This window comes from Elephas maximus, chromosome 21 (assembly GCF_024166365.1).
Source record: "Elephas maximus indicus isolate mEleMax1 chromosome 21, mEleMax1 primary haplotype, whole genome shotgun sequence".
Taxonomy (NCBI): Eukaryota; Metazoa; Chordata; class Mammalia; order Proboscidea; family Elephantidae; genus Elephas; species Elephas maximus.
Genome location: NC_064839.1, coordinates 55922207 through 55994295, shown reverse-complemented (window position 1 = coordinate 55994295; position 72089 = coordinate 55922207). Strand labels below are relative to the sequence as shown.

Below are 72089 nucleotides of genomic sequence, written 5' to 3'. Positions count from 1 at the left end.
GGGATGGAGGGTAGAGAGGGAAGGGACGGTATTGGTGGTTCAGTGGTAGAATTCTCACCTTCCATGCAGGAGACCTGGATTTGATTCCTGACCAATGCACCACCTGTCAGTCAGTGGAGGCTTACATGCTGCTATGATGCTGAACAGCTTTCAGCGGAGCTCCAGACTTAACCGCTATGCCTATATAATATCTTGAAAGAAAAAACTGCAAACCAAGAATGATATATCCTGCAAAACTCCTGCTCAAATATGATAACAAAATTTGCACGTTTACAGATAAACAGAAATTAAGGTGATATGTAAAAACCAAACCAAATGTACAAGAATTATTAAAAGGAGTGCTTTGGTTAGACAGCAAACAACATCAGACAAAAACCTGAATCTATGACGCAGGACAGCATCAGTCACATGCTAGTTTATGAGTTCTCAAGGATAAAGCAAAACTAAAAAAATTTACAATGGGAAAACAGAGACATCAACCTGTAAATAAAAACATCAGAACAATAACAGAGGGAATAAATGGTATAGGTATAGAGCTTTCAAATGGAGAGGAACTCCAGGCATTATCAAGTAATAAAAAAGTGGTTTAAACTTAGGAAGATGGAGTAAATTTCAAGGTAACCACAAAGAAAGTTAACAAAACTACTCATCAAAATGAAGGAGAAAAACATAAAGTCTCGGTAAACACAAAATTTACAGAAATGAAAACAATGCACATGCACACAAAAAGAATTTAGCACAGGAGAGTAAGAGAAACAAAGAAAATGTCAGCACCACAAAAGAAAGCACCACAAAATGACAATAAGCTCACACCTATCGATAATCACACTGAACATAATTGGCTTAAATGCACCCATAAGGAGACAGAGAATGACAGAATGGATAAAGAAAACACAGCCCATCGATCTACTGTATACAAGAGACACATCTTAGAAACAAAAAAAATGTTAAAAATTGAAGGATGGAAAAAATATATCAAGCAAACAGCAACCAAAAAAGACCAGGACTGGCAATACTAATCGCAGATAAAATAGACCTTAAGACAAAATCCACCATAAAAGACAAGGAAAGACATTATATAATCATTAAAGGGACCATCCATCATGAGGACATAATCATAATAAATAGCTACGCACCCAGTGACAGGGCTTCAAAATACATAAAACAAACTCTAACAGCACTGAAAAGAGAAATTGACAGTTCCACAGTGTCTTAGTCATCTAGTGCTACCATAACACAAATACTACAAGTGGATGGCTTTAACAAAGAAATTTATTCTCTCACAGTCTAGTAGGTTAAAGTCCAAATTTAGGGTGTCAGCTCCAGGTGAAGGCTTTCTCTCTCTGTTGGCCTTCTCATCAGCCTTCCTCAGGACTATGTGCTTCTTTGTGAAGGAACCCCAGGTCCAAAACACATGTTCTGCTCCTGGCACTGCTTTCTTGGTGGTATGAAGTCCCCTTGTTTCTCTGCTTGCTTCTATCTTTTACATCTCAAGAGTTTCCCTCAAGACACAATCCAACCCTGTAGGTTGAGTCCTTCCTCACTGACACAACTGCCGCCCATCCTCCCTCATTAACATCATAGAGGCAGGATTTATAACATGCAAGAAAATCACCCAATACTAGGAATCCTGGCCTGGCCAAAATAATACACACATTTTGGGGGGACATAATTCAACCCATGACACACGGTAATAGTAGGAGATTTCAACACAACATTCTTGGTAAAGGGCAGAATATCTAGAAAGAACTCAACAAAGAACAGAGGATCAAAAGGCTACAATAAGTGAATTTCACCCTATAGATACATACAGTCACTCCACTCAACAGCACCAAAGAATACATCATTTTCCAACACACATGGAATATTCTCAGAATAGACCACATCTTAGGCCACAAAGCAACCCTCAACAAAATCCAAAACATTGAGATAATACAAAGCATTTTCTCTGGTCCCAACACCATAAAAGTAGAAATTAATAACAGGAGGAGTTAGGAAAAAAAAAATCAAATACATGGAAACTGAATAACACCTTGCAAAGAAACCACTGGGTAATAGAAGAAATCAAAGATGGAATTAAAAATTTCTACAATTAAATGAGAATGAAAACACATGGCACTAAAATCTTTGGAACACAGCAAAGGCAGTGCTCAGAGGTCAATTTATAGCAACAGATGCACACATCAAAAAAGAAGAAAGGGAAAATTCCAAACTTTAGCTGTCCAACTCGAACAAATAGAAAGAGAAAAGCAAAAGAAACCCTCAGCCACCAGAAGAAAGGAAATAATAAAGATCAGAGCAGAAATAAATGAAATTGAAAATACAAACACAATACAAAGAATCAACAAAACCAAAAGTTGGTTCTTTGAAAGAATCAACAAAATTGACAAACCATTAGCCAATCTGACAACAGAAAAACAGGAGAGGAAGCAAATAGCCCAAATAAGAAATGAAATGGGGGGCAATACACCAGGCCCAACTGAAATAAAAAGGATCATAACAAAGTACTACGAAAAACTATATGCCAAGAAATTTGAAAACCTAGAGGAAATGGACGAATTTCTAGAAACACACTACCTATCTGAACTAACACAAACTGAGATAGAAAATCTGAACAGACCAATAACAAGAGAAGAGACTGAAAATGTAAAAGAAAAAAAAAATCTCAAAAAAAAAATCCTGGCTCTGGCCCAGATGGATTCACTGGAGAACCCTATCAAGCATTCAGAGAACAGCTTGCACCAGCACTACTCAAACTATTTCAGAACACAGAAAAAGAAGTACTTCCAAATTCATCCCATGAAGCCAGCATAATCCTGATACCAAACCAGGCAAAGATGCCACAAAAAAAATTACAGGCCAATATCTCCCGAGAATAAAAATTTCCAACAAAATTTTAGCTAACAGAATTCAGCGTCATAAAAAAAAAAAAAAAAAAAAAGATATACCATAACCAAGTGGGATTCATACTAGATATGCAAGGATGCTTCAACATTAGAAAATCAATCAACATAATCCACCACATAAATAAAGCAAAAGAATCATATGATCATCTCAGTCAACACAGAAAGGCATTCGATAAATTCCAACACCCATTCCTGATTAAAAAACTCTCAATAAAATAGAACGGAAATTTCTCAACATAATAAAGGGCATCTATACAAAACCAACCACCAACATTATTCTCAATGGAGAGAGGCTGAAAACATGCCCCCTGAGAACAGCAACAAGACAAGGGTTCCTGCCTTAGTTATCTAGTGTTGCTATAACAGAAATAGCACAAGTAGAGGGCTTCAACAAACAGAAGTTTATTGTCTCACATTCTAGTAGGCTAGGCGGTCAAATTCAGGGCATCGTCTCCACGGGAAGGCTTTCTCTCTGTGACAGCTCTGGAGGAAGGTCTTTGTCATCAATCTTCCCCTGGACTGGGAGTTTCTCAACTCAGGGACCCAAGGTCCAAAGGACACACTCTACTCCTGGCACTACTTTCTTGGTAATATGAGGTCCCCTGTCTCTCAGTTTACTTCTCTCTTTTATACAGCAAAAGAGATTGACTTAAGACTCAATCTTGTAGATTGAGTCCTGCCTCCTTAACATAACTGCCTCTAATACTGCCTCATTAACATCATAGAGGTAGGATTTACAACCCTTAGGAAAGTCACACCAGATGACAAAAGTGTAGAAAATCACACAATGCTTGGAATCACTGCCTGGCAAAGTTGCCACACATTTTGTGATGTAATGTGATTTTCTATCTTCTGCTTGTTCCATCATTGTACTTTGGAAGCAGATAACTTGTATTCTAGATTTCACAGATGAAGGGTAATTTTTCCGTTTTGGACTTGAATTCAGATTTGTGCTATGATATGATGGGGTGAAAATGTTTTACATGTGGCAAAGACATAAATATTTGGGGGCCAAAGAGTGGAATGTCATGGATTGAACTGTGTCCCCAAAAAATATGTGTCCATTTGGCTAGGCCATGATCCCACTATTGTGTGATTGTCCACCATTTTGTCATCTGATGTGATTTTCCTTTGGGTTGTAAATCCTACCTCTATGAAAAAATTACCTGCTGATAAATGAAATATATCCCTGGTAGATGACTTTCTGAGTTGTAATATATTGAGAGAGGAAATTGTCCTGTCAGAAAGTTTGATAATGAATTGGTGAAAGATATAGAAAACTGAGAAAAAGGTGGGGGTAAGAGGGGGTGGGTGGGAAGAAAAACAATTTTTAAATCTATGGGGGATAAGAAGTTATATATAAGACATTTGATTTAAGAACACCTGTGTGTGAACTACCTGCATGGTACAAATGGTTAACACTCTCGGCTGCTACCTGAAATGTTGGAGGTTCCTGTCCACCCACAGGTGCCTCGGAAGAAAGGTCTGGGGATCTAATTCAAAAAAATAAGCCATTGAAAATCCTATGGAGCACAGTTCTACTCTTTCTACTCCAACACACTTGGGGCCACAATGAGTCAGAATCAGCTTGACATCGGCTGGTTTTTTTGTTTTGTTTTTTTTTGCTTTTAGATACTTGCAGAGCCCACTCAAAACCCAGCACCAATGCCTAATTAAGTCCAAGAAAAATGTTTAAGCAACTATAGCATAAAAAATGTTAAGTAATAAGCATTGGGTCTGCTCACTTGACAGCACTTTTCTTTCTAAATAGTGCATAAAAGCATATTGTAGAAGAAACAACATCCTGATTTTTAGAAATACAAGCAAGACATGCTTGCCAAGACACTTTGCGGGTTCAACAGACCAGTTCCATTCAGCCATAGGTGTGCGGTCGGCACTGCTACTCCACTATTGCTCCCTCACCAGGGGGCTGGTGGCAGAAGTGTCTCCTCAAATGTGATATTGCTGCAAGGTGCACAAGTTTTCGTGAAGGCCGTGCAATGTGAGTTGTTCTCTACCTTTAGAGACAAAAATAGACAACTTTCCAGAAGAAAGAAGTACTCTGTTATCTGAGGTTTTTGCACTTTGTTTGAAAGAGCATTAGAATGAACTCATAGCTCTACTGGCAAAGCTTAACACACTCAGGGAAGGGAAGGGAAGCCAAACAAGAATGAAAACACATCATACCAAAACCTTTGGGACACAGCAAGGTCAGTGCTCAGTGTTCAGAGTTGAATTTAAGGCAGTAGATGTTTCGTGTGCTTTACAGACATTTGTCCCATATTTCACAGCCTCATGTTGCTTCCCTAGATCTGCACACTGCTGTTCTCCTAAGGCTGCTGCTGCTACTGCTGCTTGTCTCAGATTCACCAAAGATTACTGATTTACTCTAAGTTTAATATCCATTTACTGTTTTTACTACCGCTGTTATGTTTTAGTGAAAGGCTTTTGCGTGAATTAGCCATTTTGCAAATAACAGTACCAACATTTAATTTACTTTTTCTAATAACAGTTCCAACATTTAATGACATTTAACTAACTCAATCCCATTATCCAAATGATAGCCAAGAAGAAGCAATTCTTATAATGCATGCATAGCCATTAATCACAGTAGGTTCCCCCACTTGATCCCCAGGCAGAATTCACCAGGGACAGTTGTCTTCACTACAAGAAGCCTGTGAGCACCCAATTCAAATTCTTTTTTGTGACCTCCTGCTATCAATGCTTAAATCCCCAAAAGCTTCCTCCCAGCTGCAGACCTTCCCTGAGGAGAGCTATCAGGATCACCATGTCATCTGCCTCCAAATGCTGCTATTTCAATTTGACTGAGGCTTTTCCTGTGACAATGGCAATAGCATAAGGAGACACCCCTATTATAGACTGGATTGTGTCTCCCCCCACCAAATATGAGTTAGAAACTCCACCCAACAGCACCAAAGTATACATTATTTTCTGATGCACATGGAACATTCTCCAAAACAGACCACATCTTAGGGCACAAAGCAAGCCTCAGCAAAATCCAAAACAATGAGATAATACAAAACATATTCTATCATCACAATGCCATACAAGTAGAAATTCATCACAGGAAGAACAAGGAAAAAAATCAAATACATGGAAATTGAATAATACCTTGCTTAAAAACTACTGTGTAATACAAGAAATCAAAGATACAGTCAAAAATATCTAAAGCCAAAAAAGAATGAACACACATCATACCAAAACCTTTGAGACACAGCAAAGGCAGGGCTCAGTGCTCAGAGGTCAATTTATAGCAATAGATGCACACATCAGAAAAGAAGAAAGGGACAAAATCAAAACATTACTCAAACACATAGGAAGAACGGCAAGAGAAGACCACAGCCACCAAAAGAAAGGAAATAATAAAGACCAGAGCAGAAATAAATGAAACAGAAAAACAATAGAAAGAATCACAAAACCAAAAGTTGGTTCTTTGAAAGGATCAACAAAATTGACAAACCACTGGCCTAATTAACAAAAGGAAAACAGGAGAGCAAGTAAGTAACTCAATTAAGAAATAAAATGGGAGACATAACAACAGACCCAACTGAAATAAAAAGGATCATAACAGAGTACTAAGAAAGATTGTACTCCAACAAATTTAAAAACCTAAAGGAAATGCATAAATTTCTAGAAACATGCTACCTACCTAAACTAACACAAACTGAAGTAGAAAGTCTGAACAGACCTATAAAAAGAGAAGAGATTTAAATAATAATAATAATAAACTCCCAAAGCAGAAACAAAAAGTCCTGGCCCAATGGCTTCATTGTGCCCCTCTGGCAGAATTCCACCAAACATGCAAAGAGTTTGCACCAGTACTACTCAAACTAATTCAGAGCACGGAAAAGGAAGGCATATTTCCAAATTAATTCTATAAAGCCAGCATAACCCTGATACCAAAATCAGGCAAACATACCACAAAACAAGAAAATTACAGACCAATATCTCTCATGAGCGTAGATGCAAAAATTCTCAACACAATTCTAGTCAATAGAATTCAGTACCATATCAAAAAATAACGTACCGTGCCAAGTCAGATTCATACCAGGTATGCAAGATGATTCAACGCTAGAAAATCAATGAAAGTAATCCACCACATAAACAAAAGAAAAGAAAGTACATGATCAAGATCATCTCAATCAATGTAGAAAAGGCCTTCGATAAAGACCAACACCCATAGCTGGTAAAAACGTTCAGTACAATAGGAATAGAAAGGAAATTCCTCAACATAATAAAGGGCATCTATACAAAACCAACAGCCAACATCATTCTCAACTGAAAGAGGCTGAAAACATTCCCCTTTAGAACAGGAACAAGACAAGTATACTCTTTATCACAACTCCTAGCTAACATTGGGCTGCAAGTCCTAGCTCTAGCAATAAGGCAAAAAAGAGAAATAGAGGGCATCTAAATTGGTGATGAAGAAGTAAAACTATCCCTATTCACAGATGATATGATACTACACATAGAGAACCCATAAGACTCCAGAAGAAAATTACTGGAAGTAATAGAAAAATTCTGCAGACTAGCGGGATACAAGATAAACACATAAAAATCTGTGCGATTCCTATACATCAGTAAAGGGAACTATGAAAAGGAAATCAGGAAAAACAATATCATTTATCATTAGCTCCTTAAAAAATAAAATACTTACGAATAAATCTAACCAGGGACATAAAAGACCTATACAAAGAATACTATAAAACACTACTGCAAGAAACCAAACGAGACCTACATAAATGGAAAATCATACCATGCTCATGGGTAGGCAGATTTAACTTTATGAAAATGTCAATTATACCCAAAACAGTCTACAAATACAGTGCAATCCCAATTCTAATACCAACAGCATTCTTTAACCAAATGGAAAAACTAATCATTAAATTTATATGGAAAGGGAAGAGGCCCCAGATAAGTAAAACATTATTGAAGAAGAACAAAGTAGGAGTCCTCACACTACCTGACCTCAGAATCTGCTATATAGTTATGGTAGTCAGAATAGCCTGGTACTGGTACAATGACAGACACATTGACCCATGGAACAGGATCAAAGGCCCAGATGTATATCCACTAACTACAGCCACCTGATTTTCGACAAAAGCACAAAGTCCAATAAATACAAAAAAGACACTCCTTTTAACAAATGATGCTGAGAAACTTGATGTCTGTCTGTAAGGAAAAAAAACAGGACCCATACCTCAGCCCATACACAGACTAATTCAAAATGGATCAATGACCTAAATATAAAACCAAAAACTATAAAGATCATAGAAGAAAAAATAGGGTCAACGCTAGAGACCCTGGAGCCCTATTGGCAACTTGGTTAGGTGTTCAGCTGTTAAACAAAAAGTCAGCTGTTTGAATCCACCAGCAGAGCTCCTTGGAAACCCTATGGGGCAGTTCTACTCTGTCCTATAGTGAGGCCCTAATACCTGGTGTAAATAGTATACAAACCATAACTAAGTGTAAATAAACACGAGAAGATGAGCCAGATAACTGAGATCTTCTAAAAATTAAACAATTCACCAAAAGAGTAAAAAGAGAGCCTACAGTCTGGGAAAAGCATTTTGGCTATGACAAATCCTACAGAGGTCTACTCTCTAAATCTATAGAAAAATCCAACACTTCTACAACAACAAAAGGATAATAATCTACTTAAAAATGGGCAAAGGATATGAACAGACACTTCAGCAAAGAAGACATCCAGGAGACTAACGGACACATGAGGAAATGCTCGCGATCACTAGCCATTAGAGAAATGTAAATCAAAACTACCATGAGATACCATCTCACCCCAACATTACTGGCGTGGATCAAAAAGACAAAAATGACAAATGTTGGTAAAGTTGTAGGGAGCTTGGAACACTTACGCGTTGCTAGTGGGAAAGTAAATGGTACAATCATTTTGGAAAACACTACAGCGCTTCCTTAGAAAGCTAGAAATAGAAATGCCATACAATCTAGCAATCCCTGTCCTAGGCACATATGCTGGAGAAATAAGAGCCATCACACGAACAGACATATGCACACCCATGTTCATTGAAGTATTATTCACAACAGCAAAAAGCTGAAAACAACCTAAGTGCCCATCGACAGATCAATGGACCAACAAACTATGGTACATACACACAATGCAATACTACCCAATGATAAAGAACAATGTTGAATCTGGGAAACACCTGACAACATGGGTAAATCTGGAGGGCTTTATGCTGAGTGAAATAAGTCAGTCACAAAAGGACAAATATGTATGAGACCACTATTATGAAAAACACAGGAAAAAGTTTCCACACAGAAAGAAGTAATTCTTAACTGTTATAAGGGAGGGAAGGGAAGGGAGGGAAAAACCCTAAATAGATAGTAGGTAAGTGGTAGCTTTGGTGAGGGGTAAGACAGAACACAATACTGGGGAAGTCAGCACATCTTGATCAGGACACAGTCAGAGACGCTTCACAGACACATCCAAATGCCTTGAGAGACAGCTACTGGGCTGAGGGCTGGGGACCATGGTCTCAGGGGACATCTAGCTTAACTGGCATACCAAAGCATAAAAAATATATATATCTGTTGGAATCCTAGCCGCTACACAACTAATCTAATTTAATGTAGCCACCTTTCCTAATGCAATCTAATATAATATCACTGATCAATCATTTGAGGTCATACCAGTGAAGGATGGCTCCTAAAACTAATCACTTCTGAGATTAGACACAGAGACACACACAGAGGCAAAGGGAACACAGACACTATCTCACAACAGGGGCAAATGAATTAGAAGCCCAGGAACACCAAGGATTGCTGACAGTTACTAGAAGGTGAAACAGACAAAGGACTGGCCTCTAGGGCCAGCCACATCCTGAATTTGGACTTCCAGGTTCCTGAACCATGAGACAATAAATTTCTGTTCCTTAATGCCACCCACTTGTGGAATTTGTGTTACGGCGGCACTGTGGAACTAAGAAATCACCACCCCCAGGGTGCAGGACAAGGCAGGCTCATTTGGACAATCTTCAACTCTGTCAATCACTTACCACATTTTGTGGTCCAGGAACAGAAACATTCCATTTTCCTCCTTCTAACCTCCTGGTCCCAAAGTCCTGTAGACTTATCTCTATAATCCCCAACAGGTGCCGAAAGCTCCATTCATCCTGCCCTGGATCCTGGCACCTGGCACCTTTCCCGCACCAGGGCAAAGACCCCATCTGGTCAGTAAGGCCTCCAACCTCTCACAGAGCAACCTCCTCAGATTTCCTTGTTAGTTTCAGCTCACGTGAGCTCTATCTTGGGTGACAATGAGCCATCAGAGGTGTGGTGGGGGGCAGCAGTGGCAGGGAGCCTGTATCTCCCATGGAAGGAGCACCTGCAGATCACGATATCAACCCTGGCACAGCCTTCCCTTGCGCCCCACACACCTCGACTGGAGGGACCGCCTGCATGAGTCTATGTTCCCCTGGTCATAGCACTCTCCTTGGATAGGGAGGTGGGATGGCTTTCATGTTATAAAGACCCTGGCTCACAGCATTGTGCCATGCAAACTCCCATCAGGACCAAACTCCATCTGTCCCCCAACCCAGACTCAAAGTGATGGCCTATACTAGGGGGTCAGACCCTGCAGACCTTTGCATCCACGCCCCACATGCCCTCCAGGAGTCCTTCCAGGGCAATGCCTCCTTCCTAGGTGAAACTGAGATCCACGAACATCAATTTCCTACAGAGCCACCCACTGATACTTGTGTGGGCAGAAATACCAGCAGGACCACTGCAGACTCCAGAGCTGGTACCAACATACTGGGCCTAAAGGAGGAGGGAGGGAGAGGCAGTTCCCAAAGCCTGGAGGCCACCTTGAGAAAAGAGAGCCAGTCCACTGAGGGAGAGAGCCCAGGTAGACACCTCTGCCTTGGTGTCACCCCTCCCTCTGACCTCCTGCCAGCTCCCCCTTGACCTGACACTCCTACCAGCAGGCAGGGAATGAAACTGTTTATAGAGTCAACTCCAGGGCCAACATGTGGATGTTGGCCAAGCCAGGCATTTCCTGGCACCACACCTGGGGAACAGAGTATCTGGCAGCTGGAATGGCCTGAGGGTTGCACCTGGAGAGAGGTGCTGGGAACAGGGGTTGCCAGAGCTGACAGCATAGAAGAAATGGAGGGGCTGTCATCAGAGATGCCTTGATCTTCCTCCCAGGCACGCTAGGGGATGTCAGACTATCCTGAGCAGACCACACTGGGCCTCCCCATGTTGGGACATAGCCTATTCCAGCTATTGGAGAGGGACACTGGGAAAGGCTGTGGTAAGTTTCCATCGAGTCAGCCCTCAACTCATAGTGACTCTGTGTACAGCGGAACTAAGCGCTGCCCAGGCCTGCACCATCCATGATTAGTTTCAGATCACAGATGTGATCCATAGGGCTTTCATTGGCTGGTTTTCAGAAATCCTTCTCCAGGCCTTTATTCCAAGTCTACCTTAGTCTAGAAGCTCTGCTGAAATCTCTTCAGTACCATAGTAACATGCAAGCCTCCGCTGACAGATGGGTGGTGGCTGCACATGACGTTCATTGGCTGGGAATCGAATCCAGGTCTCCCACATGCAAGGTGAGAACTCTACCGCTGAACCTCCAATGCTGCATACTGGGAGAACATCCTTTAACTGATCTCCTTTGGCACTTCTAGAATGTTTTGTCACTGAGTGGGGACATGGAATCAGACAGAACCAATTTTCCATGTTCCTTCTAAGTCTGTCAGATACCATAACCCCACATTACTGTCCACCCCTTGGCATGACTTTGAGGGTCATGGGTTGTCTTGGATAATAACTAAACCAAGGCCCTATCACTGAGGCCAGTGGAGACAGGAGGTACATATCCAGAGCTACCCCTCTAGCTAAGCTAGGAGGGCATGGGTACGCTCAGCCTGAAAGGGAAATGTTTACACTCACCATGATCAGGAACTGGCTTAGGGGTGTTATGAGGCTAAACATAGTACAGCAGAGGGATTTTGTCAAAACAATACCAACCACTTTACATGAGTTGCCAAAAGAGAAAGTAAGGCTCCAAAAGCTGGAAACGTATGTCCGACATTCCTAGGGGTTAGGGTAGGAAATTGAGTTGGTGCTGGTGGCTCAAAGAAAGTATCCCAGTTAAAGGGAAGGGGTCCTTAGTTGTTATCCCGATTTGTATCAGCACAAAATAAACCTCTGAAATGTGTTTTGATTCTTAGCCAAAATCATCTAAACACCCTGCATCGCTGGATCATGTTCCAGTTTCTCTGGCTGATTAGGACAGTGGTTCCCTGGAAGGGGTTACCCTACTGCCCTCTCTCCTCCACCCCCATCCATCCACCTGCCTGATGGTCTGATGAGAGTCATTCGAAGGCAGGCCAGTGAGATTGAGAGCGTGTTGGAGATTTAGGATGCTGCCCAGTGATTCTTATGGGCATTCCTTTTAGGATACACTGGGTTAGGGCTTATGGCTTAGAAGACACAAGGTTTTGTGATCATAGCTCATGATCATGGTTACAAACAGCCTAACTCTATTTTTTGACTTGGACTCAAGCAGGAGGCAAAAGTGAATCTGATGAGGGCCTAGAGCCCCTTGGGGCACAGTGTGGACAAACAGAAGTTGGTTGAAGTCTGTGGAAGAGCATCCAGAACAGGGGGGCTGGTTCAGGCAACCATGTACCATCTGCAGGCATCTCCCAGAACTAGAAGGTTCTTGGAGACCCATACCTTTAAACCGGGTCTCCAAACAGTGATGCAACTAAAGTCATTAACTTTCCAGTGACAAGGTGGCCAGCAGGGTTTTGTTGTTATAGCAGCTCACGTCAACACCATGCGCAATGGTACAAAATGCTGCCCAGTCCATCCCCATGACTGGTTGCAGATCAGACCATTGGGATCCATAAGGTTTTCGCTGGCTGCTTTTCAGATGTAGATCTCCAGGCCTTTCTTCCTAGTCTGTCTTAGTCTGGAAGCTTTGCTGAAACCTGTTCAGCATCATAGCAACATGAACACCTCCACTGACAGATGGATGATGGCTGCACATGAAGTGTACTATCTGGGAATAGAACCTGGGTCCCCCACATGGACGGTGAGGATTCTACCACTGAATCACCAATGAGTATTGATGAAGTGACTTGCTTTCACCTTCTTGTTGTTATGGGACGTGTGCACACAATCATGCCAGTACTCAACCCCATAGTGGGATCTGACCCACACCATGAAGAATAGCGGAGATGGGCTCTCTGTTTGAGATTTTGAGTGAGTGGACCCCACCCCAGTGCTCATTATGTTTACCACTATGGTAGTTCTGAGCAGCCTCCTGGGAATCACCCACTTCAGTGTGGCAGGCAGTTAACCACTTGCTTCCTTGGGAATCCTGAGCCTTGGCGTTTCCGGACGGAAGCAGTTTTTCCCGATCTTCGCTCCCCCAGCTCATCTAATGAGGTTGTGCGCGTTTGGTTCACCATGTTGCTTCCGTTCCTGTTTGAAATACCTGGAGGGGCATCTGTTTTCTTGATTCAATTCTGACTTAAAAAGTAATGGGTAACAAAGCAATTCCAGGAGGCAGAAACCTAGAAATGGGAACTGAGATTGCTTATCTGATTATTTATGATTGATTTTGGAGGAAATGCTCATCAGTGGAAAGGAGACAGGGGCAGTCCCGGCAGACTATGGCAAATCTGACACATAAATGATCATCTACATTTACCTAAAATGAAGTGGTGATTAACCACAAGTCTTTGGGGAGACAGATACTCTTACAAGAGAGTGTTAGTTTAGGAATGAGGACTGCAAGGACTGTGGAGTGGCTGGCCTTTCATCACTGCATTGGAGCCCACACAATGAGAAGGATGATCTCAGAACTCCAAGCTCTCAGCTAGAGGCAAGGTCAGAGAGCAAGGGGCCCCATCACTGCCCTAAAAGCATTCATTTTCTCTCATAACCACAGGATGAATGTGATTGTAGGGGGGAACGTATCTGAAAGTCAGACCCAACGTTTGCTACAACAGCTTGCCAAGTCTCAACACCAGATGAATTAATTCACAGCCTCACCAGGTGTCTCATATGAAAGAATTTGTCTGGGAAGAATGTGACCTTGAGAACAGGGATGGTGACATTTCTACAGATTCTGATAAAGTCCAGTACCATAAATACCCAAATGACCACTCACCAATGCAGCTTTTCCCCTCCTTGGTCCATGGAGAGTAGCCACCTGGTGCTTGTGAATCCTGTAATTACCTCCAGAGTTGCCATGTTTCCTGGAGACCAGCCCACACCGCTATAATTCAGGAGCAGTCCTGGGAGAACCGAGGGGGCCAAGACAGGTTGGAACCAGAAGATGGTGGGCTCCACACCACATGGAAGATTTGTCAGCAGATCTTCCAGAAAGCTGGGCATACTGGTAGACATGGACTCTATGGGATGCACACTCTCAGTTCTAAACTAAGAAGACGAAACACGCTGAGGGTCTTTGCCAAAGTCGTCAACATGCATGAGCTGACCAGGGATGATATGGACTCAGTGTGTTTCTCTAGTGTCTGCAAATGTCCCTGAGGCTGAATCCTGAGGCCAACGTCCCCTCTGGCCAGGGAATTGTGCCCATTCGATGGTCAGGAAGATGGGTCAAGGATGGTGCCAAAGAGGTAGGAGGGAAGCCACCTGCAGAAGCCAGAGGCAGGGATCAAAATGACAAGGTTTTCCTCCAAAGGCCAGTTGTGCTGGTAGCTCAGAAGAGTGTGGAAGAGGATGCGGCTTGGGGTTGGGCTGAGGGTCTGAGTAGCACCAAGACCAGATTCATCCAGGGGCATCTATCTGCCCACACTGCATCCATGTCAGGGAAGAGGGAAGTGCCCATGGGGCTCGGTGAGAGGCCCTGGAACCTCAGCCTGGAGGCGGGTTTAAGCTCTGGGCACTTGATGTGGGGGGCCTTAGAGGGTCACAGTCACTGCACAGGTCAGACTGGCCTGGGGATCCTGTGGGGGATCGCAGGAGTTACCAGCACCTGTTGCCTGGTGCTTCTACCTGCCCCCCTGGGATCCTCTGGGTCCCAGGGCACCACCCCTCCCCCACATGCCCAGGTGAGAGGCCTTAGAGTGTCTGGACTCCCCCCAAGGCAGAAATCACCCAGACGAAAGGAGAACTTTAGGAAGAAAGCGGTACCAGCCAGGTTTCAATCCCGTTCTTAGTTGTTGCAGCCTGTGGAGGAGTTCACAACTCAGGGGCCAGGGCTGGGAGGGACCAGCAGCCCCCTGAGCCAGGGCCAGCGCAGGACACTGGCTCGGTGAGTCGGGGGGGCAGGGAGCAGCTTGTCTGCAGAGGAGAGGGGGACAGGGCAGGGGAGAGGGTGGAGGGCATTGGTGGGAGCTGCCAGGCCTGGGCAGCGAAACAGCCACAAGGAGTCTGGAATGAGCAGAGGATGGAACAGGCCTTCAGGCTCAGGAAACAACTGGCCACTCAAGGCTGAATGGCTGGCAACATGGGGTTAGGGGCTGCCCATTGCAGGGACCAAGGAGTGGTGGCAGGGGCACAGCCTTGCCAACAGTGCTGGATGCCAAAGGCAAGCAGAGGCAGGCTGCAGGGGGCCCTGGGCCCTTGGAGACAGTGCCAGGATAGGTGGGTGGAAGCCTGGGAGCTGCACAGTGTCTGAGTGTGCTCGGGGCACAGGGCAGTGCCAGCCTGACATCGGGTGGGGCAGGGCAGGTGTGAACTGTGGGCTCAGGGATGGGGTGGGCTCGGCACAGGGGAGGTGCCTTCCAGTGGCCAGAGGGCTCAGTCCAGACTCATGGAGCCAGTAGGGGCCCCAGGGGAGGATCAGAGAAGGTGGCAGGGGGCATCCTAGGCTACAGCCAGGGCCAAGGGCAAGAGGGGTCAGAGTAGGTGTCCCTGTGCCTAAGATCAGTGTGCTGGGGGCTGGGCCCAGGGCAGGCAATGAGTGGGCAGTGGGATGGGCTTTTGGCAGAAAGGGTCAGATCCTGGGACCAAGGGACAAAGGTGAGATGTCAGGCCCCAAGAAGCAGTTATAGGGCTGGGAGGGGGGGGATCCAGTCATGGTTGGTGGTCAGCACTGATCCTGCCAGTGGGGAGATCAGGGGCCAAAGCTAGGGTTGAGGAGGTTGGGGTGAGGACTGACAGGGGCCAGGAGCTCATCTGGGAGGGAACTAGGGGAATGAGGCTGGGGTAGGTGGTGCGGGGAACTGGGACCTACAAGCTGAGGGCTGGGAGGTGTGGGTTGGGAGCTGGGGTAGAGGCTGGGTATTAGGGGCTAGGAACTAGAGGCTTGGATCTGGTGCTACGGGCTGGTAACCGGGTGCTAGGAGCTGGGAGCTAGGTACTAGGGGCATGGGGTTGGGGGGATAGTAGCAGACAGGTAGGGGCTGGGAGCTAAGAGCTGGGAGCTGGGGGCTGGGTGTTAGAAGTGGAGAATAGGGGGCTTGGGGCTAGGGGCTGGGAGCTGCAAGCTGGGGACTGGGGATGAGGAACTGGGTTCTGGGGCCTGGGTAGTAGGAGGTTGGAGCTGAATGCTAAGTATTAGGAGCCGGGAACTAGGGACCAAAAGCTGGTGCTGGGTGCTAGGAGCTGGGGCCTGGGGATAGGGACTGGAGATTGAGAGCTGAGGGCTGGGAGGTACAAGCTGGGTGCTAGGTACTTAGAGTTGGCAGATGGCAACTAGGAGCTTAGAGATGAGTGCTGGGAGCTAGGTGTTAGGAACCAGTAGCAGAGAGCTGAGGGCTAGGGCCTGGGAGCTGGGGGCTGGGAGCTGAGAGCTGGGAGCTAAGTGCTAGGGGCTAGGGGATTGACACAGAGGCTGGATCCTAGGGGCCTGAAGCTGAGCAATAGGTGCTGTGTGTCAGGAACTGGGAGGTAGAGACTGGAAGCTGGGGGGCTGGGGGCTGGGTCCTAGAAGCTAGAAGCTGGGAGCTGGGAGCTAGGTGCTAGGGACTTGGGGATGGGTACTAGGGGCTGGAATCTGGAGCTAGGGACTGGGTGCTAGGAGCTGGGATGTGGGGAATAGGGGTTAGGAGCTGAGAGCTAGAAGCTGGGGCTGTGAGGCATGAGCTGGGGGATAGGGGAAGGGTGCTAGGAGCTGGGAGCTGTGAGCTGGGGACTGGGAACTGGGTGGTGAGAGCGGGCGGTTGGGAGCTAGGGCCAGGGACTGGAAGACTGGGTCTGAGAGCTGGGAGCTGGTGGGTGAATGCTGGGAGCTGAAAGGTCAGTACTAGGGCTCAGAGCTGGGTGCTAGGAGCTGGGGGCTGGGGGCTGAAAGCTGAATGCTAGGAGCTGGGAGCCTGGGGCTGAGAGCTGGGGTCTGGTAAGTGATACTGAGAGCTGACAGGTAGGTGCTGACCCTGGGAGCTTGTTGTTAGGAGCTGGGGGCTGGGAGCTGGGTGCTAGGAGCTGGGAGCTTGGAGCTGGTTGCCAGGAGCTGGGGACTAGGATCTGGGGGCTGGGAGCTGGGGCTAGGAGCTGGGTGCTAGGAGCTGGTGGCTGAGAGCTGAGTTCTAGGAGCTAGGGGCTAGGAGCTGGGTGCTAGCAGCTTCAGGCTAGGAGCTGGGTGCTAGGAGCTGGGGGCTGGGAGCTGGGTGCTAGGAGCTAGGAGCTAGGTGCTAGAAGCTGGTGGCTAGGAGCTTGTTGCTAGGAGCTGGGGGCTGGGAGTTCGGTTCTAGGAGCTGATTGCTAGAAGCTGGGTGCTAGGAGCTGGGGGCCAGGAGCTGGGTGCTAGGAGCTGGTGGCTTAGAGCTGAGTGCTAAGATCTAGGGGCTAGGAACTGGGTGCTAGAAGCTTGTGGCTGAGAGCTGGGGCTAGGAGCCAGGGGCTAGGAGCTGGGTGATAGAAACTAGGTGCTAAGATCTGCGCGCTAGGAGCTGGGGGCTAGGAACAGAGTGCTAGGAGCTGGGAGCTAGGAGCTGGGTGCTAGCAGCTGGGGGCTGGGAGCTGCATGCTGGGAGCTGGGGACTGGGAGCTGGAGGCTAGGAAGTGGGTGCTAGGAGATGGGGGTTTGGAGCTGGGAGCTGAGAGCTGAGGGCTACAGCCTGGGAGCTGGGGGCTGAGAGCTGTGTGCTAGGAGATGGGGCTGGGGGCATTGAGCTGAGAGCCGGGGGCTGGCGGGTGAATGCTGGGAGCTGACAGATACATGCTGGACTGGGAGCTGTGTGCTAGGAATGGGAGATAGGAGCTGAGAGCTGAGGACTGGGTCCTGGGGTCCTGGTGCCAAGAGCTATTTGCGAGGAGCTGGGAACTGAGAGCTGGGGGCTGGAGGTTACTAGCTGGGTGCTGGGTGCTAGGAACTGGTTGCTAAGAGCTAGGGGCTGGGTCCTGGGAGCTGGGTGCTAAGAGCTAGGGGCTAGGGTTGGGAGATAGGAGCTGGGGCTGGGAACTGGGAACTGGAGGCTAGGAGCTGGGGGCTGGGGGCTGGGACCTGGGGGCTAGGAATTGAATGCCAGGAGCTGGAAGCCAAAGGCTGGGAGCCAAGGCTGGTGAGTGAATTCTGGAAGCTGAGAGGTAGGCGCTAGGGCTAGGAGGTAGATGCTAGGAGCTGGGGCTGGGAACTGGGACCTGAGAGCTGAGGGCTGGGAGATGGAGGCTAGCTAGAGCTAGAAGCTGAGAGCAGGGTGGTGGGGTCTGGGGCTGGGAGCTGTGAGATAGGGACCAGGGACTGGTAGCTGAGAAGTAGGGACTGGGGATAGAGGTCTAGAGGCTTGTTGCCAGGAGCAGGGAGTTGAAGGCTGGGATCTACGAGCCAGGAGCTGGGAGCTGTCTACTAAGAACTGAGAGCTAGGGGCTGGGAGCTGAGGGTTGGGTGCTAGAACCTAGGGGCTGAATGCTGAGAGCTGTTAGTTGGGTGCCAGGAGCTAGGGACTGGTAGCTGGGGTCTGGGTGCCAGGAGCTGGGGACTGGGACATAGGGGCTGGGTACAAGACACTGGGGACTTAAAGCTAGGGGCTGGGCTCTAGGAGCTGGGGGCTGGAAACTGAGAGCTAGGAGATATGATTTATGAGCTGGGTGCAGGGAGTTGAGTTCAGAGAGCTGAGGCCCAGAGTTGGGGGTAGGAGCTGGTTGCTCTGACAGATGAGACTGAGGGCCTTGGCACCTGAACAGCTGGGCCGAGGGTGGGTGTCCTGGTGGCCCAGGGAACAAGCCCAGCCCTGGGAAGTGAGTGAATAGAAGAGGGCCACCTGGCAGGTCTGGGCTGAATGTGTTGGGGCTGGCAGGGGGGCGGAAGGCCTGAGGACACAGAGTCAGGTCCCCGGCTCAGAGCCTGGGTAGATGGCCTCAGGGCAAGAGAGCAGGAGACTGCGGGAGTCCTGCAGGAGCTGGGGCAGGAGTTCTGGTTGGTCAGTGCTGAGGGCCCTGAGGAGGGCGAAGTGCCTTGAGCTTTGAAAGCTGGTAGGGGCCGGGTCTGAGCTGACTGACGGGGAGCAGGTGGGCAGAGGTAGGAGACTGGACTGGCAAGAGCTCCAGGGCTGCTGCAGGGAGGGGACCCTGGGCAGTGCAGGCCCCAGGGCTGAGGGGGAAGCCAGAGGCTTTTCCAAAGGGCCCAGCTCTGTTTAGCGGTGGTGGGGTTATGGGGTGGGATCACAAGGTGGCTGACCCAGCAGAGGGGCCTGAGCAGCGGCTGCTGGAACCTGTGGTATAAGTGGGCAAGGGACAGGGGGCTGCCAGGGGTGTCCATCGTTAGAGGAACAGACCTGGCAGGGGGTGGGCTTGAGCTTCTGAAGCCTGAGAACTCAAGGACAGAGGGTGCACTCAGCTTAGCTGGGGCTCACAGTACCTGCACAAACAGGGAAGAAGAGGATCCAAGGGCAGGTGCAGGGCTCCCACCTGGGCTGAAGGTGGGCTGGGATACCCTGGATTCCAGAGCTGCTAGGCTAGGAAGCAGGGCCTGAGGGTAAGTGGGGCTCAGGCTGAACTGACAGACCTGAGAGCCAGGTGGGCAAAGGCAGGGACAGGTTGAGTTTGGGTTGTGGAGGGAGCAAGAGGTTGTGCCTTGGAGCTAGCTCAGGGAGGACCACGCAAGGATGAGGAAGCGTCTGGTTGAGCAAGGAGCTGGAGAGTGGCCAGGAAGGACAGGTAGGCCACAGTGTAGGGAGTGGGGGTGCTGGATTGAGGAGTCACAGGGGGCCACAGGAGCTCAGGCCTAGAGGAGCAGATTAGAAGGAGCCTGGGCTGGGGGCTTGGGCTGGCCGGTGGAGGGGAGGGGGGCAGAGAAAGGCATGCACATGCTCCCAGGGGCTTGGTCCAGGACAGGGAGGGGCCTGGACAGCAGTCACTGGCAGGAGGCAAGGCCTGCTCAGCCTTCACTACATAGAGGGATCCTTCCTGGAGGGAGAGAGTGGGCTCCAGGAGACCTGGAGACACAGAAGGCAGAGACAGGAGTGGCAAGAGGCTCTGCGTGGAGCACCCTGGACTGGAGTGCTGGCAGGGTGCAGCAGGGGCTGCCAATCCCAAGTACAGGCTCAGGCTGGAACAAGAGGGCACAGAGATGGTCACTGGCTCAAAGACCACACAGAAGCTGGCTGGAGCAGGGGCCCACAGTCCGTGGTCAGGCAGAGGACTAGGTCTGGCACCCCGGGGAGGTGGGGAACCTGGTGCCACCCACCTTAAAGTTAATGGATAAGCAAAGTGGGAGGAAGGTACTGGGAGACCCCAGGGCTGAGCTGGCTCTAGGTGGTCTTGGAAAGCTGGCCAGCTGATTGAACCAAGCCCGTGGTTCTGGCCTAGTCAACGAGGCCACAGCCAAGGCTCCTGGTCCTGGAAGCATGTCAGATCAGAGATGTTCCAGGCCTGGCAACTTCCTAGGGGCCTCCAGAGAGGAGGTGCTGAAGTGGGAGTGGATGAGTCTCGCTAGCTCTGTGACCCAGGTGTGTGCCCAGATGTGTTCCTCAGGTGTGTACCCCTGATGCCTGTGAACACAGAAGACGCACCTGGCAGTCAGGCAGCCTGGCCCGGCCTGGGCACATGGTCATGTGGGGTCCCCTCTCTTGCAGCCTCCACCAAGGGCCCATCAGTCTTTTCCCTGGCCCCCGGCTGTGGGACCACAACCGAGTCCAAGGTGGCTCTGGCCTGCCTGGTCGCCAACTACTTCCCAGAGCCAGTGATGGTGTCCTGGAACTCTGGAGCTCTGTCTGGAGCACACACCTTCCCGGCCGTCCTGCAGTCATCCAGCCTGTACTCCCTCAGTAGCATGGTGGTGGTGCCCACCAGCCACTGGACCAGCGAGACCTACATCTGCAGCATCGCCCACCTGGCCAGCAACACCAAGGTGGACAAGTTTGGTGAGCCATAAGCATGGTTGGGAGGGGGTCCCCACAGCCTGTGTCCCCAGCAGATAGGTTCAGGGTCAGCCTGAGGCCCCTGAGGCACGAAGAGATGCAGGGCAGCTGGTGGCCCCTGCCTGTCTCCTCCCACTAAAGGGCTCTGCCTGCCCCACCCTGAGGTCCCACAAATTCAAGGAGGGCATCTTCTGGGGTTACCCACAGGCCCAGGGGACACACAATCTGGATACCCATAATCCAGTCCTTGTGCTCAGAGTCGGATGGTGGGTCTCACAGCTGACAACTGCTTCATGAAACAGCCTAACTTGACCTCATTCCAGTCTGAGGGCCAAACATTCCCTCTCCCAGCTGGGATGCCCACTCTCCTCTCCGTTAAGGTAACACTCCTTGTCTGTCTGCTCTCTCTGCAATGCCAAGTCCCTGCAAGAGAGATTGTTCCAAATGCCAAGGTAAAGTGAGCCCCACCGTTGCTAAGAGGAAACAGCCCCAATGGGAGGACAAACCCAATCCATGCCCCAGCCCCTACGGCCCTGTCACTGACTCTCAGCTCTTCCCACCAGCTCCTCAGCTCCTGGGAGGACCCTCCGTCTTCGTCTTCCCCCCAAAGCCCAAGGACACCCTCACGATCTCCCGAACCCCCGAGGTGACGTGCCTGGTGATAGATGTTGGCCAGGAAGACCTGAACGTGCAGTTCAATTGGTACATGGATGGCAAACAGGTGAACGCAGCCAAGACCAGCCAGCCAGAGCTGCAATCCAACAGCACGTACCGCGTGTTCAGTGCACTCCCCATCTCGCATCGGGACTGGCTCACAGGCAAGGAGTTCAAGTGCAAGGTCACCAATACTGCCCTCCCATCACCTATTGAGAAGGTCATCTCCAAGGCCAAAGGTGAGGCAGTAGGTGGGCGAGGAGGGGTGGGCAACCCCTTCCTCTGTACTGGGAATAACCCTCTCCACCTTCATCCCCACAGGACAGCCCCATGAGCCACAGGTGTATGCCCTGCCCCCACACCGAGATGAGCTGACCAAGGACAAGGTCAGTGTCACATGCCTGGTGAAGGGATTCTACCCGTCTGAAATTGATGTTATGTGGGAAAGGAACCAGGAGCCAGAGCCTGAGAACAGCTACACAAACACGGAAGTCCACCCCGAGGCCGATGGGACCTTCTTCCTGTACAGCAAGCTCACAGTGCCCAAGGATAGCTGGCAGCAAGGAAACACCTACTCCTGCGTGGTGCTGCATGAGGCGCTGCGCAACCACTACACCCAGAAGTCCATCTCCCTGCTTCCTGGTAAATGAGCCTGGCCAGCACACCCAGCGAGTGCCTCTCCCACTGATTGGTGGGGCCCCTGAGCACACCTGGAACCTCACCTGTAAATAACCCCAGGCGACCCACCCTGAAAATAAAGCACCCAGCTCCGCCCTGGCGTCCTGCAAGACTGGCATGATTCTTTCTGAGGCCCACGTGAGCCTGAGCTCTGCCAGGCTGTGGGGTCAGGTGGGGCCTGAGACCTGCACTGTCACCACTGGGGGAGATCGCGTGGGGTCTGTGCAAGCCACCCTGGGAAAGCCAGCCATGGGCAGCCTGCTACAAGGACAGGTCCTTCGCTAACAGTGTCTCCTCTCTGGGTCCCTCCTCCAGCCTGCAGCTACAGTGCTGGAGTGAGGGAGGGATCAGGTAGATGCACCTAGGGAGGCTGTGTGGTGGAGAGTGTCTAAGTTGTCCCAGGGGTCCCCTGCAGGAGTTCCCCATGGTGGCTCTGTGTTCACATAGAGGTCCCCAGATATGGGGACAGGCCCTCTTTTTACACTGGGGCTCCAAGAACAGATCACTCCACACAACACACTCAGGATCCAGGCGGTCTGCCCAGGAGAGGGAGGACACCCACATGGACACTGAGCTCAGACCCATGAAAAGCAAGCCTCTTCTGATAAACAACACTCCAGCACCCACAGGTCACCTTCACACATGCCTCACACATGCCTCACACATGCCTCACACATGCACGCACAAATACATGGATCACAGTGCACACACACACAAACACACACACGTAAACACATGGGCACATGGGTACACATGCACTCACATAAAATCACACATACATGTACAAACACATGGCACACACACACTCACTCATATTCACACTCACGCATATACACACACGTACATACACATGCACACATACACACAAGTAAACACACCCAAACACATGGACACACATGCACTTACAAGCACACACATGCACCCACACACACGTATATACAGGGGCATGCATGTACACACAAACGTGGACACACTCACACACACACATACAAGCACTCCCCTTATACACTGGGGCCTCACACAGGGCAAACTGCACAATGCCTGCCAGCACAAGCCCAGGTCACATGAACACACACACCAGCCTCATCCCACACCCTCCAAAGTTGCAGGAGTGCCCTGTGGGTTGCTCCAAGCTCATCTATACCTGACCAACTCAGATAGGTCCCTACCTGCAAGGACCCACATGCTTCCTCCCAGGCCCACCCTCCAGAGCTGTTCAAATGGGCAACACTCCTGGTCTCCTCACGTCACCATGAGCTCAATCCTGTGATGACAAAGACTGCCACCGGCCTCCTGCACACTCACACTCCTGCCCCCTCACACAAAAGGGGTCAAAAGCCCTTCACTGTTCCCAACATCACTACTTACAACTGTGCTTTCCCGGGGAAGGTGGGCTGTACTGTCCCTCCTGCTCTCCAGACCTTTTCACCCCTGGGAGATGCAATGGAAGGCCCGGGGCCCAGGCAGGAGGCAGGTGGGCTTCGGGTGGCCATGTCCCAAGATGGCCCCTTATGCTACTCTGACCAGCCCAGAGCTGGTAGGCCAGCAAAAACGAGTGGTTCTCACAGCTGGCTGGGCCTTAACCAGGGACAGGGGTTCCCAGCCATGCTGGGGTCCAAGCTGTAGGAGAGGGATGGGACTGAGGACAGTACGCAAGTCTGGGGAGGGGTCCCCAGCACTATTCTGAGAAACCATAGAAGAGGCATGGCCAGGGACAGCTGACCATGGGGACCTGCTGGCTCAGCCCTTCCTGCAAGGGGACAGGCAGGGAAGACAGGGTGAGGGAACTGGAGGGCCACCCCCAGCATAGTTGGGGCCCTTCCTCCTGGACCTTTCTGTCCCCCATGTCTGTGCCAGCACCACGGCATGGACACCCTCGCTGATTCCTTGTCCCCTTCCCAGAGCTGCACCTGGATGAGAGCTGTGTGGAGGCTCAGGATGGGGAGCTGGATGGGCTGTGGAGCACCATCTCCATCTTCATCACCCTCTTCCTGCTCAGCGTGTGTTACCGTGTCACCATCACCTTCTTCAAGGTCTGATCCTCAGGGCCTCTACCCTGTACCAGCCCCCAACTCCCCACCTCCAGCCCATCGCCCCCTACAGCAGGCTACTCTGCCAGTAGGGTCCCCATGCATGGAGCAGCCGGACCCCAGGCGGGTAGGCAGAGAGAGAGAGGGGACCTCAGGGCTCCGGGCCTGGGGCTGTAGGGGCCTGGGCTGGCCTGCTCACTGTTGCCACGCTGTCACCCGCAGGTGAAGTGGGTCTTCTCCTCGGTGGTGGAGCTGAAGCGGACCATTGTCCCTGACTACGGTAATATGATCGGGCAGGCTGCCTAGGGGCTACTGAGAGAGGAACACATAGAAGCCAAACCTACCACAGGCTTCAGATGGCTCCACCCTCCACCCAACCTCCACCATGCCCTGTGGCCCCACCGCTCCTGACCACTCACTGCCCTCTGACCATGCTGTCTCATTTCCCTCCTGTCAGGGAACCTGGTGGACAGCACGTCCTCCCCCAGACCTCAGCAGCCTGGATACCCCACCACCCCATACCTAAATAGCATTTACAGCAGCACCAGGAGCGCCGGTGGGGTCATCACACTGGGAGGCCCTCAGGGTCAGCTGTGCATGTCCATTCTGGAGGAGCGAATGGGCCAGTATTCCCTATGTCCATTTCAAGCAGGGACCTGAGTGCAAGCTCCATTCCAGGGCTGGCTCAGAGAGACACCAAATCTCAAAGATCCTTGGTAGGGATATCATGTGCCAAGGCAGGGGAGCCACTGACCATCACCCCCAGAAATGATGCTCCCTTGGGAAGGGGCTTTCTATCCAGTCCTAGCCTCCCAAGCAGTGCTCTTAGATGTGGAGTTCAACCAAAGAGACAGATGCTCCCAGCCTCTGCCTGAATGGAGGCCCATTAAGGGGCTTCGCCCAGGATACCCACAATCTCCCAGCAACCAACACTGTTCCAGCTAAAGGCCCAGCCTCAACGCCACCCAAAAACCACCTGAGAAGACCTGGGCCATAACCATGGACACTGAAGGGCCTGGAGGGTGCAAGGGCAGGGCCCCTGGGTGAGGGTGGGTATCTGTGCCAATCAGGAAGGGCATCAGGCCTGAGGGGCAAGTGGCTTGACAGCCTCCTGGAGAGAGGCTTGGTTTCTGGTGCCCCAAGTGGTCAGGGTGTACCATGGGAGGCCACCTCCATGGGCCCCTGGACAGAGGTGGCCGAAGACAAAGAGAATAGAAGCAAGGAGAATGCTCAGAGTGAGCACCTGGCCAACAAGACTCTGATGGGGAACCAGGCCAGCCCGGCCGCAGGCACTGCACAGAGATCCCAGGGCCAAGCCTTGACACCTCTCTGGGCTCCCTGTCTCCCATCTTCCCTTTCAGCAAATACTCAGCAGAGTCACACCACAAAGGAACCAGAGTGCGGAGCCCACATCTTAAGGTGGGGAGAAGAATGACGCAAATGGAAGCAAACCATACCAAAGAAATGCCACATCTATCAGCTCTGTAGCTTCTTACCTCTTTTTAATTTTCTGAATTTCCTTGATTTTCATTCATGTAAATGTGTTGTTCTTGTTTTTTAATTACAATGAAATGGACTTAAACTGTATGATTTGTCATGGTTGTAGTCTTTCTATGGTGACACCCTTTGAGCCTTTCAAGTGCCAGCCCCAGCAATGAGATGAGCCAAGCCATGAGTCCCAAATCACCCTGAACACACTCAGCTCCGGACACTGGCCAGGGTCCCTTTGGTGTCCCCAGCATCGGTGTCCTTTCTTCTCCGGCAGACTTCCACCTCGCAGCTAGGGAGGCATCAGATGTGCCTGCTCACTTGCTCTGTGGTGTAGGCAGGACAAGAGGTCTGAGGACAGCCTCCACCCTCACTGGAGGGACAGTGGACAGCACTGTGTGGGTCAAGGTCCCCAGCTGACCTCCATGGTCCCAGGAGGTTGAGGACAGTGGGCCAGGAATAGTGATCTCAGCACCCAAGATGGATGGATCCAGGAGGTTACAGGAGCTTTGAGGAGGCTATGCAGGGAAGAACCTGAGTCTTCAGGCACAGAGGCCAAGGGACTGCACAGGAGAGGCATCTAGCTTTCGCCATCACTGAGGGAGAAGCTTCATGCTGTGCTAGAAGGGGGTCAGAACTAGGTGGGATGACCAACAAAGGGTCATCGAAGAGCTGGGTTAAAAAGCACCTTTAAGTTACTGACCCATGTCCTGGAGGCTATAGGGAAATGCAGGTAATTTTATGCAGGGAAGGGGATGGACAGGCTCATTGGCTGGTGCTGCATGGGAGCTGCTCTGAAGACAGGGAAGCCAGGAGGGGCAGCTATGAGAGTCTAGGCCCAACTTCTAGAATGGCCGTGGGTGGGAAGCAGGGGCCATGGCACTGGCACAATTGGGTCCTTGCCACTTGTCTTACTTCCATAGTACTGCTTTAAGAGAAATATCACAACTGGGAGGCTTTAAAGAGCCAGAATTTATTGTCTCACAATTCTGGAGGCTAGAATCAGAGTATCAGCTCTAAGGGGAGAAGGGGGTCTATCCTTGTTCATAGCCCCAGCAGTTCCTTGGCATTCCTTGGTGTTTGTCTTCACCCTGTGTGTGTCTCTGTGTCTATCCTGCTCTTTTTATAAGACATCAGTCAGAAATGATTAGGTTTAGGACCCACCCTACTCAGTATACCTCATTACATGACAAACAGGGTCACATTTATGGGTACAGGGTTAAGACTTCAACATAATTTTTTTTTCCAGGGGGAGGGAGGGTATTGGTGGTTCAGTGGTAGAATTCTCACCTTCCATGCAGGAGACCTGGATTCAATTCCTGACCAATGCACCATCTGTTAGTGGAGGCTTGAATGTTGCTAGGATGCTGAACAGCTTTCTGTGGAGCTTCCAGGCTAAGATGGACAAGGAAGAAACACCTGGTGAACTACTTCTGAAAATCAACCAAGGAAATCTCTATGGATTGTAATGGCTTGATCCACAACTAGTCATGTGGGTTGAGCAAGACCAGGCAGTGATTTGTTCCATAGAACAAGGGCTCACCATGAGTTGGGGGCTGACATGATGGCAAAGAACAATAAGAACTCTCCCATTTACAGAGTCAACATAACTTTTGGGGGGACACAATTCACCCCATAACACCACCAGGGGGTCCTTGCATTAGACACAGGGCCAAGCTTCAGGGGGCCTTAGACGGAGCAGGCTGTGCTCCGTAAGTGATGCCAAATTATGGCCCTTTAAACTATAAGGCTTCCGTGTTGTTCAGCTATGGGTGAGAGGCAAAGGGTTCGGGGTGTGCCCTTTGATTCTGGCCTGAGGGGCCTTGCAGACAAGGGGCTACACCACCCGCCAGCCCAATCCCAGCTGTGGGGAGAGCTCCCAAGCTGCCATCAGTCCATTCACACACTTGGACACCAAGTTGAGGCCAGAACATGGACAAGCTAACCCAGACACAGGCAGAGAAGACAGATGTCCAGAGAGTTCTCCACCTGGAAAAGGTCCTGGCCCTCAAACCTTTCCTGGAACGCTGAGCATGGGCACCTCCTTCCCTGCAGCTCTGCATGAAGCAAAGGCTGCCACTCTCTGACCTTCACAGTGCACTTGGGACCCCGGCTCAGTCCTTGCACTGGATGCGAAGGCCATGCAGGATGTCCATGGTGCAAAGTCCAAGGACCTCATGTAAAGTGTGCCTTTAAGTTTGCAGAACTTCAGTATGGGCAGGAAAGGAAGAGAAAAGAACACTGACATCCTAGCCCCTTCTTCATGTTGTATCCAAGGATCCAGCCCAGGCCCTGGTATGGATGTGGCCACGGCTGAGCAGATGGCAAAGGTCAGTGACATGACCCATGTCACCCCACTGGCATGTGGAAAGGTGAGTCTTTACCTGGACTTCTGGAGGCAAGTAACCTTCCCTAACATAAGGCCATCCCTGAACCTCTTTTCAAATACAGGCTGCAGATGTTCAGGCCAGAGGAAAGAGACCAGAGGGGAGGTAAGAGCTTGTCCACATAGAAAGTGAGAAAAGACCACACCAAGAGGAGCCCAGCAGCACCAGGGAATACAAAGACAGACCTGGGAAGGCATGATGCACAAAATGCACAAGACCTAGCAGACACATTGGCTCTCAGGCAGACTGTGCTGAGCTCTCCAGCTGTATCCTCATCCTGATGGTAAATCACAGTACTGCTCCTCACTATTCACTGCCGCCCTGTTGCTGTGAGCATGCTATCCCTCTGAGAGGAAGATGCTCATGCCACCACTGACACTGGCCTTTGGTGGCCCACCCTATTTCCAAAGTGTGGCACCACCATTGATCCTTTCTCTTGCTTGAGAAAGGCATGTTCCAGAAAGCACTTCTCCTTCAGCCTGGATCCCAGAACAAGGAAAGCACCAACACTAGAGCCACACAGAGTCACACACAACTGCAGGAGACATAGACATGGGAGAGAAATAAAGCTATTATGCTGCAAGTCTTTTTCATTGGGGCGTTGCTTGTTTCCAGGGCATGTCCTAGCAAAAGCATCGTCAAAATTCTTCTCCAGTACTTGAAGCAACTCATATAAGCAGTAAAATGTAATAATAAGCATGCCTGATGTTTGCACAGTGTTTTGACTTTTCAGAGTTTTCTAAGACTGTCTTAGTCTCCTAGGGCTATCATAAAATATCACAAAATGGGTGGCCTCAAAGAATAGAAATTTGTCTCACAGTTCTGAAGGCTGGAAGTCCAAAGCAGAGTCTTCATCATGTCCATTGCCTCCAAGGGCTCCTTCTATGCCTCTCTCCTAGCTTCTAGTGGCTGCGAGAAACTCATGACAATCCTGAGCTTGCTACCTTATCTGCCTGTCCTTCTTCTGTCTCCCTGTCCCTGTGTAACTTCTTTCCTTTTATAAGACACCTTTCAGAAGGGATTAGGACAACGACACACCTTTCTCCTGTGAGAATTAATGGACAATATATTTTATAAAAGACCTTATTTTCTAAAACAAAATCACAATTACAAGTACATAGGTTAGGACTTCGACATATCCTTTTGGGGGACACAATTTAATCCACAACAGAGAAACGTCTTTCATTTCATGCTGATAATACCCCCTAAGAAGTATGAGTCACTGTCTCAATTTTACTGGTGAAGAAACGAAGACTTTAAAGAGGCTTCAGCGTCCTACTTCTGGGTAGGATGCAAGAACTTGAACTCAGGTATTTGGACTCTAAAGTTCATATGCCTTCTACTATCCCACACCGCCTTTTAAGAAGATTCCAGAAAACCATCCTGATCTCATTCCTGCTGAAAAGGAAAGGCAGGACTCAATCTAACCACTAAAAGTCAGACCCTAGGAGATCCCTCCAGCCCACAGAGGACAGGGAGCCCTAGGAATGTCACTGAAGACACCATCTATTTATTTCTTAAACAAATATTTACCAAATGGCAACTTGGCACCAGATGCCACTAGGCATTAGGCACACAGACAGGGCTTCTGCCTTCGAGAAATTTGGAGTGTGGAGACACAGGCAGGGATCAAGTATATAGTTCCACAATCATTTAAGTACAATTGAGGTAAGTCCTATGAATGAACATATGGGAGACTGTAAGGTCATGTAACAGAAAGAAGTGAACCCACTACTTGGGGTTAGAGAAGGCTTTCTCAAGGGAGTGTCCTTGAAGAAGACTCATAGAGAAAGCATATGGTCGAGCTCAAATCTGCTCATCAAATCCTGTTCTCCTGTTCTGGGCCAAAGAAGACTAAACCTGCTAGACACCGAGGTTGGGTAGGATCACAAGGGATAAAACATTTACATTATAGGATAATTCTTGTTAAGGGTATAGTCTTGATTCTCATATAGGTGAACACATTTCAAAAATTGTATTTAACATGTTAAATAAGATGTTCCATCAAGTCCAAAGTAGAATTCAAATCCGTATACTTACATAGTTAAATCAGGAATGCTAAAATAAATTCATAAATACAAATGATCTGTTTTTTTTCCATGGAAGGAGGGGAAGATTCAATTGGCCCTCCACCAAAGAGAATTTATATTGCTATCAATTATCTACAACCTATATAGTTGTGAAGTAGCTCAAAGAAATGAAAGGCAGGCATTGAGCCCCCACAGAATCAGATAACCTGAAATGGTGTGAAAGACAATGTCCTTGTTTTTCACTGAAGACACCCAGTATTTTTTGGTCCACTTCAAAGTCTTTCACAATTTTCACCTACAAACATACCTGACTAAAATGTATCCAGAATATATAAAGCACTCCTGCAAATCAGTTAGAAAGATAAAACAATTCCATAGCGAAGTGGGCCAGAGGATTGAATGGGTATTTTACAAAAGATAACCAGAAAGCCATGAAAAAGATGCTGAACCACAGTAGTCATCAGGGAAATGAAAATGGAAAACCACACTAGAGAAAGTAGTTCCAATTCCAACAAGGCTGGAGTAGCTTGTATCAGACTAACCCTTTGAGAGAAGAGTTAAAAACTCTGGGAAAACTATTTTTAGAATAACTATTTGGAGGCATGGAGTGTGATCAAAGGCAGACACACACTGGAGAGTATTCTTTCCTTTAAATATTTGTCTGAAGACACTCTCCACTCCACGCAGCCTGGTGCAACCAGAGCTCAAGCAGAACACTGAAGTCTTACTGGCGAAAGGAGTCAGATAATGAAACCCAGGGCTACATATCCAGAGCTACCAAGTTAAGGGGAGGTACACAGTGAAACCTGACAGAGCTGAAATTGGAAAGGACTGCCTTGTTTTTCTAGATCTCCAAACGTTTCCACCTTTGACAGAGTGAAGTCTTACCACTTTTCCATCACTTGTTTTAGTGGAAAATATTTGAGCTTTCCTTCTATGACAGGTTTCTACCTTACACAGGTTCTGGCTTTCACGAATTTTACTGTACATAAAAGGAGAAAGCCCACTAATTGGAAGAGATCCATATTTACACCTATTTCCAAGGAAGGTGATGGAACAAAATGCAGAAATTATTAAACAATATCATTAATATCAAAGGCAAGTGAAATTTTGCTGAAGATCATTCCAAAGTGGCTGCAGCAGTATATTGACACGGACTGGCCAGGAACTCAAGCTGGATTCAGAAGAGGACATGGAACCAGGGATATCATTGCTGATGTCAGATGGATCAAGGCTGAAAACAGAGAATACCAGAAAAATGTTGTGATGGTTAAGATTATGTGTCAACAGGCCTAGTCCATGGTTCTAGTGTTTGACAGTCATACAATGTGATCACTTCCCTGTTGGTATTTGATAGGTGATCACCCCCATGATGGAATCTGCTGTGAGCAGCCAACCAGTTGAAAGAAGGTTTTCAGCGGTGTGCGGTCTGCAACCGAGTATAAGTAGATATTCTGGTAAGGCTTGGGGGCTTTTTGCTCATTCTGGATCCTGCATATGGCTTTTGTTCATCTGACTTCTGGTTCTTGGGACTTGAGCTAATAACTTACCTGTGGTCTTCCCTGCCAATCTTGGGATTTGTCGATCTTCACAGCTTGTGAGCAAGAGCCCTGCTCCCTGACCTGCTGATCTTGGGTTTGCCATCCCCTACATGGATCTGGAGAAGCCCCTATCCTAACCCATGGACTTGGGATCTCCTAGCCCTACAACCGTGTGAGCCATATCCTGAATATAAATCACTATCTGTGTATGTGTGTATACATAAAAAAATATATTTTATTTTATTTTTTTTAATACATATATATACTGTATTATTTTTGCTTCTCTAGTGATCCTACTCTAAAACATTTGGTACCAAGAATGGTTCGAGAGAAACAAAATTGTATGGATGAGTTTTCTAAATTGGTTCTCGAGTCTGGTTAGTCTTAAAGATGTTGATGACTCTGCTTCTAGTACCAAAAGGGCACTGCTAATCCATGGCATCAGATGACAATTCAAATATGCAAAATATCACCACCAATAGATAAGATATTGATGAAAGGTGAGGATTTGGGTAATTGCATGTGTGATGCTTTTCTAGGATTTGAGTAATTGCATGTGTGACACTCTTCTAGGATTTGGGTAATTGTGTGTGTGACACTTTTCTACAAGGAGGATGAGAAGTATAAGGAAGCTGGGTGATTTGACCTACTTTTGTTAGAAACTGGTGAAAGAAAAAGATGAGTTCAGGCCTTCACAGACAAAGTTCAAGTGCTGCATAAATGACCTAAAGTTTCCACTACTGCCTTGAAAGAAAGCCTATTTCTTATAGTAACAGAGCTGAAATTGCACAAAACCAAACCCAGGTTCTAGCTGAATTACAATGCCAACTCAACTGCCAACATCAATAGGTGTCTGAAGTTGAGGGCATTTATTGAGAAGAAATGGGATCCTGAATCTTGGGGTGGAGACATATGGGCAGATAATCAGGAAGCTAGAGACACTGAGTCCCTAAATTCCATTGAACTGCTCCTGCCAACAGCACCTGCCCACTCACTCCCATCTGAAGAGATTATGTTTCTCTGCTAAATCAGCCTGTCCAGTAAAACCATTAGCCTATCCACTTCCATCTAGTGAGATTAACCCCACTGCATCTTAAGCATTACTGTCTGAGTCATTGCCTGGTGATTTACAAGACAAAGCTGAACGTCCTCAAAACATTTCCCACCACTTTTGGCTTCTAGACATATAACTAGACTTAAGTCTCAGTGAGCCCCAAAGGGTGAAGTACAAAGTGTGAACCAGGAGGAAGTATTTATGCTATACTCCAAAAGAACTGCTTGATGTTTCTAATATGTACAGACACCTGGGGAATACGTGTCGGAATGGCTAGTAAGGGTGTGGGATAATAATGAAAGGAAGATAAAGATGGATCAGTCTGAGTTTATAGATGTGGGATCACTAAGCAAAGATTCTTCATTCAATGTTTCAGCTCAAGAAATTTGCAAAGGGTTTAATAATTTATTCGATTGGGTTGCTGAAGCATAGATTATGTGGTGGCCTACACTAAATCAAGTTGAAGTACCAGACCAGACTTGGTATACTATAGAAGAAGGTATCCAAAGGCTTAGGGAAATTGGCATGCTATAGTGGATTTATCAGGTTAGACCCACAGACCCACATATGGAGTGCCCAGAGGACACACCTTTTACCACAACTGTGAGGAACAAATTTGTGAAGGGAGGCCCAGCATCCTTGAAGACTGCTGTGATCGCTAATTTGTGTAAGTCAGATTTCACAGTGGGAACTGTCCTGACTGAATGAAGACACCTAACTACGATGGGGCTGGTTGGACCCATTGGTGGAAGGGGCCAAGCGGCAGCACTCAATCAACAAAGACAAGATGGGCGTGGTTGCCGTAATGGACAAAAGAGTCAAAGCAGTAATCAGAGTAGTCTGACTCATATGGACTTATGATATTGGTTACTTACTCATGATGTCCCTAAAAGTGAAATAGATAGGAAATCTGGTAAATGTTTGCTTGATCTGTACAAGTGGATGGATTCTAGGTCAAGTGAACAGCAGTCTAATTCGAAACTCCAGATTCATGGCCCCTCAACCAATTCCCAGAATTGAGTGAATTTAAAGACCCACAACCCACTGATTGAAGGGGAGGCTCGGTCCCCTTGAGGAAGGACTCCAATACACTGCCAAAAAACACACTGTTAATTTTTCTCCCAGCTTTTCCTGAAGGGATCTATAGCCTTTTAAAAGGGACTGCTCATTGGGGGAAAAGGAAATAATTAGAATTTTCTTGTATTACTGAATACTGGCTCTGAACTGACACTAATTCCAGGGGACCCAAAGTGTCACTGTGGCCCACCACTCAAAGTGTGTGCATGTGGAGGTCAGGTTAATAATGGAGTCTTAGTTCATGTCCATCTCACAGGAGGTCCAGTGGGTCCGCGATCCCATCCTATAGTGATTTTCCCAGTTCCAGAATGCATAATTGGAGTAGATACCCTCAGCAACTGTCAGAGCCCCCATACTGGATCCCTGACAAATGGGGCAAGGGCTATTATGGTAGGAAAAGTCAAGTGGAAGCTATTAGAATTGCTCCTACATAGGAAAATAGTAAACCAAAAGCAATTCCGCATTCCTACAGGGATTGCAGAGCTTACCACCACCATCAAGGATTTAAAGGATGCAGGGGTGGTGATTCCCAACACATCCCCATACAACTCACCTATTTGGCCTGTGCAAAAAACAGATAGATTTTGGAGAACGACAGTGAATAATCGAAAACAACCAGGTGGTGACTCCAATTGCAGCTGCTGTTCCAGATGTAGTTTCATTGCTTGAGCAAATTAATACATCACTCGGTACCTGGTATGCAGCTACTGCCCTGGCTAATGCCTTTTTCTCCATACGTGTTTTGAAGGACCATCAGAAGCAGTTTGCCTTTGGCTGGCAAGGCCTGTCATACACCTTCAGTTGCCTGCCTCAGCACTACATCAACTCTCCAGGCCTAAGTCATAATTTAGTCTGAAGGGAACCAGATCACCTTTCCCTTCCACAAGATGTTACACTGGTCCATAACACTGATGACATTATGCTGATCTGATCTAGTGAGGAATAAGTGTCAATGACTCTGGGCTTACTGGTAAAACATTTGCATGCTAGAGGATGGGAAATTAATCCCACAAAAATTGAGGCACCTTACATCACTGAAATTTCAGGGGTGCAGTGGTAAGGGGTATATTGAGATATTCTTCCAAAGTGAAGAATAAGTTATTACTTCTGGCTCCTCCCACAAGAAAAAAGGAGGCACCATGCCCAGTGGGCCTCTTTGGATTTTGGAGGCAGCATACTCCTCATTTGGGTGTGGTACTCCAGCCTATTTAACAAGTGACATGAAAAGCTGAGAGTTTTGAGCAGGAGCCAGAGCAAGAGAAGACTCTGCAACATGTTCAGGCTGCCATGCAAGCTGCTCTGCCAATTGGGCCATATGATCCAACTGGTCTAATGGTACTTGAAGTGTCAGTGGCAGATAGAGATGCTGTTGGGAGTCTTTGACAGGCCCCTATTGATGAATCAAAGGACAGACCCTTAGAATTTCGGACCAAAGTCCTGACATCCTCTGCAGATAATTACTCTCCTTTTAAGAAACAACTTTTGGCTTGTTACTAGGGCTTAGTAGAGACTGAATGCTTAAACATGGAACACTAAATTACCATGTGGCCTGAGCTACCCATCATGAACTGGGTGTTGTCTGACCCACAGAGTCATAAAGTTGGACGTGCACAGCAGCACTCCATCATTAAATTAAAGTGGTATGTACGAGATCAGGCCCAAGCAGGACTTGAAAGAACAAGTGTGAGAAAGTGGCCCAAATGCCCATGGTCTCCATTTCTGCCAAGTTAATTGAAAAAGTCACTTTGGAAAACACCGTAGTATTCTCTTCATATGTTGCTGTTGTAATTTCCTAGGGTGCCATAACAAAACATCACAAAGTGGGTGGCTTTAAAGAACAGAAACCTATTTCCTCACATTTCGGGAAACTAGAAGCCCAAATCAGGGTATCAACTGTGTCACTTTTCCCTGAGGGCTTTGAAAGATGAACTGCTCTCTTGAACTCACCTAGTTTCAGGGGGCTGCCAGGAATCCTTCATCTTCCTTTGCTGCTTATAGATACATCTGCCTCCATCATCACATGATCTTTGTCTTTCCCCTATGTATGACTCTCTGTCCATGTCTGTTCTCTCCTTTTATAAGTCACCATACAGAAGAGGTTAGAACTATAACCTACCCTGCCCCTATATGACTTCACTGATAATACCTTCAAAGAAAGACTCTATTTTCCCACGCAAGACCACAATCACATATTCAGGGGTTAGGATATCCACGTATCTTTTTGAAGGACAAGATTCAATCCATAACATTTACATATCTACATACGATATGACCAAGCAATTCCACCCCTAAGTGTGTACTCAGAAGAATCCCTTGCATTTATAAACCAGAAAAACACATACAACAGATCATTTGGATCACTTGGTATTGTATCAGAAAAGCAGGACCACTGTTAATAATAAAGATTTATGTCAAGGGTTAGACTTTGTACAATTGGGAAAGCTGGGAAAGGAAAGGCGTGAAGGAGACTGGATCACTCAGGGCCCAGACAGAGAAACAGCCAGTAGGAGGAACATATTAAGAGATTTCTTGCAAGGAATTAGCTTATGGAATTCTAAGCTCTGGCTAGGAATGTTTGAAATCTGTAGGGCAGGCCATCAAGAAAGACATGCTGGAACTCTAAGTCATGATCCAAAGCTGCTATTGTTGTTGTGAGTTGCCACTGAGTCAGCTCCAACTCATGGTGACCTTATATATAACAGCACAAAGACTTGCCCAGTCTTGTGTGTAGGCAAGTTACAGTGCAAGGTTTCTCAGTTCAGGAATAAGCCCTGCCTAAGTTCTTGCCTTCTACTGACCAAGAATGACCAGGAGAGGCTCCGAGGTTCCACGCAAACAAACGTTTATTAGTGGCAGAAAGAAAGTGAAGACTCGTGAGCTGGGAACAGAAAGGGACCAAGTAACGCAACCTTCTGTTCCCCTGAACAAAGGCTTTTCTAGGGCTTATATGGATTTGCGAGGATAATAGAGTAATGAATATTTAGAAGGTTTCTTTTAAGGGGCGGATATTTCTAAGAATGGCTGTGCATACTAAGTAGGTTACACGCATCTGGAATCCAAGACAGAACCTGTAGCAAAGGCTCCTGGGACTGGGTGGCAGGACTTATTATGGAGTGTCTTGCCTGAGCAGTCCCTCCCCACGGTACCAATTCAATTCCTGTCACAGGTACTTGTATCAGGTGAAGGTCATCTGTCGGTCACCTTGCGGATGTCTGCACAAGCTCCAGGGACCAAATCCAGCCAGTCCCTCTGAAAGGCATCTTACAAGGGAGTACACTGTTTGTTCTTTCCTTATCGCACATTCCAGGATGGGGCTTTTAAGTCATTAGCCAAGCACATAATTTTTGTAAGTAAGTTGCAGGTGTTGCAGGGTTCCTTGCCTAGGGGCTCAGTCTCTTCCCTATCAGTCTCTATATCTTCCCTATCTCAGGCAGAATTTCTTCTTCTTCAAGGAATCCTCAGCTCTGATCTGAAGACCCTCCAAATGATTCAGTCTGCTGAACCCAGCTAAAACAGTCTCCCCTAAAGTCAACCAAAGATGGAGTTTAATCACATCTGCAACATACCTTCACAGCAACAGACTGAACAACTGGAGACTGTAGCCAATCCAAGGTGGCACATAAAACTGACCATCATAGGAACCATTGCAGAAAGAGAGAAAAATCACTGACCAGGGACCATGAAAGGGAGCTGGTGACAACGTCCATGGACGGCTCTAGCTTCTGCATCTGGTGTGGACCAAATGTCTCTGTAAGTCATCAAGCCAGGTACTTGAAGGAAAACTGGACAGAAAGCAGTGAAAAACAAAAGCAAACAGGCATTTATAAAGGAAACTGAAACTCATGGAAAAATTTTTGGAACCTGAGATTCTTTCACCTCTAGAAGAAGTTGATGACCTTCACCACACACGTACACTGGCCTAGGACACAGAAGAGTTGAAGGAGACATGGCGGAAGCTGAAGAAGAGCTAGTTTATGCCAACAACTTGAGTCTGCTGATCAGCAATGACACACATGAGCAACACCTGGAACTCTATACCTGCCTCCTCCCAAACAAGGACTACAGCTTCATCTTTGTCTTCCAAATCTTCAGTACCTTTCTTTTGTGATCAACCCTGATCTTAGCACACATTCAGAGAAGGAAATTCTAAGAAATGTAGTTAGAGCTTAGCTAAGTTGACATACTCCAAAACTACCACAGTCCATTCCTTGACAACCAAACATGTCTCTTTAAACCTTTTTTTCTTCCAGATAAAAGCAATAGCAAACTTATTTCCACCGACCATGTTGAAACTATCCCACATACAACTTAAACATGTTCACCATCTTCCCAAATAAAGAGATAAGTCGATTGATGACTTTAGCTCTTCTTGAGTGATGTTTATTTCTCTCCTTGATGAGTTTCCTAGTACCACAAAGTGGCTGACTTAGAGGAATGGAAATTGATTGTTTCATAGTGTGGAGGGTAGGAGTCTAAACCCAGGGTGTCAGCAGGGCCATACCCTCTGACATCTGTAGAGGAAGACCCTGTCTTATGTCTCCCAACTTCAAGTGGCCTCAGGCATTCTTTGGCTTGCAACTGAATAACTCCAATTCCACCTCCAATGTCACATGGCTGTCTTCAGTCTTTTATAGGACATTAATCATATAGCATTAGGACCCTGTCTTAGTTATCTACTGCTGCTATCACATAAATACTGCAAGTGAGTGGCCTTAACAAACAGAAAATTTATTTTCTCACAGTTAGGAGGGTAGAAGTCCAAATTCAGGGCACCGGCTCTAGGGGATGACCCTCTCTATTTGTCAGCTCTGGGGGAAAATTCTTACCTCTTCAGGTTCTATTCCTTGGTTCCTTAGTGATCTTCATGTGGTATGGCATCTATCTTCCCCCATCTCTGCTTGATCACTTGCTTGTTTAATCTCCTTTATATATCAAAAGAGATTGCTTATGACACACCCTACACTAGTACTGTCTCATTAACATAACAAAGAAAACCTATTCCCAAATGAGATTGTAACCACAAGTTTAGGGATTAGGATTTACAACACATACTTTTGAGTAACACAATTCAATCCATAATAGACCCACTTTACGGCAGTATGACCTCAAGTTGCCTGTTAACATCTTCAGAGACTCTACTTCCCAAAAAGATCACATTCAAACGTACTGTGGTTAGGACTTCAACATTCCTTTTTGGGCAACACAATCTAAACTAATAAATAATAGTCTACCCCAGATATCCTACAACATAAATACTGAGACATAAGATAAATCTCTACTAATGCATCTTATGTGAGAAGTAGAGGAAGTAAAGGGTGAAAAAAAGAAAAGAATTACAGACATACTCTATTTTGGCCCCATTGTGTAGCCACAACCCAATTACCTCCTTAGGTAATTGGTTTAGCCAGGCTCAATTAGTAACTCCTCATTTTTTTTTTTTTTTTTTTGCCTGTTGGTTTATTGACATGAGGAGCCAAAAGTTTTCAGGAGAGAGTTTCTACTTCCAGTTTCTTGGAACCATTGCTATGTCCCCTGTAGAAGCACTCTCCCATAGGTAATTAAAACTACTATATCAGGATCCAATGTTGGCAGAAACAGAATTCTAGATCCATGTAGGTTAAAACTCCATTTTTGGTACAAATCTCTATTTTGGTTATTTTTGACTGCATAACAAACCACTCCAAACTTGGTGGATTTAAAATATATATACACTATTGTTTTGACTTGGCTTAGCTTGGGATTCTCACCTGACGCTTCCCATGTGGTAGTAGTGAGATTTTGGCTGCAGCTGGAGTCATCTGATGGAATAAATGGGCTGGAAGATCCAATGTGGTTCCCTCAAAAGGCTGGTGGTTGATACAGGTTGGTAGCTGGGAGTCCAGCTGGAATAACTGAATGGAGTGTCTACATGTGGACTCTTCATAGGGCTGGGGCTTCTCACAGCATGACAGCTGAGTTCTGAGTAGGAAAAGCCCAAGTGTTAGTGTTCCAAGAGGCAGGAATTGCTATACCTGGAAATTGCACAGCATTGCTTCTGTCTTGTTACATTGATCAGAGCAATCCCAAGCCCCACCCAAAATAAAGGATGCTGAGAAGTGGCACAGACACATTGCCTAAAAGCTTGTGGCATGGGAGAGTGAATTGTTGCTAAATTTGGGAAATATAATTGGCCACATTTATAAATGTTTAAGGTACCTCTGTTTATAATGGCAAAGTCCTAGAAACAACCCAAAAGCACGTGTATGACAAAAATTAAGAAATAAAATCAGATCTTCAAAGACTCTTTTTATAAATAAGATTTACAGGTTTCAGGGATTAGGATGTGATATTTTGGGGGCCACCTGAATGTAGCCCACTACACCTACTCAGATACGATTACAGACACACTATATAGAAACAAAATTAAAAGTTTGAAAATACCAAATAGTAACAAAATATGGATCACCTAGAAATGCTAGTAGTGTTTTAAATTTGTAAAATCATGGCTATATTTAATATTTTCTAACATAGTTGAACAAATTCAGACCATAAAGGACTCACTTCTAGGTATACACTCTAAGGAATTTCATGTACACATGCACCACAAGACACATACAAGAACCTTCATACAACAGTCTTCATAATGACCAAAAAATGGATGATAACACTAAAAATTCTATAAACAGTAAAAACAAATAAACAAAAAAACTAAAAATTCTATAAACAGTAAAAAAAAAATGTGGCATGTACATTAATTTAACTGAAGTGAGAATGAGTAACAAAACATAAATACCTTAGCATGGATGATTCTTACAAACATAGCATTAAAAGAAACATGCCACAAAAGAGTATATGCAGTATAATTCCCTTTACATCAAGTTAAAAAATAGAGTAAACTAAAATATATTTGTTTGGGGATATATAATAGGGAAAAAATTCTAAAAGTGGGGACTTCCACATATGACCACTTTGGAGTAACCGGCACTGGTATTGATCTTCTATAGTAAACCCTTCAGGTCACTGTGGTATCATTGAACTGACAAGAGATTGTCATTTCTAGAGTCCAAAATGGTTGGAATTAGTAGCAGAGAGCGCTGGAGAAGAGCGAACAACACAGGAAAAAAAAGCTCCAGGAATATATACATGGATGTGATTGAGACTGTTAATGAAAACTAAACTGCACATGTAAAGAGTGTAACTCTATACATTTGGGAAAAGTACTCTAGGAATCTGTAAGTTGAAAAATCCCCAGGGCATACACACATCTGGGAGACAATGGAGTTTGATCCGGACAGAGTGTAAAGACCACTGTTAATACCCAAGGCGTTCAGTAGACATCTCAGAAGGGTCACACTTTAGTGGTAGACCTGCTTGCCCAAACAAAGTTCAATAGTCATAAAATCAATCAACAAAGCCTACACACCATAATATCCGCAATATCTACCACCCAGTCAAAAATTACTAGATAGGCATAGATGCAGGAAAATGCAGCCCATAACAAGGAGAAAATTGGTGAAGAGAACAGGTCCAGAAATGAAAGAGATGATGGAATTAACTATTATAAATAAATGCAAGAATTTTTAGAAAATCATATACATAATAATTCAAGAAATAAAACATGTAAGCAAAAGCCAAAAGAATTTCTAGAGCTGAAAAATGCAATATCTGAAGTACAAAATTCACTCATGCAGAAAGAAACAGAATATGCAAAATGAAGTATGGAATGAAAAGAGAATAAAATAAAAAAGAAAAGAGACTCAGGAATCCATACAACAATAGCCGGCAATCTATTTTATAGGAAATTGGCAAAAAAATAGAAAAATCCACAATTAGATTACTTGGAGATTTCAACTTTCTCATTAAATGATAAAACAATCAGACAGGAGAAAACAATGCATGGAGTATAATTACACTTTTACAAAATCCTAAAACAGACAAAATTTATCCATAGTAACAGAAAGCAGTTCAATGTTTGTGTGGTGCTGGGAAGTGAGGATTGACTGCAAAGGTGCATGAGGGAACTTTCTGGGATGATGAAAATGTTTGCTATCCTAAATGTGGTAGTGGTGACATGGGGGAATATCTAAAAAAAAAAAACAAAAAAGGAAGGGTAAAGTGGGTAATGATTGTCAGAAAAATCCAGACAGTAATTATCTCTCTGAAAAGAGGCATCAGATGTGCTTAGAGTGGGCTACACTGGATCTTCTCTTCCTGTCAAGATTCTACTTCTTAAACTCAAAGATTTATAATTATTCTTTTGACTTTGTACATTTATTACGTATACTCTTTTGTATATGTGTTATAATTCACAAATACTATGTATTTTTAATCAGACTAATGAATTTGTGAAGATATTTACTCTGCAGAAAATAGAGAGGTATTATAGTTTTTGTACATGCGAATGTCCCAATCGGATTTATGCTTGCTTCAGGAAAGTTAATTTACTACTAAGTATGCAAAATATCTTGAAACGTTGAGAGAACAGAGGCAGAGAGACCATGAGAAAAGAAACTACAATAGGATGAAAGGAAAGAGGTTCCAAATTGATGCTCTTCTTGTCCCCCTGAGGCAGGCTTCCAAAATCTATTGATTGTGCTGCCCATTGTTCGTCATTCCCTGTGTATTAGTTATCTATCACCGTGTAACAATTGCCAAAACCTTAGCAGCCAAAACAACACACATTTATCTTCTCCCGGTTTCCATGGGTCGGGACCCTCAGGAAGGCTTAGCTGGTTCATCTGCTCAAAGTCTCACCAGGCTGCAAACAGGAATTAGTGAAGGCTGTGGTCTCATCAGAGGCTCAAATGGGGAAAGATTCATTTCCAAACTCCCTCAGTTGTTGGCAGAATTTATACCCTTGCAGCTAACAAACAACCTCATTCTCGTCAGTTGTTTTTTTTTTGTTAGGTGCAGTCAAGTCAGTTCTGACTCATAGTGACCCTATGCAAAACAGAAGGAAACACTGCCAGGTCCTGCGCCATCGTTACAATAGTAATCTGCTGACCCTGTACTCTGCCAAGCATGATGTCCTTCTCCAGGGACCGACCCCTCCTGACAACACATCCAAAGTATGTAAGACGCAGCCTCACCATCCTTGCCTCTAAGGAGCATTCTGGCTGCACTTCTTCCAAGACAGATTTCTTCGTTCTTTTGGCAGTGCATGGTATATTCAATATTCTTCACTAACCCCGCAATTCAAAGGCATCAACTCTTCTTCGGTCTTCCTCATTCATTGTCCAGCTTTCACATGCATATGAGGCGGTTGAAAATACCATGGCTTGGGTCAGGTGCACCTTAGTCATCAGGGTGACATCTTTGCTCTTCAACACTTCGAAGAGGTCCTTTGCAGCAGATTTACACAATGCAATGCGTCTTTTGATTTCTTGACTGCTGCTTCCATGGCTGTTGATTGTGGATCCAAGTAAAATGAAATCTTTGACAACTTTAATCTTTTCTCCATTTATCATGATGTTGCTCATTGGTCCAGTTGTGAGGATTTTTGTTTTCTTTATGTTGAGGTGCAGTCCATACTGAAGGCTGTGGTCTTTGACCTTCATTAGGAAGTGCTTCAAGTTCTTTCCACTTGAGAAACACTGAGCGTGTTCTTCCCTTTTGGTTTTCCACCTCCAGCTCTTTGCACATGTCATTATAATACTTTACTTTGTCCGTTCGAGAGGCCCTTTGGAATCTTCTGTTCAGTTCTTTTACTTCATCAATTCTTCCTTCTGCTTTAGCTGCTCAATGCTCAAGAGCAAGTTTCAGAGTCTCCTCTGACATCCAACTTGGTCTTTTCTTTCTTTCCTGTCTTTTCAGTGACTTCCTGCTTTCTTCATGTATGATTGTCCTTGATGTTATTCCACAAATCATCTGGTTTTCGGTCACTAGTGTTCAATGTGTCAAACATATTCTTGAGATGATCTCTAAATTCAGGTGGGATATACTGAAGGTCACATTTTGGCTCTCGTGGACTTGCTCTGATTTTCTTCAGTTTCAGCTTGAACTCGTATATGAGCAATTGATGGTCTGTTCCACAGTCGGCCCCTGGCCTTGTTCTGACTGAGGCTATTGAGCTTTTTCAGTTGTTAGCTGTGGGTATCTCTTAGATCCTAGCGGCCCCACAGTTCCTTTCCAGGTGGTCCTCTCACAGGCCCTCTCACGAAATGGCAGCTGACTTTTTCAAAGCCAACAGAATACTCTGTCTCTCCAATTTACTAAGAAAGAGTCTTATGTAATGTAATGTTATCATACCAAAACCAAACCCAGTGCTGTTGAGTCGAGTCGAGTCCAACTCATAGCGACCCTATAGGACAGAGTAGAAGTGCCCCATAGAGTTTCCAAAGAGTGCCTGGTAGATTTGAACTGCCGACCCTTTGGTTAGCAGCCATAGCACTGTACCACTACGTCACCAGAGTTTCCAATGTTTTCATAGGGGTGACTATTCCCTCACCTTTTCCATGTAACATAACCTAATCGAAGGAGTGTTAAGGAATAATAGCCTGTGTACTTGGGGGTGTAACACTATTTGGGAATAAGGTTTTCTTCGTTGTGTTAATTAGATCATATCACTGTAGAGTGTGTCCTAAACCTAATCACTCCTGAGTAATATAAAACGAATCATAGACACAGAAACATTATAGAACATCATAAGGAAGACAGATTCCATGTGAGGACTGCCCACAAGTAAAGAAACCAAGGAATGCCTAGGGCTACTGACAAGGAAGGAATTGGCGTGGTCAAGATCCTGATTTGGGTTTTCAGCCTCCAGAGCTGAGAGAAAATTAATTTTTGTTCTTTAAAGCCACCCACTTGTGGCATTTCTATTATAGCAGTGTTAGGAAACTAACACACCATCTTACTTACAAGTCCTGCCCACACTCAAGGGGAAGGGATTATACAGGGCACGTATGCCAGGAGGTGGGAAATTTAGTACCATTTCTTTTTTTTCCCAATTCTCCCAGCCACACTCTTGACCCATCCGATCCTCTCGGTGGGGCACTCATGATGGGTGCTGAATGGAATACTACTCAGTTTACACACAGACATAGTGCATGCCCTTAAGGTGCATGTGTTCATGGGGCTGGAGTCCAGAATTCTTTTTTAATCTGTAAACCCCCTTATGTAAGACTACTTCACACCCAGAAAATACAAAGTGGCGGTGCCACTTTTACCACCCAAGACGATGATTGTACTACCTTTGTCTATCTGCACCAAGAGGCCTTCTGCTGCTGTCCAGGGTGCCACTTTAGTTGGCTTTGGTGAGATGGTTCTGAACTGCTCTCCGTGCTCCTGCCTGTGCTTGTCTCCACAGCATATTTTAATAATAGGACTACTTTTGATAGACTTCTCCCAATTGATTATTTTCATGGTGTTATCCATGGTTCTGATATTTTATAGCCATTACTATCCGATTGGATGCAAATGGCAAAGGCAATTCTTGAAAGGCACAATCAATTTGGTAAATATGATAATATAATTACATTAACCCATGTGTTTCTACAGGAACTCGTCCCTCCTGGTAACATGAACAAACACCAGTCACTGAAGAAGGCATCATGCTTGGTAAAGTAGAGGGTTAACGAGAAGGAAGAAGACCCTCAACAAGACTGATTGACACAATGGCTGCAACAATGGGCTCAAACATAATCATTGTGAGGATGGTGCAGGGCTGGGCAGTGTTTCCTTCTGTTGTACATACACTGACTATGAGCCAAAAGCAACTCGAAAGCATCTAACAACAACAACAACAACTTATATATATATTTGGAGTCCCTGGATGGAATAAACAGTTAATGGCCTCCACTGCTACCTGAATGGTTGGATGTCTGAGTCCACCTGAGGTACCTTGAAAGAAAGCCCTGGCAAGCTATTTCTGAAATTTTAGCCATTAAAAAAAATATGGATCACAGTTCTACTCCAACACACATGGGGTTCCCATGAGTCAGAATTGACTCAATAGCAGCTGGCTAACTGGTTTATGTCTATATTCACATTTTAAATTAATAAAGATCAGAAAAGGTTAGGGCAGCCAGAGAAATATAAATATGCTGAATTGTTGCTTTGTTGAGATTATAAAAAAGATACTCTTCAATTTTTAAGTTTGATAAGTATAGAAATAAATCTTTGATGCTTCTTTAGAATGTAAAATTAACATATGTATATCACATGTGGATAACGATAGACAATTGTCTTAGGTTGAGTTCTCTAGGGAAGCAAAATCAGTGAAGAACCCACATATATATATATATAGAGAGAGAGACAGAGACAGAGAGACAGAGAAAGAAATTTCTATCAAGGAAATGACTCACATGGTTAGAGAGGCTGGAAACTTCCAAGTCTGTGATGTGGGTCAGTATGGAGGCGTCTTCTGACTCATGGAGCTGCAGGGGCTGGCAAACCCAAGATCCAGACTGCAGACGATGACAAATCCAAAGATCAGCAGACAAACTGCTAGCTCAATTCCCAAAGCCCAGAGGTCAGATGAATCGGAGCCAGCTAGAAGATTCAGCATAAGCAAAAGCCAGCGAGCTTTATCACAAAATCCTCCTATATTGGAAGCAGGCCAAGGAAACTCCCTTTCGACATATTGGCTACTCACAACAGATCTCATCGTGGAGGTGATTATATCATTAAACAACTGCAAACTGCATCATAACTGCCAAACCACTGTGAATCATGGCCCAGCCAAGTTGACACACAACCTTAACAATCACAACAAGGAAGATTCTCCCTACAGCAGAAGCAGGGCGTAATAAAAGAAAAATTCAGACACCCAAGGTAGGGGCCTTCACATTGCCTGCCCAGCAGGATTTCAGAATTTTAATAAATCATGTGTGTCTTCTATTCTTGTTAAATGCCATTTTCCTGACCCTTTCTCGTCACTGTGTATTGTTTCAGTTACAGGGTGAAGGGTATAATTTCTTGTTTATATCATAGTTCAGAGGATCACAGGGCATCGCAGAGGACCTAATGGAAAGAGTTGAACACATCACTTATATATCTTCGGCTTTGGGTTGTTTGTTATAGAGTGGAAAAATGCAATATCTTCAAGGTAAAATTCACTGGAACTGAGAGCAATAAAAGTATCCAAAATGAAGCACAGAGAGAAGAAAGAAGGAAATAAAAATTAATGAAGACCCAGGAACTCATACAATGATAGCAAAAAGTTAAAATACATTTCCAAGCCCCCTACTCTGTGACAAATTCTGACCAGAGAAATGTCAGCAATCATATACCACTTCCGGGCCAGGCCCCTAAAACCTCCTCTGGGACCCACTAGTTAGAAAGAAACTGGGGCCCAGAGTGACTGCCCCACCCAAGATGACTGTCTCAGGCCAGAGTGTGAGCATAAATAAATCAATGAAATGTCAAGCCACTGGGACTTGGAGGCACTATTCAATATCAGATGGACTACAGCAATGGCAAAGTAAGTCAAACTGGCTCTTGAATCATCTGAGCTCTCTGCAGGAGACACACTAGAGTGATAGTCAAAGAATAAAAAAGGTCATCAGCCCAAAAGAAGAAGGAAATTTTAGAAGAGACAACAACAGGTAACAAAATTTCTTATAGTGGGAAGCAATGGGAAAGGCTTCCTGGGTTATTATCAGGCCTATTGAGGATTTGTGGCCCCCACACCTCAAAAAGAGGTATGCTGAAGTCCTAGTCCCTGTACCTATAAATGTGACATTGTTTGAACATAGAGTCTTCCTTTTGGTACATTAATGATTATTCAGGCTTTGAGCCTCCCGAACTGTGAAACAATAAATTTCTGTTCATTAAAACCACTCACTTGTGGTCTTTTTTTTTTTTTTCTGGCAGCACTAGGTAACTAAGACAAGACCCTAGATGACAGAAAGTAAAGACCTGCAAAGCATATGGCATGTGAGAAAAGAAACAAGTAAATTGATCCTAGAAAAGATCATGAGTAGAGGGTGGCAAGTATTCCTGAAGTTCAGGGCAAATAAAAAAATCTAAAAACTGTTTAAAAGAATTTATAAAGAGTAACTAACCTCCTGGAGACCCTCCCACCCTCACCTCATTACCCATCCTGTCATAAGATGGAGATCGATATGTACAAGGCATCCACTACTACTCAGGGAATCTGGTAGACATCAGGGAGAGAGGAGAGCTATGAGATTGGAAATAGGGTCACTGAGCAGACCATCAGGCCACAGTCCTTTTGATGTTGCCCAGAACACTGGAAACAAGGTCAATCCCCCAAGAGAAAAGACCTACTGATGTTAAGATTTGGAGTTTACCAACAAAAATGTGCATTCCCACCTAATCGCACTAGTTAAACCAACTGGTCAGCAAACCCCACTCACCCACACAGAGCATTCGGCCATGATTTAGTGATGCTTGATTCCTGAAACAAATGAGAGACGGCATCTCCAGGCATTTGAGGAAATCTTTTAGCGTGAAAGACAAAAAGGAAATAGAGACAATTCAGGAAACAAAAGAAAACTTCCAAAAAGCTGTGAATAATATATACCCAGGTAGTTGTTGCATTCAAAAAGCAAGAGTGAGGTGATGAAACTGAACATACATAGAAAAAGAAAGTGATCTTGAACATAAAATCTCTGTTAGCAAAAAATTTAAAATTTCAACAGATGCACTTAAAGACAATGTGGAAAACAGAATAAAAAAGAGTTGGAAAATGAGAAAGTTAAAACATCTAAATAATAGACATTCTTCAGAGGAATTGGAGGGGAAGGGATTGTTAAATAAACAATACCTGAAAATGTCCCACAACCAAGAACAAGAGTTTCCGTATAGTAAAGTTGCATGGAGTAGCCAGTACAATAAAAGAAAAAGATCCACAAAAGAGACACTTGTACCCCAGGGTTCACTGTAGCATTATTCACAATAGCCAAAAGAGGAAACAACTCCAGTGCCCCTCAATGGATGGATGTACTAACAAAATGTGGTTCATGCATAAAAGGGAATATCATTCAGCCATGAAAAGGAATGCTGGTACATGAGGTGAAACGGAGGAACCTTAAAAACATGATGCCAAATGAAATAAACCAGACACAAAAGGACAGATACTGTCTGATTCTATTGACGTGCAATGTCTGTAATAGTCAAATTCAGAGAGACAGAAAGTAGATTAGAGGTTACGAGGGACAATAGGGAGGGGAGAACAGGGAGTAATTGCTTAATGGGGGTACTGAGTTTCTGTCTGCTGTGAAGTAAAAAATTTAGAAATGGATAGTGGTCATGGTTGAAAAGCATCAGGAATGTAATTAATGTCACTGAAATAAACACTTAAAATTCTTAAGATTGCAAATTTTACGTTATATGTGTTTGGCTAGGAGAAAACAAAAATTAAATGTAAAAGTAAATCTTGGTAATATTTCAAAATATCATAGATAAAAATAAGTTTCTAACAGCTGTCATTAAGAAAACATAAGGTCAGGAAGCAAACTGCCCCACTCCTCACATTACTCCTCCTGGGCCTTCAGTCCCCCATCCTACACCACCCCTACCCCGGAAGTGGAATGATCCTTACCTGACTGATTTCTTTGAGACCAGAAAAATGGCCCCTTCTACAGACAGCTCTCTTTTGCCCATTATACAGTGGACAAACCTGTGTCACTCCAGAATCAGTATTAGGAAGCGTATTGGTGCTGCACTTATGAGCACATCCTCCAATCCAATTCTTGTTAGAAATAAAGCTGACCTCCTTCATCAGTCTCAACTTTTCTCCCAGAACTCAAGTAAGAGAAAGGAAGTATATCATCCTGAGTATCCCTCAACCCCAACAACATATAAAAGATAAACTAAAGACCAAACCTATTGCTTTCAAGTCCATTCCAACTGATGGCTACCTCATGTATGACAGAGTAGAATTCCTCCATAGCGTTTACTGGGCTACAGTTTTAAAAGGCTGCTAACTGAAATGTTGCCAGTTAGAACCCACTCAGCATTTTCTCTGGAGAAAGACCTGTCAGTCTGCTTCTGAAGATTACAGCCTAGAAAACCACATAGGGAAGTTCTACTCTGTCACACGGGATCGCTATGAGTTGGAATCGACTTGACAGCACCTAACAACATCAACAATCTTAACAGAAGTAGTTTGTCAGGGCTTTCTTTCTCAATGCTGCTGGGTGGGTTCAAATCACCAACCCTTAGGTTAGCAGCCAATGAGTGCAAACCAAGCTCCCATATAAATGATAAGGGAAGCATAATTACCTCAAAGTAGAAACTAGGACACAATGAAAAACAGTCCAAAAAAAAAACTGAAGAAAAATTATTTTCAATTTAAAATTCTGTATCCTGTTAAACTAAATAAAATGTGCAGGGGAAATAAAGACATTCTCAGACACGTAAGACCTCAAAAACTTTTCCTTCAAGTCACTGTTCTTCAAAAAGCTACTAAAGGGTGTGCCCCAACAAAATCACAGAGTAAATAAAGAAGACATGCACTTCAGAGAGCCAGGAATCCAAAACAGGAGAGAGAAGAAGGGAGACTCCTGGATGAAGATAGGAGTGAAATCAAAGGTGGTACTCAGTTATCAGGCTTAGAAAGTGACCGATCCAAACAGAAGTAGGATTATGGCGAATCCACGAAAAGTGTCCCCAGGGGAAAAAAAAATTACCTGCTGATCAATAAAATATGTTCAAGGCAAATGACTATCTCAGTTGAAAAATACTGAGAGAGGAAATTTTTTGTCCTGTCAGAAAGTTTGATAATGAATTGGCGAAAGATATAGAAAACTGAGAAAAAAAGGGGGAGGGGGGAATAAAAACAATTCTTAAATCTATGGGGAATAGGATGTTATGTATAAGACACCCAATGTAAGAACACTAGCGAAGTACTTGCGTGGTACAAATGGTTAACACTCTCAGCTGCTACCCAAAATGTTGGAGGTTCCAGTCCACCCACAGGTGCCTCGGAAGAAAGGCCTGGGGATATACTTACGAAAATTCACCCATCGAAAATCCTGTGGAGCACAGTTCTACTCTTTACACATGGGTCACCATGAGTCAGAATCAACTTGACAGCACCTGGTTTTTTGTTTTGTTTTGTTTTGTTTTGCTTTTAGATAGTTGCAAAACCCACTCAAAACCCAGCAAAAATGCCTAAGTCCAAGAAAAATGTTTCAATAAGTATAGAATAAAAATGTTAAGTAATAGGCATTGGGTCTGCTCACTTGACAGCATTTTTCTTTCTAAACCATGCTTAAAATAATAGCAGATTGTAGAAGAAACAACATTCTGATTTTTAGAAATACAAGTGACACAGACCTGCCAAGAAACTTCGCAGGTTCAACAGAACAGTCCCATTCAGCCTAGATGTGTGGTGGGCACTGCTACTCCACTATGGCTCCCTCACCAAGGAGCTGATGGCAGCAGTGTCTCCTCAAGACCATGGTAAGCATGTGATATTGCCACAAGGAGCACGAGTTTTTGTGAAGGCCTTGCAGTGTGAGTCATTCTCCACCTTTACAGACAAAAATAAACAACTTTCCATAAGAAAGAATTACTCTGTCATCTGAGGTTACTGCACTTTGAAAGAGGCACTATGTAGAAAGAACTCACACCTCTATTGGCAAGTTTAACACAACCAGGAAAAGGAAGGGAAAATGTGGCCAGGCCGATTCCTGTGCTTTACAGACATTCGTCCCATATTTCACATCCCCGTGTTGTTTCCCTAGCTCTGCACACAGCTGCTGCTGCTACTCCTGCTGCCGCTGCTCCTCCTGCTGCTGCTGCTCCTCTTCTCAGATTCACAGTCCAGATCTCTGCCACCAAAGATTACTGATTTACTTTAAGTTTAATATCCACTTACTATTTACACTGCTGTTGTTACGTTTTACAGAAACACTTTTGCATGAATTAGCCAATTTTCTAATAACAGTACCAACATTTAACTTGCTTTTCCTAATAACAGTTCCAACATCTAATGACATTTAACTAACTCGATCCCATTATCCGAATGACAGCTGAGATAAAGAAATTCTTATAACAAGTGCATAGCCTTTAATCACAATGGGTTCCCCATTTGGTGCCCAGGCAGAATTCGCCAAGACAGTGATCTTCAGTACAAGAAGTCTATGAGGACCTAGGACCAGAATTCAACCAGAATTCTTTGCTCATGACCTCCTCCTTTCACTGCTTAAATCCACAAAAGCCTCCTCCCAGCTGCACACCTTCCCCAAAGAGAGTTATCAGGACCACCATGTCATCTGCCTCCAACTGCTGCTATATCCATTAAAATATTCATTAGCCTAAGCCTTTTCTTCTGACAATGGCAATAGTGTAAGGAGACACCCCTGTTACACACCGAATTGTGTCTCTCCCAAAATATGTGTTAGACCACCCAACAACACCAAAGTATACATTATTTTCCAATGCGCATGGAACATTCTGCAGCAGAGACCACATCAGAGGGCACAAAGCAACCCTCAGCAAAATCCAAAACAATGAGATAATACAAAGCATATTCTCTGATCACAATGCCATAGAAGTAGAAATTAATAAAAGGAAAAAAAAATCAAATACGTAGAAACTGAATAACACCTTGCTTCAAAACCACTGTGTAAAAGAAGAAATCCAAGATGCAATCAAAAAATTTCTAGACTCAAACAAGAATGCAAACACATCATACCAAAACCATGGGACACTGCAAAGGCAGTGCTCAGTGCTCAGAGGTCAATTTATAGCATAGATGTACACATCAGAAAAGAAGAAAGGGACAAAATCAAAACATTACCTATCAACTCAAATACATAGAAAGAACAGCAAAAGATGCCCACAGCCACCAAAAGAAAGGAAATAATAAAGACCAGAGCAGAAATAAATGAAACAGAAAAACAATAGAAAGAATCACAAAACCAAAAGTTGGTTCTTTGAAAGGATCAACAAAATTGACAAACCACTGGCCAAACTGACAAAAGGAAAACAAGAGAGGAAGTAAGTAACCCAATTAAGAAATAAAATGGGAGACATTACAACAGACCCAAATGAAATAAAAAGGATCATAACAGAGTACTAAGATACTGTACTCCAACAAATTTGAAAACCTAAAGGAAATGCACAAATTCTAGAAACACACTACCTACCTAACACAAATGAAGCAGAAAATCTGAACAGACCTTTAGAAAAAGAAGAGATTGAAAAGATAATAATAATAAAACTCCCAACAACAAAAAGTCCTGGCCAAGATGACTTCACTGTGCCCCTTTGACATAATTCTACCAAACATTCAAAGAGGTTGCACCAGCACTACTCAAACTATTTCAGAACATAGAAAAGGAAGGGGTATTTCCCAATTAATTCTGTAAAGCCAGCATAACCCTGATACAAAAACCAGGCAAAGACACCACAAAAAAAAAGAAAATTACAGATACATATCTCTCATGAGTATAGATGCAAAAATTCTCAACAAAATTCTAGCCAGTAGAATTCAGCACTATATTAAAAAAATAATACACCATGACCAAGACAGATTCATAACAGGTGTGCAAGGATGATTCAGCATTAGAAAATCAAATTAAGCTACTTCAAAAGCAAAAGAACTACATGATAATAATATCTGAATCGAATGCAGAAAAGGAATTCGATAAAAACCAACACCCATTCCTAATAAAAACATTCAATATAATAGGAACAGAGGGGAAATTCCTCAACATAATAAAGGGCATCTATACAAAACCAACAGGCAACGTCATTCTCAGTGGAGAGAGGCTGAAAAATTCCCCTTTAGAATGGAAACAAGACAAGGGTACCCTTTACCACCACTCCTAGTTAACATTCTGCTGGAAGTCCTAGCTAGAGCAAGGGCAAAAAAGAGAAACAAAAGGCATCTAAATTGTTGATGAAGAAGTAAAACTACCCGTATTTGCAAATGATGTGATACTACACATAGAGAACTCAAAAGACTCCACAAGAAAAGTACTGGAACCAATAGGAAAATTCAGCAGAGTAGCAGGACACAAGATAAACACGCAAAACTCAGTTGGATTCCTATACACCAATTAAGAGAACTATGAAAACGACATCAGGAAAACACCATTTATACTAGCCCCTTAAAAAATAAAATACTTAGGAATAAATCTTGCCAGGGGTATAAAAGCCCTATACAAAGAAAACTACAAAAAACTACTACAAGAAACCAAATGAGACCTACATAAATGGAAAATCATACCATGCTCATGGATAGGCAGACTCAATTTTGTGAAAACATCAATTCAACCCAAAGCCGTCTACAAATACAATGCAATCCCAATTCTAATACCAACAGCATTCTTTAACCAGATGGAAAAACTAATCATTAACTTAGTATGGAAAGGAAAAAGGCCCCAGATAAGTACAACATTATTGAAGAAGTGCAGTGTAGGAGTTGGCGCACTACCTGAACTCAGAACCTGCTATACAGCTACGGTAGTCAAAATAGCCTGGTACTGGTACAATGATAGAACATTGACCATGGAACAGAATTGAGAACCCAGATGTATATCCATCTATCTACTGTCACCTCATCTTCAAAGACACATCCAAATGCCTTGAGAGACAGAGCTACTGGGCTGAGGGCTGGGGACCATGGTCTCAGGGGATATCAAGCTTAATTTGCATACCAATGCACAAAAAAAACATTGTTCTACATCTGACTATGGTGAGTAGTAACTGGGGTCTTAAAAGCCTGTGAGTGGCCATCTAAGATACATCTACTGGTTCCATCCTGGCTGGAACAAAAGAGAATGAACAAGACCAAAAACACAATGGAAAAATTAGTACAAAGGACTAACGAACCACAGCCTCCACCAGCCTGAGCCCAGAATAACTAGATGGTGCCAGATTACCAACACTGACTGCTCTGGCAGGGATCACAATAGAGTGTCCAAAAACAGAGCCGAAGAAAAATGCAGAACAAAATTCAAATTCACAAACACACACACACACACACACAAAAAAAAGACCAGCCATGCTGGCCTGACAGAGACTGTAGACACCCAAAGAGTATCGCCCCCAGTCACCCTTTTAACTCAATACTGAAGTCACTTCCGAGGTTCACCCTTCAGCCAAAGATTAGACAGGCCTAGGGCCAACAATAACACATGTGAGGACATGCTTCATAGTTCAACCACGTATACAAGACTAAATGGGTACACTAGCCCAAAAGCAAAGACAGGAAGGCAGGAAGGGACAGGAAAACTGGAAGAATGGGGTGGAGAAGGATAGAGTGTTGACACATTGCAGGGTCGGCAACCCATGTCACAAAATAATTTGTGTATTAACTGTTTCATGATCAACTAGTTTGCTCTGTAAACTTTCACCTAAAACACATTAAAAAAAAATCAATATAGTACAATGGAAAAAATATGTATGTGTTGGAATCCTAGCCCCTATACAACTAATCTAATATAATGTAACCACCTTTCATAATGCAATGTAATGTAATGTAATTTATCAATCAGTTGAGGTCATACCAGTGAAGGATGGGTCCTAAAACTAATCACTTCTGAGATTAGACACAGAGACAAAGGGAACACAGACACTATCTGACAACAGGGGTAGATGCACTCAGAAGCTCAGGAACACCAAGGATGGCTGGCAGCTAGTAGAAGCTGAAATAGACAAAGGACTGGCCTCTAGAGCCACACCCTGAATTTGGACTTCCAGAGTCCTAAACGGTGAGACAATAAATTTCCTTTCCTTAAAGCCACCCACTTGTGGAATTTGTTTTACAGCAGCACTGTGGAACTAAGAGACCACCACCCTCAGGGTGCAGGACAAGGCAGGCTCCTTTGGACAATCTTCAACTCTGTCAATCACTTACCACATTTTGTGGTCCAGGAACAGAAAAATTCCATTTTCCTCCTTCTACCCTCCCGGTCCCACAGTCCTATAGACTTATCTCCATAATCCCCCAACACATGTCGAAAGCTCCATTCATCCTGCCCTGGATCCCAGCACCTTTCCCGCTCCAGGACAAGTACCCATCTGGTCAGTGGGGCCTCCAGCCTCTCACAGTGCAATCTCTTCAGATTTCCTTGCTGGTTTCAGCTCAAGTGGGCTCTGTCTTGGGTGACAATGAGCCATCAGAAGTGTGGGGGGCAGCAGTGGCAGGGAGCCTGTGTCTCCCTATGGGAGGAGCTACCTACAGATCATGATATCAACGCTGGCTCTGCCTTTCGTTGCACCCCACACAACTCGACTGGAGGGGCGGCCTGCATGAGTATCCATGGTCCCCTGGTCATATTACCCTGCTTGGATAGGGAGGTGGGATGGCTTTCATGTTATAAAGACCCTGGCTCACAGGGTTTGGCCATGGAAACTCCCTTCAGGACCAAATCCCATCCATCGCCCTACCCAGGGTTAAAGTGATGGTCTATACTGGGGAGTTAGACCATGCACGCCTTTCCAGCCATGCCCTACATGCCCCATAGGAGTCCTTGCAGGGCAATGCCTCCTTTCTAGGTCAAACTGAGATTCCCAAACATCCCTTTCCTGGCAGAACACCTGCAGGGTGTTCTGTAGGGGTAGAAATAACTGCCGGACCACTGCAGGGTCCAGAGCTGGCACCAATAGAGTGGGCCTGAAGGAGGAGGGAGGGAGGGGCAGTTGCTGAAGCCTGGAGGCCACCTTGACAAAACAGAGCCAGTCCACTGAGGGAGAGAGCCCAGGTAAATCCTCTGCCTTGTTGTCACCCCTCCCTCTGACCTCCTGCCAGCTCCCCCTTGACCTGACACCCCTTCCAGCAGCCAGGGAGTGAAACCTTTTATAGAGACAGCTCCAGAGCCAACATGTGGATGTTGGCCGAGCCAGGCATTTCCTGGCACCACACCTGGAGAACAGAGTATCTGGCAGCTGGAACAGTCTAAGGGTTGCACCTGGAGACAGGTGCTGGGGATAGGGGTAGCCAGAGCTGACAGCATAGAAGAAATGGAGGCTGTCATCAGAGATGCCTTGATCTTTCTCACGGGCAGACTAGGGGTGTCAGACTACCCTGTGCAGACCACACTAGGCCTCCCCATGTTGGGACAGTCTATTCCAGCTATTGGAGAGGGACACTGGGAGAGGCTGTGGTAAGTTTCCATTGAGTCAGTCCTCAACTCATGGTGACTCCGTGCACAGCGCTGCCCAGTCCGTCCATGATAGGTTTCAGATCACAGATGTGATCCATAGGGCTTTCACTGGCTGGTTTTCAGAAATCCTTCTCCAGACCTTTATTCCAAGTCCATCTGAGTCTAGAAGCTCTGCTGAAATCTCTTCAGCACCATAGTAACATGCAAGCCTCTGCTGACAGATGGGTGGTGGCTGCACATGACGTACATTGGCTGGGAATCGAATCCAGGTCTCCCACATGCAAGGTGAGAATTCGGCCTCTGAACCTCCAATGCTGCATACTGGGAGAAGAACATCCTTTAACTGATCTCCTTTGGCACTTCCAGAATGTTTTGTCACTGAGCGGGGACGTGGAATCAGACAGAAACCAATTTTCCCTGTTCCTTCTAAGTCCATCGGATGCTGGAACCCCACGTTACTGTCCACCTCTGGGCATAAGTTTTAGGGGCATGGGTTATCCTGGAAAATAACTAGCCCAAGGCCCTATCACTGAGGCTAGTGCAGACAGGAGGTACATATCCAGAGCTACCCCTCTAGCTAAGCTGGGAGGATGTGCGTCCACTCAGCCTGAAAGGCAGATGTTTACACTCACCATGACCAGGAACTGGCTTGTGGTGTTATGAGATTAAACATAGCACAGCACAGGGATTTTGTCAAAACAATACCAACCACTTTGCATGAGTTGCCAGAAGAGAAAGTAAGGTTTCGAAAGCTGGAAACGTATGTCCTGCATCCCTAGGGGTTAGGGTAGAAAATTGAGTTGGGGCTGGTGGCTCAAAAAAAGTATCTCAATTAAAGAGAAAACCAAATCAAGTGCCGTCGAGTCGATTCCAACTCATAACGACCCTACAGGACAGAGTAGAACTGCCCTGTAGAGTGTCCAAGGAGCACCTGGTGGATTTAAACTGCTGACCGTTGCGTTAGCAGCTATAGCACTTAACCACTACGCGACCAGGGTTTCCCCCAATTAAAGAGAAAAAATTAAAGAGAAGGGGTCCTTAATTGTTATCCTGATTTGTATCAGCACAAAATAAACCTCTGAAATATGTTTTGATTCTTAGCCAAAATCATGTAAACTCCCTGCATCGCTGGAACATGTTCCAGTTTCCTATGGCTCATTCGGACAGTGGCTCCCAGGAAGGGGTTACCCTTCTGCCCTCTCTCCTCCACCCCCATCCATCCACCTGCCTGATGGTCTGATGAGAGTCATTCAAAGGCAGGCCAGTGAGATTGAGAACGTGTTGGAGATTTAGGATGCTGCCCAGTGATTCTTATGGGCATTCCTTTTAGGATACAGAGGGTTAGAGCTTATGTCTTACAAGACACAAGGTTTGGTGATCATAGCTCATGATCATGGTTACAAACAGCCTAACTCTATTTTTGGACTTGGACTCAAGCAGGAGGCAAAAGTGAACCTGATGAGGGCCTAGAGCCCCTTGGGGCACAGTGTGGACAAACAGAAGTTGGTTGCAGTCTGTGGAAGAGCATCCAGAACAGTGGGGCTGGTCCAGGCAACCCTGTACCCCCTGCAAGCATGTCCCAGAACTAGAAGGTTCCTGGAGACTCATACCTTTAACCAGGGCCTCCAAATAGTGAGGCAACTCAGGTCATTAACTTTCCACTCACTGTGTTGTTCCAGCCATGATAAGGTTGCCTGCAGGGTTTTGTTGTCATAGCAGCTCATGTCAACACCATGCACAATGGTACAAAATGCTGCCCAGTCCATCCCCATGACTGGTTGCAGATCAGACCATTGGAATCCATAAGGTTTTCATTGGCTGTTTTTCAGATGTAGATCTCCAGGCCTTTCTTCCTAGTCTGTCTTAGTCTGGAAGCTTTGCTGAAACCTGTTCAGCATCATAGCAACATGAACACTTCCACTGACAGATGGATGATGGCTGCACATGAAGTGCACTAGGTGGGAATAGAACCTGGGTCTCCTACATGGACGGTGAGAACGCTACCACGGAATCACCAACGAGTATTGATGAAGGGACTTGCTTTCACCTTCTTGTCGTTATGGGACGTGTGCACACAGTCAGGCCAACACTCAACCCCATAGTGTGATCTGACCCATACCGCAAAATAAAGTGAAGCTGGACTCTTTCTTTGAGATTTTGAGTGAGTGGACCCCATCCCATTGCTCATCATTTTTACCATTATGGCAATTTTGAGCAGCCTCCTGGGAATCACCCACTTCGGTGTGGCAGGCAGTTGACCACTTGCTTCCTTGGGAATCCTGAGCCTCAGCGTTTCTGGACGGCAGTGCTTTTTCCCGATCTTTGCTCCCCTAGCTCATGGAACAAGGTTGTGCGCATTTGGTTCACCATGTTGCCTCTCTTCCTCTTTGAAATACCTGGAGGGTCTTCTGTTTTCTTGATTCAATTCTGTTTTACAAAGTAATGGGTAACAAAGTAATTCCAGGAGGCAGAACCCCAGAGATGGGAACTGAGATTGCTTATCTGATTAATTAATTATGACGTCTTTTGGAGGAAATGCTCATCAGTGGAAAGGAGACAGGGGCAGTCCCGGCAAACTGTGGCAAATCTGGCACATAAATGATCATCTACATTTGCCTGAAACATGGTGATTAACAACGAGCCTTTGGGGAGACAGATACTGTTGCAAGAGAATGTTAGTTTAGGAATGAGGACTGCAAGGACTGTGGAGTGGCTGGCCTTTCATCACTGCATTGGAGCATACACAATGAGAAGGATGATCTCAGAACTCCAAGCTCTCAGCTAGAGGCAAGGTCAGAGAGCAAGGGGCCCCATCACTGCCCTAAAAACATTCATTTTCTCTCATAACCACAGGATGAATGTGATTGTAGGGGGGAACGTATCTGAAAGTCAGACCCAACGTTTGCTACAACAGCTTGCCAAGTCTCAACACCAGATGAATTAATTCACAGCCTCACCAGGTGTCTCATGTGAAAGAATTTGTCTGGAAAGAATGTGACCTTGAGAACTAGAATGATGACAGTCCTACAGATTCTGATAAAGCCCAGTACCCTAAATGCCCAAACCACCGCTAGCAAAGGCAGCTTTTCCCCTCCTTGGTCCAAGGACAGTAGCCACCTGGTGCTTGTGAATCCTGTAATTACCTCCAGAGTTGCCGATTTTCCTGGAGACCAGCCCACACCGCTATAATTCAGGAGCAGTCCTAGGAGAGCCCAGGGATCCAAGACACTTTGGAACCAGAAGACTGTGGGCTCCACATCACATGCAAGATTTGCCAGCTGATCTTCCAGAAAACTGGGCCTAGTGGTGGGCATGGACTCTATGGGGTGCACACTCTCAGGTCTGAATTAAGAAGACGGATACATGCTGAGGGGCTTTGCCAAAGTTATCAACATGCATGAGCTCACCAGGGATGATACAGGCTCAGTGTGTTTCTCTAGTGTCTGCAAAAGTCCCTTGGACTGAATCCTGAGGCCAACGTCCCCCCGGCCAGGGCATTGCACTCATTCAGTGGCCAGAAAGATGGACTAAGGTTGGTGCCAAAGAGGCAGGAGGGAAGCCAGCTGCAGAAGCCAGAGGCAGGGATTAAAATGACAAGGTTTTCCTCCAAAGGCCAGTTGTGCTGGTAGCTCAGAACGGCGTGGAGGACAATGGTGCTTAGGGCTGGACTGAGGATCTGAGCAACACCAAGGACCAGAATCATCTGGGGACATTGATCTGCCCACACTGCACCCAGGTAACAACAGAGGGAAGTGCCCATGGGGCTGGGGTGAGAGGCCCTGGATCCTCAGCCTGCTGGCGGGTTTAAGTCTGGGCACTTGATATGGGGGGGGGGGCCTGAAAGGGGCACAGTCACTGCCTGGCCAAAGCAGGCCTGGGGTTCCTGTGGGGGAGGGGGGAAGTAGCCAGCGCCTGATACCTGGTGCTTCTATCACCGCCCCCCCAGGTTCCTCTGGGTCCCAGGGCACCACGCCTCCCACACACACCCAGGTGAGAGTCCCTAGAGTGTCTGGACTCCCCCCAGGGAAGAAATCACCCACACAAAAGGAGAACTTTAGGAAGAAAGCGGTACCAGCCAGGTTTCAATCCCGTTCTTAGTTGTTGCAGCCTGTGGAGGAGTTCACAACTCAGGGGCCGGGGCTGGGAGGGGCCAGCAGCCCCCTGAGCCAGGGCCAGCGCAGGACACTGGCTCGGTGAGTGGGGGGGGCAGGGAGCAGCTTGTCTGCAGAGGAGAGGGGGACAGAGCCAGGGAAAGGGTGGAGGGCATTGGTGGGAGCTGCCAGACCCGGGTAGGGAAACAGCCACAAGGAGTCTGGGATGAGCAGAGGTTGCAACAGGCCCTCAGGCTCAGAGAACAACAGGCTGCTCAGGCTGAATGGCTGGCAACGTGGGATTGGGGGCTGCCCATTGCAGGGACCAAGGAGCGGTGGCAGGGACACGGTCACACCAACAGAGCTGGATGCCAAAGTCAGGCAGAGGCGGGCTGCAGGGGACCCTGGGCCCTTGGAAACAGTGCCAGGATGTGTGGGTGGAGGCCTGGGAGTTGCACAGTGTCTGAGTTGGGCTTGGGGCACAGGGCACACGACAGAACCAGGACTCAGGAATGGGGTGGGCTCAGCACTGGGGAGGGACCTTCCAGTGGCCAGAGCGTTCAGTCCAGACTCATGGAGCCACCAGGAGTCCCAGGGGAGGGTTAGAGAAGGTGGCAGGGAGCTTCCTAGGCTATAGCCAGGGCCAGGGGCAGGAGGGGCCAGAGCGGGTGACCCTGTGCCCAAGGTCAGTGGGCTGGGGACTGGGCCCGGGCAGACATTGAGTGAGCAGCAGAGTGGGCTTCAGGAAGAAAGGGTCAGATCCAGGGACCTAGGGGCAAAAGGGAGATGTCAGGCCCTCAGGAGTAGATATAGGCCTAGGATTAGTGGATCCAGTCATGGCTGGGAGTCAGCACTGATCCTGCCAATGGGGAGTTCGGGGTCAAAGCTGGGGTTGAGGAGGTTGGGGTGAGGCCTGACAGGGGCCAGGAGCTCATCTGGGAGGGAACTAGGGAAATGGGGCTGGGGGTAGGTGGTGCGAAGAACTGGGGGCTACAATCTGAAAGCTGGGAAGTGTGGGTTGAGAGCTGGGGCTAGAGGCTGGTTGTTAGGGGCGAGGCGCTAGGGGCTCAGATCCGGTGAACAAGCTGTTAACTGGGTGCTAGGAGCTGAGAGCTAGGTGCTAAGGGCTGGAGGTTGGTGGGATAGTAGCAGAGAGCTGGGGGCTGAGAGCCGAGAGCTGGGAGCTGGGTAATGGGTGATAGGGGCTGGGGCTGGGTGTTAGAAGTGGAGAACTGACGGCTTGGGGCTAGGGGCTGGGAGCTGCAAGCTGGCAACTGGGGACAAGGAACTGGGTTCTGGGGGCTGGATGGTAGGGGGTTGGAGGTTGGAGCTGAATGCTGGGTATTAGGAGCTGGGAGCTGAGAGCTAGGGGCTGAAAGCTGGTGCTTGGTGCTAGGAGCTGGGGGTTGGGGATAGGGGCTGGAGATTGAGAGCTGGGAGCTGGGAGATACAAGCTGGGTGCTAGGTACTTAGAGTTGGCAGATGTGAGCTACAGGCTTAGAGATGAGCGCTAGGAACTAGGTGCTAGGAGTTGGTAGTTGAGAGCTGAGGGCTAGGGCCTGGGAGCTGGGAACTGGAAGCTGACAGCTAGGAGCTGAGTGCTAGGTGCTAGGGACTAGACACAGAAACTGGATCCTAGGGGCTTGGAGCTACATGATAGGACCGGTGTGTTAGGAGCTGGGTGGTGGTGACTGGAAGCCTGGGGCTAAGGGCTGGGTGCTGGGAGCTAGAAGCTGAGAGCTGGAAGCCAGAAGCTGAGAGCTGGAAGCCAGGTGCTAGGGACTTGGGGCTAGGATCTGGAGCTAGGGACTGGGTGCTAGGACCTGGGATCTGGGGAATAGGGGTTAGGAACTGAGAGTTAGGAGCTGGGGCCTGAGAGCTGTGAGCTGGAGGATAGAGGCAGGGTGCTAGGAGCTGGGAGCTGTGAGTTGAGGACGGGGAACTGGGTGCTGAGACCTGGAGACTGGGAGCTAGGGCTAGGGACTGGGAGCCTAGGTCTGAGAGCTGGGGGGCTGGTGGGTGAATGCTGGGAGCTCAGAGGTCAGTACTAGGGCTGGGAGCTGGGTGCCAGGAGCTGGGGGCTGGAGCTAAAAGCTGAATGTTAGGAGCTGGGAGCCTGGGGTGGAGAGCTGGGGGCTGGTAAGTGATACTGAGAGCTGACTGGTAGGTGCTGACACTGGGACCTTGTTGCTAGGAGCTGGGAGCTGGGGCCTAGAAGCTAGGGGTTGGGAGCTGGGGGGTGGAAGCTGGGTGTTAGGAGTTGGGGGCTAGGAGCTGAGAGCTAGGAGCTAAGGACTGGGAGCTGGGGGCTGGGGGCTAGGGGCTGGGAGCTGGGGGCTGGGAGCTAGAGCCTGGGACCTGGGTGCTAGGAGCTGGCTGCTAGGAGCTGGGGGCTAGGAACTGGGGGCTTGGAGCTGGAGGCTGGGAGCTGAGGGCTAGGAGCTCAGGGCTGGGAGCTGGGGCCTAGGAGCTAGAGGTTGGGACCTGGGTGCTAGGAGCTGGCTGCTAGGAGCTAGGGTCTAGGAGCTGGGGCTGGGGCCTGGGTGCTAGGAGCTCAGGGCTAGGAGTGGTAGCCAGTAGTAGCTAGTAGCTGAGAGCTGAGAGCTGGGAGCTAAGAGTTGATTGCTAGGAGCTGCGGGCTAGAAGCTGGAGGATAGTTGCCAGGATCTCAGGGCTAGAAGCTAGTTGCTAGGAGCTGGGGCCTAGGAGCTGGGTTCTAGGAGCTTGGGGGTGGGAGATGAGTGCTAGGAGCTGGGGGCTAGGAACTGGGGTCTTATTCCTAGGAGCTGGGCTAGGAGTTGGGAGCTAGGAGCTGTGTGCTGGCAGCTTGGGGCACGGAGCTGAGGGCTAGGAACTGGGTGCTAAGAGCTCAGGGCTGGGAGCTGGGGGCTAGGAGCCAGGGGCTAGGAGCTGGGTGCTAGAAGCTGGGGGCTGGGAGCTGGGTGCCAGTAGCTGGTTGCTAGGAGCTGGGTCCTAGGAGCTGGGCGCTAGGAGCTAGAGGCTGGAGCTGAGTGCTAGGAGCTAGGTGTTAGGGGCTGGGAACTGAGATCTGAGGGCTAGGACCTCGGAGCTGGGGGCTGGGAGCTAAGAGCTGGGTGCTAGAAGCTGGTTGTTAGGAGCCGGGTGCTGGGAGATACAAGCTGAGAGCTGTGTGCTAGCAGCTGGGTGCTAGAAGCTGGGGGCTGGGGGCTGGGGGCAGCAAGCGGAGAGCTAGGGGCTGGTGTGTGAATGCTGGGACCTGACAGATACATGCTAGGACTGGGAGCTGGGTGCTAGGAACGGGAGCTGGAAACTGAGAGCTGGGGGCTGGAGACTAGGAGCTGGGTGTTGGGTGCTAGGAACTGGTTGCTAAGAGCTCTGGGCTGGGTCATGGAAGCTGGGAGCTAAGAGCTGGGGATGGGAGATGGGGTCTACAGTTGGGAGATGGGAGCTGGGGGCTGGGAACTGAAAGCTGGAGGCTAGGAGCTGGGAGCTGAGGGCTGGGACCTGGAGGCTAGAAATTGAATGGCAGAAACTGGAAGGTAAAGAGTAGGAGCTGAGTCTTGTGAGTGAATAGTGGAAGCTGAAAGGTAGGTGATAGAGCTGGGAACCGAGTGCTAGGAGCTAGGGGCGGGTAACTGAGACCTGGGAGCTGAGGAATGGGAGCTGGAGGCTAGGAGCTATGGGCCAGGGTCAGGTAGCTGAGAAGTAGGGACTGGGGATAGGGGTCTGGAGGCTGGTTGCTAGGAGCTGGGACTTGAAGGCTGGAACCTAGGAGCTAGGTGGTGGGAGCTAGGGGCTGGGAGCTGAGGGTTGGGTTCTGGAACCTGGGGGCTGAATGCTGAGAGCTGGTAGTTGGGTGCCAGGAGCTAGGGGTTGGTAGCTGGGGGCTGGGGGCTACATGCTGGGGACTTAAAGCTAGGGACTGAGTTCTAGGAGCTCTGGCTGGAAACTGAAAGCTAGGAGCTGTGATTTATGAGCTGGGTGCAGGGAGCTGGGGTCAAAGAGCTGAGGCTCAGAGTTGGGGGTAGGAGCTGGTTGCTCTGACAGGAGAGACTGAGGGCCGTGATACCTGAACGAACATCTTGGCTAAGGGTGGGTGTCCTGGAGGCCCAGAGAAGAAGCCCAGCACTGGGATGTGGATGAATAGAGAAGGGCTGCCTGGCAGGTCTGGGCTGAATGTATTGGGGCTGGCAGGGGGGCAGAAGGCCTGAGGACACTGAGGGAGGTCCCGGGCTCAGGGCCTGTGTAGGTGGCTTCAGGGCTAGAGAGCAGGAGGCGTGGGAGTCCTGCAGGAGCTGGGGCAGGAATTCTGGTTGGTCAGTGCTGAGGGCCCTGTGAAGGGTGAAGTGCTTTGGGCTGGGAAAGCTGGGAGGGGCCAGGCCTGAGCTGACCGATGGGGAACAGGTGGGCAGAGGCAGGAGACTGGTCTGGCAGGAGATCCAGGGCTGGTGCAGGGAGGGGATCCTGGGCAGTGGAGGCCCCAGCACTGAGGGAGAAGCCAGAGGCTCTTCCAAAGGGCTCAGCTCTGTTTCAGGGGTGGTGGCATCATGGGGTGAGGTCACAAGGTGGCTGACCAGCAGAGGGGCCTGAGCAGCAGCTGCTGGAACCTGTGGGATGAGTGGGCAAGGGAGAGAAGACAGCCAGAGGGGCTCATAGTCGGAGGCACAGGCCTGGGAGGGGTGGGCTTGAGCTTCTGAAGCCTGAGGGCTCAGGGACAGAGGGTGTACTTGACCTACCTGCGGCTCACAGTACTGGCACAAACACGGAAGAAGAGGATCCAAGGGCAGGTGCAGGGCTCCCACCTGGGCTGAGGGTGGGCTGGGGTGCCCTGGTTTCCAGAGGGGCTAGGCTAGGAAGCAGGGCCTGACAGTAAGTGGGGCTCGGGCTGAACTGACAGACCTGGGAGCCAGGTGGGCAAAGGCAGGGACAGGCTGAGTTTGGGTTGTGGAGGGAGCAAGAGGTGTGCCTTGGAGCTAGCTCAGGCAGCATCATGCAAACAGGAGGAAGCATCTAGATGAGCAAGGAGCTAGACAGTGGCCAGGAAGGACAGGTAGGCCACAGTGTGGGGAGTGGGGGTGCTTGATTGGTGGAGTAACAGAGGGCCACAGGAGCGCAGGACCAGAGGAGCAGATTAGAAGGAGCCTTGGCTGGGGGCTTGGGCTGGGCTGGTGGAGGGGAGCAGGGCAGAGAAAGGCCTGCCCATGCTCCCAGGGAGTTGGTCCAGGACAGGGAGGGGCCAGGCCAGCAGTCACCAGCAGGAGACAAGGCCTGGGCAGGCTTCGTTACAGAGAGAGATCCTTCCTGGAGGGAGGGAGTGGACTCCAGGAGACCTGGAGACACAGAAGGCAGAGACAGGAGTGGCAAGAGGCTCTGGGTGGAACACCCCGGACTGGAGAGCTGGCAGAGTGCGGCAGAGGCTGCCACTCCAAAGTACAGGTCCAGACTGGGGCAAGACGAGCCAGAAATGGTCACTGGCTGAAAGACCATAGAGAAGCTAGCTGGAACAGGGGCCCACAGTCCGGCGTCAGGCAGAGGAGGTAGGAAACCTGGTGCCACTCACCTTAAGACTAATGAATAAGCAAATTAGGAGGAAGGGACTGGGAGACCCCAGGGCTGAGCTGGCTCTAGGTGGTCTTGGAAAGCTGGCCAGCTGACTGAGCCAAGCCTGTGGTACTGGCATAGTCAGCGAGGCCACAGGCAAGGCTCCTGGTCCTGGAAGTACATCAGATCAGAGATGTCCCAGGCTTGACACCTTCCCAGGGGCCTCCAGAGAGGGGGTGCTGAGGTGGGAGTGGGTGGGTATGGCCAGCTCTGTGACCCTGGTGTATGCCTCAGATGTGTTCCTCAGGTGTATACCCCTGGTGCCTGTGAGCACAGAGGATGCACCCAGCAGGCAGGCAACAAAGCTCAGCCTGGGCACATGGTCATGTGGGGCTCCCTTTCTTGCAGCCTCCACCACGGCTCCATCAGTCTTCCCCCTGGCCCCTGGCTGTGGGACCACACCCGACTCCCAGGTGGCCCTGGCCTGCCTGGTCGCCAACTACTTCCCAGAGCCAGTGACGGTGTCCTGGAACAACGGAGCCCTGCCTGGTGCACACACCTTCCCGGCCGTCCTGCAGTCGTCTGGCCTGTACTCCCTCAGTAGCTTGGTGACCGTGCCCAAATCCTGGGCCAGCAACACCTACACCTGCAACGTCGCCCACTCAGCCAGTAACACCAAGGTGGACAAGAAGATCGGTGAGCCATGAGCGTGATTGCAGTGGGGGACCCACAGCCTGTGTTCACAGCAGACAGGTTCAGGGCCAGCCTGAGGCCCCTGACGCACCAAGAGATGCAGGGCAGCTGGTGGCCCCTGCCTGTCTCCTCCCACTAAAGGGCTCTGCCTGCCCTGCCCTGCTGTCCCACAAATTTAAGCAGGCAGTCTTCTGGGGTCACCAGCCAGGCCCAGGGGACACACAATCTGGGTGCCCATAATCCAGTCCCTGAGCTCAGAGTTGGATGGTGAGTCTCAGAGCCACCAACTGCTGCATGGAAGAGCCTAACTTGACCTCATCCCAGTCTGGGGGCAAAATGTTCCCTCTGCCAGCTGGGATGACCACTCTCCTTTCCACTAAGATAACCCCCCCCCCCGTCTGTCTGCTCTTTCTGCAGTGCCAAGACCCTGCAAGACACAGTGCTTCCAATGTCCAGGTAAAGTGAGCCCCACCCTTGCTAAGAAGAAGCAGCCCGAATGGGAGGACATACCCAATCCATGCCCCACCCCTATGGCTCTGTCACTGACACTCAGGTCTTCCCACCAACTTTTCCAGGCCCGGCCGTACCCTCCGTCTTCATCTTCCCCCCCAAGCCCAGGGACGTCCTCAAGATCTCCCTAACCCCCGAGGTGACATGCCTGGTGGTAGATATTAGCCAGGAAGACGAGAAAGTCCAGTTCACCTGGTACGTGGATGGCACAAAGGTGAACACAGCCAAGACCAGCCAGCCAGAGAGGCAATCCAACACCACGTACCATGTGGTCAGTGCACTCCCCATCTCACACCAAGACTGGCTCACGGGCAAAGAGTTCAAGTGTGAGGTCACCAGTAGTGCCTTCCCATCACCTGCTGTGAAGGTCATTTCCAAGGCCAAAGGTGAGGCAGTAGGTGGGTGGGGGGGGCAACCCCTTCATCTGCACTGGGAATAACTCTCTCCAACTTCGTCCCCACAGGGCAGCCCCATGAGCCACAGGTGTATGCCCTGCCCCCACACCAAGATGAGCTGACCAAGGACAAGGTCAGCCTCACATGCCTGGTGAAGGGATTCTACCCATCTGACATTGATGTTACGTGGCAGCCAGAGTCTGAGAAGAGCTATGCGAACACTGAAGCCCAGCTCGAGGCTGATGGGACCTTCTTCCTGTATAGCAAGCTCACAGTGCCCAAGGATAGCTGGCAGCAAGGAAAGACCTACTCCTGCGTGGTTCTGCACGAAGCACTGCACAACCACCACATCCAGAAGACCATCTCCGCGTCTCCTGGTAAATGAGCGCCGGCCAGCACGTCCAGCAATTGCCTCCCCCCACCACTTGCCAGGGCCCCTGAGCATACCTGGAACCTCACCTGTAAATACTCCCAGGTGATTCACCCTGAAAATAAAGCACCCAGCTCTTCCCTGGGGTACTGCAAGACTGGCATGGTTCTTTCCAAGGCCCACATGAACCTGAGCTCTGCCAGGCTGTGGGGTCAGGCGGAGCCTAAGACCTCCATTGTCACCGTTGGGGGAAATCGTAGGGGTCTGTGCAGGCCACTCTGGGGAAACTGGCCATGGGCAGCCTGCTACAGGGACAGGTCCTTCACCAATAGTGTCTCTCTTCTGGGTCCGCCCACCACCCAGCAGCTACTCTGGGCTGGAGTGAGGGAGCGAAGAGGTAGACACACCTAGGGAGGCTATGTGGTAGAGAGTATCTGATTTGTCCCCAGGCGTCCCTGTCCACAGGGCCTTGCAGGAGCTCCCCATGGTGGTTCTGTGTTCACATGGTAGTCCCTGGATATGGGGACAGGCCCTCTTTTTTCCACTGGGGCTCCAAGAACAGACCACTCCACAGAACACACTCAGGATCCAGGCAGCCTGCCCAGGAAAGGGAGGGCACCGAACAGACACCTGGATGGACACAGAACTTGGACCCATGAAAAACAAGCCTCTCCTGCTAAACAACACTCCACCACCCACAGGTCACTTTCACACACACCGCACGCATGCACGCACAAGTACATGGACCACAGTGCACACACGCACACATGTAAACACGTGAGCTTATGGGCACACATACACTGTCACATAAAATCACACATACACTTACAAACACATGGCACACAGGCAGCCACTCGTATTCACACACATGCATATACACCCATGTACATACACATGCACACGTACACACAAGTAAACACACACAAAAACACAGGCACACATGCACTTACATGCACACACATGCACCCACACACACCTGTATACATGGGCATGCATGTACACACAAACACGTGGACACACTCACACACACACTTGCAAGGACTCCCCTTATACACTGGGACTTCACACAGGGCAAACTGCACAATGCCTGCGAGCACAAGCCCAGGTCACATGAACACACACACCAGCCTCATCCTACACCCTCCAAAGCTTCATGAGTACCCCGTGGGCTGCTCCCAGCTCACCTGTACCTGACCAACTCAGACAGGTCCCTCCCTACTGCAAGCACCCACATGCTTCGCCCCAGACCCACCCTCCAGAGCTGCTCAAAGGGGCAAGACTCCTGCTCTCCTCACATCACCACAAGCTCAATCCTGTGACAACAAAACTGCCACTGGCCTCCTGCACACTCACACTCCTGCCCCTCACACATGGGGTCAAATCCCTTCACTGTCCCTAACATCACTTCTTAGCACTGTGCTTCCCTGGGTAGGGCGGGCTGCCCTCTAGACCTTTGCACCAGGGGAGATGAAATGGAAGGCCCAGGGCCCAGGCAGACTGCAGGGAGGCTTCGGATGGCCATGTCCCAAGATGACCCCTTATGCTACCCTGACCAGCCTAGTGCTGGTGGGTGAGCAAAAGCGAGTGGTTCTCACAGCTGGCTGGGCCATAAGTGGGGACCAGGGTTCCCAGCCATGCTGGGGTCCAAGCAGTAGGAGAGGGATGGGACTAAGGACAGTGCCCAAGGCTGGGGAAGGGTCCCCAGCACTGTCCTGAGAAACCATAAAAGAGGGATGGCCAGGGATAGCTAAGCATGGGGACCTGCTGGCTCAGCTCTTCCTGAGGAGGGACAAGCAGGGAAGACAGGGTGAGGGGACTGGAGGGCCACCCTCAACATAGATAGGGCCCTTCACCTCATACAATCCTCTCCGGCATGTCTGCGCCAGCCCCCACAGAAGGGACACCCTCACTGATCCCTCATCCCCTTCCCAGAGCTGCACCTGGATGAGAGCTGTGTGGAGGCTCAGGATGGGGAGCTGGATGGGCTGTGGACCACCATCTCCATCTTCATCATGCTCTTCCTGCTCAGCGTGTGCTACAGTGCCACCATCACTCTCTTCAAGGTCTGATCCCCACAGCCTCTACCCCATGCCAGCCCCCAACCCCCAGCCCCCAGCCCATCACCCCCCACTACAGGCCACTCTGCCAGTAGGGTCCCCATGCATGGAGCAGCTGGACCCCAGGGGGGTAGGCAGAGGGAGAGAGAGGACCTCAGGGCTCCGGGCCTGGGGCTGTAGGGGCCTGGGCTGGCCTGCTCACTGTTGCCACGCTGTCACCCGCAGGTGAAGTGGATCTTCTCCTCGGTGGTAGAGATGAAGCGGACCATCGTCCCCGACTACAAGAATATGATTGGGCAGGCTGCCTAGGGGATACTGAGAGAGGAAAACGTATAAGCCGAACCCACCACAGGCTTCGGGTGGCTCCACCCTCCACCCAAGCCCCAAAGTACCCTCTAACCCCACCATTCCGGACACCTCACCGTCCTCTGACCATGCTGTCTCATCTCCCTTCTGTCAGAGAACCTGGTGGACAGCAGGTTCTCCCCCAGACCTCAGCAGCCTGGATGCCCTGCTACCCCATACCTAAATAGCATTTACAGCAGCACCAGGAGCGTCAGTGGGGTCATCACACTGGGAGACCCTCAGAGTTAGCTGTGCATGTCCATTCTGGAGAAGGGGATGGGCCAATATTCCCCATGTCGATTTGGAGCAGGGACCTGAGTACAAGCCCCGCCCCGGGCCTGGCTCAGAGAGACACCAAATCTCAAAGATCCTTGGTGGGGACATCATGCGCCAAGGCAGGGGAGCCATTGACCATCAACCCCAGCAGGGATGCTCCCTGGGAAGTGCTGCAACCTTCACTGAATAGCCCTTCCTCCAGACCTCACCTGGCCAGTTCCTCCCTGGGAGACCGCAGGGATTCCCCCACCACTTCTATGGCCCCTGGGCTGAGGAATAAGCTCCTTTTCATTTTGAGCTGGAAAGTTGGTTTCTGGCTGTTGGAAAGGGGCTTTACATCTAATCATGGCCTCCTACAAAGTGCTCTTAGATGTGGGGTTCAACCCAAGGGACAGAACCTCTGCCTGCATGGGGACCAAGCGAGGGGCTTGGCCCAGGATACCCACCATCTCCCATCCACCAACACAGTTCCAGCTAAAGGCCCAGCCTCACCACCATGCAAGAGACCACCTGAGAAGGCCTGAGCCATACCCATGGACACTGCAGGGTCTGGAGGGTGCAAGAAACAAGGTCCCTGGGTGAGGGTGGACATCTGTGCCAAACAGGAAGGGCATCAGGTCTGAGGGGCCAGTGGCCAGACAGCCTCCTGGTAAGAAGCCTGGTGACCTATGCCCCAAGGTCAGGG

The 72089-nt window shown here is 47.8% G+C and overlaps 1 long non-coding RNA gene across 4 annotated transcripts; it reads right to left on the bottom strand.

The window, feature by feature from the left end:
• Positions 1-26977: 26977 nt before the first annotated feature.
• Positions 26978-51416, bottom strand: LOC126064713 (uncharacterized). Of its 4 annotated transcripts, XR_007514608.1 has the most exons (5): positions 48436-48472; positions 46420-46521; positions 39883-40093; positions 38962-39057; positions 26978-27441 (listed from the first exon to the last, which is right to left on the bottom strand). It is a non-coding gene; the product is annotated as an uncharacterized LOC126064713 (long non-coding RNA). The 4 variants fall into 4 exon arrangements; XR_007514609.1 differs by lacking the exons at positions 46420-46521; positions 48436-48472 and adding an exon at positions 51362-51416; XR_007514610.1 differs by lacking the exon at positions 48436-48472 and having other exon boundaries at positions 37807-39057; positions 46420-46710.
• Between the last annotated feature and the right edge of the window lie 20673 nt (positions 51417-72089).